Below are 72,089 nucleotides of genomic sequence, written 5' to 3'. Positions count from 1 at the left end.
AAGTCAGAGTTACACTCATTCAAGCCTTGAGTCGGACGATACAAAGCGTCAGCAATGATGTTGTCTTTACCCTTAACATATACAATTTCAAAGGAATAGTTTTGCAAATATAAAGCCCAGCGTGATAATCTGGAACATACAAGCTTGCAAGTTAACAGAAATGTGAGAGCTTGGTGGTCAGTACAAAATTTTAGTGTGCTTACCATACAAATAATAACTGAATTTCTTAAAAGCCCACACAATAGACAGTGTTTCAAGTTCTGTGGTAGAGTAAGTATGTTCACATTTCGCTAAGTGTGCGGCTCGCAAAACCAATAATTTTCACATGTCCTTGTTCTCCATTCTTTACAACTTTAAACAAACAACAGCCTAAGCCATAGGATGAGGCGTCACATGTCATACAAAAATCTAGATTAAAATCAGGGTGATCCAAAATGTTTGCGTTAACCAAAGCGTACTTAATACTATCAAAGTCTTTCTGACACTCGTCAGACCATATCCATATCTGACTCTTTTAGAGTAGGTTCCATAGATGTTTTCTGTTTAAAAGTTAATGTGGTAAAAGTCGCCGAAAGAAAGAACAAAGTCCAAGGAAAAATTTCAATTTATTTCTAGCCCGTGGACTAGGAAAATTCCTGATAGCGTCTGACTTACCTGGGTCAGGTCGTATAACTTGAGCATTAATAAAATGTCCAAGATACTTTCCCTACACGAAAAATCGACTTTTTGAGATTAGCTGTCACTCCAGCTTCTGCGAATTTATGCAGAATCTTTTGGAAAGTATCAATGTCTTCACAACAACTCATACTAGCTATGAGCAGGTAATCAATGTAGAGAGTAACTGATTCAACCTATTCATCACCAAGTACAGTATCCATTGCAGTTACAAACAGGCCTGAACTGACTTTCAGACCGAAGGGAAGGACACGAAATTGATAGGTTCTCCGCCCGAGTATAGGTGCAGTATACTTTCTAGAATTTGGTGTAATTGCGACTTGCAACAAGTAATTGTCCAGATCTATCGTAGAAAAAGTTAGAATCTAAAAATTTCTCGAGTTGCTCCTCTGAATTCTGAGGTTTCATGCGAACAGGTAAAATTATCTCATTACTTCCACGAGCACCCAAAACAACTCTGATATTCCCGTTGTAAAGGGCTGTAGTAAGATGACGTGGCAGGTTCGATGATTTTCCACTCTAACATTCGTTTCAACTCATTGGGACAGTGGCACATAGGTTTTCTGGGAGAAAATCTGGTGGTGCTTAACTTCTATTTTACACTCCTGGAAATTGAAATAAGAACACCGTGAATTCATTGTCCCAGGAAGGGGACACTTTATTGACACATTCCTGGGGTCAGATACATCACATGATCACACTGACAGAACCACAGGCACATAGACACAGGCAACAGAGCATGCACAATGTCGGCACTAGTACAGTGTATATCCACCTTTCGCAGCAATGCAGGCTGCTATTCTCCCATGAAGACGATCGTAGAGATGCTGGATGTAGTCCTGCGGAACGGCTTGCCATGCCATTTCCACCTGGCGCCTCAGTTGGACCAGCGTTCGTGCTGGACGTGCAGACCGCGTGAGACGACGCTTCATCCAGTTCCAAACATGCTCAATGGGGGACAGATCCGGAGATCTTGCTGGCCAGGGTAGTTGACTTACACCTTCTAGAGCACGTTGGGTGGCACGGGATACATGCGGACGTGCATTGTCCTGTTGGAACAGCAAGTTCCCTTTCCGGTCTAGGAATGGTAGAACGATGGGTTCGATGACGGTTTGGATGTACCGTGCACTATTCAGTGTCCCCTCGACGATCACCAGTGGTGTACGGCCAGTGTAGGAGATCGCTCCCCACACCATGATGCCGGGTGTTGGCCCTGTGTGCCTCGGTCGTATGCAGTCCTGATTGTGGCGCTCACCTGCACGGCGCCAAACACGCATACGACCATCATTGGCACCAAGGCAGAAGCGACTCTCATCGCTGAAGACGACACGTCTCCATTCGTCCCTCCATTCACGCCTGTCGCGACACCACTGGAGGCTGGCTGCACGATGTTGGGGCGTGAGCGGAAGACGGTCTAACGGTGTGCGGGTCCGTAGCCCAGCTTCATGGAGACGGTTGCGAATGGTCCTCGCCGATACCCCAGGAGCAACAGTGTCCCTAATTTGCTGCGAAGGATCCTACGGTCTTGGCGTGCATCCATGCGTCGCTGCGGTCCGGTCCCAGGTCGACGGGCACGTGCACCTTCCGCCGACCACTGGCGACAACATCGATGTACTGTGGAGACCTCACGCCCCACGTGTTGAGCAATTCGGCGGTACGTCCACCCGGCCTCCCGCATGCCCACTATACGCCCTCGCTCAAAGTCCGTCAACTGCACATACGGTTCACGTCCACGCTGTCGCGGCATGCTACCAGTGTTAAAGACTGCGTTGGAGCTCCGTATGCCACGGCAAACTGGCTGACACTGACGGCGGCGGTGCACAAATGCTGCGCAGCTAGCGCCATTCGACGGCCAACACCGCGGGTCCTGGTGTGTCCGCTGTGCCGTGCGTGTGATCATTGCTTGTACAGCCCTCTCGCAGTGTCCGGAGCAAGTATGGTGGGTCTGACACACCGGTGTCAATGTGTTCTTTTTTCCATTTCCAGGAGTGTATACACATATGTGTTGATCATACCTGGTCGTTTGCTAAATACCTGTATATATTTGGACAAAACACCATGAAGTTCATTCGTTCATCATGTGTGACAGCTGTGTTTTCTGATAACTTACTACTAAGTAAAGGTTTCAAGTCCTCAAACTGGGCATCAAGTGCATTTGTCTGTGTCAACATCATTAGTGTCCTGTATTATCTGAATTTTGTACCCTGTACAATATTTATCGTGCTTCGTAGTCCTTGTATCAAGGTCAATTGAAATTCCACTACCCTTATCTCCAAGTATACATCTACGTTGGGAGAAGTCAATAGTGCTGTCTTCTCGCACAATAGTCTAAACCTAAAATACAGTTAGTGACCAGGTTTTGGACGACGAGGAACGGCCATTGTACTTTTCCATTACCTACCTTGACTGTCACAAATACGTATTTCTTAACCCTAGAATTTTACAGTTCTGGACAGAATACTCTGGTACGGGTTCAAACTCACACGTGTTCTTGTAAAAATCATATGACAAGACACTAACAGCCACTCCTGTGTCCAGAATAATACGAGTGGGAATACCACCCACATCACCAGTAATTGAGGCCAAAACAATTTCATTGGATGATGAACGACACTGTGTGTCTCTTGTATCAGTTCATCAGACAAGTTTTCGTCATGATTATACGTTATGAATAATAACGGTTGCTGTATACAACTGATCATTGTGCTGTCGCAAAGTAGGTGCGTGTAATAACAAATTTAAATTGTAGTCCCCCCCCCCCCCCAGTCCTCCACAGACACGACCTGGGGTACTGTAGTGACTGTTTTTAGATTGACGTTGTCACATTTGTAGTTGGTGCAGGCACAGACGGAGGAGGAGTCTCACTAGTCATTTCGATAATATTTGCATTAGGGTATTGTTTGTTCCAGTCTGCAAAACGTAGCGGTCGTTGCGTTTTCATGTTTTGACTCTCCTGCGTACCTGTTTGAGTTTGCCTTTGCAGCAGCGGCAATTGCCACTGGTCTGTGTTATTGTTTTGCTGCTGTGGTGTCGCAGTGTTTTGAAACTGACCAGCGTAGTTGTCGTTACTCCAGCTCAGTTGTTGGTGTGATGAGGATTTATAGTTACTTTTGTTTTTCCTAAAATGTTTGTCACCAAAAAATGGGGGAAATGGCTCTGAGCACTATGGGACTTAACATCTGAGGTCATCAGTCCCTTAGAACTTAGAACTACTTAAACCTAACCAACCTAAGGACATCACACACATCCATGCCCGAGGGTAGCGCCTAGAATCGCTCGGCCACTCTGGCCGGCTTTTGTTACCATTCTGATAATTATAATTACTGTTGTAGTTGTTGTTGTTCCGCCGTCTCCTATTTGGGTTGCCGCCAGTGGAATATGAAGTGTTATAATTTCTGTTTGTGCTGTGTTGAGCATGTTCGTTCTGTTGTTTATATGCATTTGCTATGTGAAGCAGTTGATTCTTTTGGCTTGCGTGTCATACAGCAGCCTGCGATCCAGAATTGGTCTGGCTAGCCTGCGTATTTTGCATGCCGCTGGTGTAAACATTGTAGTAATTGTTTTACCCTACGAAACGCTGGACCTCATATAGCTTATGAATGAGAAATACTCTTTGTCGTTAACTGGGATTTGCAGAAGTTTATGTTTGATATTAAACGGCAGTCTTGCCTGCAATGCGCGGACAATGTCGTGTGTTGCAACCGGCTTGTCAAGGAAATGTCCCATATTTAAATATTTCACAAAATACCGGTGCAAACTGCCGTGCTTAGGATTGAATGGTTCTGGATCCAAAATCTGTCTACGAAGTCGTTTCTGTACAGATTTTGACCAAAATTGAGATAAAAAGGCTCTCTCAAACTGTTAGTATGTGACGCATTTGTCGGCTTCATTGTACGCCCATACAGCTGCGTCGCCTGGGATATAACCGGAAACATAAGATATCCTCTTACGGTCACTCCACGTACGAGGAAGTGCATTTCTGAAGGCTTTAAGAAAGACGACAGGACGTGCGATTCTTTTTTTTTTCGTGTATAAATGGCTGAAATTGTTTTATGAGGCTCTCGTCTTCCTTGGCATTATAGTAATGTTTATTTCAGGATGATTACTGTAAGGTTCAACTGGCGAATAGAAAGGAAAATGTTGATAATTATCACGACTGCAGTATAGTGTGTTATGTCGAGGTGCGTACTGTTGTGAGCACGCAGTGTTGGGTGTATATGCCTCATAAATGTACTTGTTTTCATTGCCAACCTGTGTGTTTTGGTACTGTTACCGTCATTGCATACTGATTGTGGGTAATTGTCAAACTGTTTCGATTGTGTTTCTTGACTGATTACGTGCTTTTTGTTACTTATAAATTCTGCGACCATGTCGTGGACAACAGCAGGTAATTTTTCTTCTAAGTATTCGTCAAAATATTTGTATTTTTGCTCTATCCAACTATGAAATTCTCTCTTGAAATGAGAAATGCTTGTCAGAGCGTGGTCTTACTTTATCAAAAGCTGTTTGTCAATTGTGTCAACTTTGTTTTCGAAATCGGCAATACACGTTTTTAAATCAGCGTGCACTGCCGGATAAGATTTATCTGAGTAACTACAGACTCGCATGTTCTACTGAGACTGTTTACTTGTGCTTGGATGCCTGTTGCCCGCATCTCGTGGTCGTGCGGTAGCGTTCTCGCTTCCCACGCCCGGGTTCCCGGGTTCGATTCCCGGCGGGGTCAGGGATTTTCTCTGCCTCGTGAAGGCTGGGTGTTGTGTGCTGCCCTTAGGTTAGTTAGGTTTAAGTTGTTCTAAGTTCTAGGGGACTTATGACCACAGCAGTTGAGTCCCATAGTGCTCAGAGCCATTTTTGGATACCTGTCACACCTTTTTTAATGTTTTTTTGTTGTAATAAAAGATCTGAAAATTTCGCGTTGAGGTCGGACATTTATCCAGTCCTCAACACGGCTACACAAAATGTCGTTTGACATTTTAAGTGCAGCTAAATCTGATTTAGTTTCATCATGTCGTGTTTTCATCTCGTCATGAGCTGTTTACAAAGTGGCGCGTATAGACGTCATGTGTAGGTCGATACGTGTGTCAATGTCGTGTTTATGTTGTGTTATTTGATTCTGAATGGATTCCATATGATTTCTGTTGTCAGTCATCATGTGTTTTTCTTCGTTCATCTGTTTCATAATAGCATCGAAAATACTGGCAATACTAGTAATGTGCAACTGTTCCACCCCCGCAACGTCGTTAGACATAACGTCAAACACCAAAATGGGTTCGGAACTTGATTTTGGCATATTACTGGTGGACGGCCTATTTTCTGAACTTGCGTCACCAGAACAGTCGATAAAATGTCGCTCGTTAGTATTCGAGTCGACTGTAACGTCACGTTCATTATACACTACTGGCCATTAAAATTGCAACACCAAGAAGAAATGCAGATGATAAACGGGTATTCATAGGACAAATATATTATACTAGAACTGACATGTGATTACATTTTCACGCAGTTTGGGTGCATAGATCCTGAGAAATCAGTAACCAGATCAACCACTTCTGGCTGTAATAACGGCCTTCATACGCCTGGGCATTGAGTCAAACAGAGCTTGGATGGCTTGTACAGGTACAGCTGCCCATGCAGCTTCAACACGATACCACAGTTCATCAAGAGTAGTGACTGGCGTATTGTGACGAGCCAGTTGCTCGGCCACCATTGACCAGACGTTTTCAATTGGTGAGAGATCTGGAGAATGTGCTGGCCAGGTCGCAGGCGAACATTTTTTGTATCCAAAAAGGCCCGTACAGGACCTGCTACATGCGGTCGTGCATTATCCTGCTGAAATGTAGGGTTTCGTAGGGATCGAATGAAGGGTAGAGCCACGGGTCGTAGCACGTGTGAAATGTAACGTCCACGGTTCAAAGTGGCGTCAATGCGAACAAGAGGGGACCGAGACGTGTAACCAATGGCACCCCATACTATCAAGCCGAGTGATACGCCAGTATGGTGATGACGAATACACGCTTCCAATGTGCGTTTACCGCGATGTCGCCAAACACGGATGCGACAATCACGATGCTGTAAACAGAACCTGGATTCATCCGAAAAAAATGATGTTTTTCCATTCGTACACCCAGGTTCGTCGTTGAGTACACCATCGCAGGCTCTCCTGTCTGTGATGCAGCGTCAAGAGTACCCGCAGCCATGGCCTCCGAGCTAATAGTCCATGCTGCTGCAAACGTCGTCAAACTGTTCGTGCAGATGGTTGTTGTCTTGCAAACGTCGCCATCTGTTGACTCAGGGATCGAGACATGGCTGCACGATCCGTTACAGCCATGCGAATAACTTGCCTGTCATCTCGACTGCTAGTGATACGAGTACGCTGGGTTCCTGCACGGCGTTGCGTATTACCCTCCTGAACCCACCGATTCCATATTCTGCTAACAGTCATTGGATCTCGACCAACGCGAGCAACAATGTCGCGATACGATAAACCGCAATCGCGATAGGCTACAAGCCGACCGTTATCAAAGTCGAAAACGTGTTGGTACGCATTTCTCCTCCTTACACGAGGCATCACAACAACGTTTCTCCAGGCAACGCCGGTCAACTGCTGTTTGTGTATGAGAAATCGGTTGGAAGCTTTCCTCATGTCAGCACGTTGTAGGTGTCGCCACCGGCGCCAACCTTGTGTGAATGCTCTGAAAAGCTTATCATTTGCATATCACAGCATCTTCTTCGTTTCGGTTAATTTTCGCGTCTGTAGCACGTCATCTTCGTGGTGTAGGAATTTTAATGGCCAGCAGTGTATAATGACATGTCAGAATCGGATTTCTTCTTTTATTGCAGTCTCTGGTTCTCCATCTTTGCTAATTGTTTTCTGGTCAATACCGTGCCACACGTAATTTATGACAAAGTAAAAATTTAATCTCGTATGTGTAATCAGAATAAATGTAAAAATTAATCTCGCTGTGCGACAATGCCTGAAAAAGAAAATAATTGTGGTAAGTAATGGTGGAATTTTAAACACTAATCACTGCACGCTTATTACGTCGCACAGAACTATAGTCTGCCATACTGTGTACTGATAAAACGGTATTGTTGCACTGTATGAATAATTAAAACAATTTTGGAAACTGTGATGCAGCTTAAAATCACTGCTACGGAAACGGAAAATTGTGATAGATCTACCAAGCAAGCTACGATAATACAAAGTGCTTGGGCAAGATTGTTGATGTAAAGATGCGGTACCTTACCTTACATCCGCGATTGCAGCATAATTTCAGGTGTCGACATACAATTCGTCTTACTTCAGTGTATTCCAATAATAGGGTCTCGTATCCAGTTGTAGTATCCAATAACATGTAACAAAAGGAAGACAGTATAGTACATATAACAATGTGTCTAGACACAAAGTAGCGAATTTAATTTTAGGTCGTTCGTACCTGGATCGAGACAATACAATGAATTATAGTAATGAATACTAAATATAATACCAACTCTCGGCGTCAGAGCACGACTTTTTTTGTTAAAGGTCCTTTCATGTATTTTTAACCGTGTTTCTTTTCTCTGTGTTTTCACTAAAATCCAACTTACAAATAAGACAGCACACGAAGACGACGCTGGACTGAGCTGGACGACTGTTTGCTTGACAGTAAGGAAACTTTTGGCATCCCAAGGCATCCAACAGTCTTACAATGAGTAAAGATACAAAATAAAACATACATAGGTTAGTAACTACAGTATTTTCTGAAATAAAACACAATTAAATTACGACACTTACATTGAGACTTGCATTATGCGATTACGAGTGCCGTTTGGTTGCAACCCGTGAACGTATTAATAAAATAATGTAGTATTAATAGCAGTGTGCCAAAATACGTCCGATCTGGACAAAACCTAGAAACCAAAAGGTGCATCTTATTCCGCCAATAATCTGACGATCAAAAGTCTTCAAATGTTTCCAGCGGCTGCAGACAATATTTATACAGCCGTGGACTATATTTATGGCTCAAAGTATTTCTTTATTTATTTACTTATAATTATGTTCTTCTAATGAAAGCTCAACATGCAAATGTGCCTTTAAAAGGCATTTTAATTGAAGCATTTGGGACATATATTCTTTCAAAATTCGATTTATAATTTTGCGCAGAATTTATACTCTTTTAGTCTTATTTGGTCGTACTGCAAGTCATGTAGCGTGGCGTCACACGTTGTAGCAGTGTTCATTGCAGTGAGCAAGACAGAATTTCAAAGGATAGCTGTTTAGTACACAGTTTTACGTTATAATTGTAATAACGTTATACAGTTTCAGACGGACGTGGCGACTCGTTTTATCAGATAGTGTTTATGTAAGCACTCCATTTGCATTATTCAGGTTCACGTCATAACATAGACACATAGGAAAGTTAAGAATAGAAAATCAATTGACATAAACCACAACAAAAAACAAAAATAACAGAAAAATATTTATATAGTAACATTAGAAAAAGCAGCGAGTAGTAGAAAATCTGGTTGTCGACTGTATTCTGGGCATTGAGTTTATCCGAGAGCAGAACACATTGACTTTTCTATGAGCAAGGTCTCCTCACTGATCAATGATGCAAAAACTCTAAATTAAGCTGTTATGGAGAGAATGTAGCCACGGATGTTACTGCGAAACTCCTTGGTTTGACTTTATTGCCAAGGAACTCTGAAAGACAATAACGCCGCCAAGGAAGTCTTCTAAAGTACTTTGAGTTAACACACTGGTACAACTGAAATTGGGTGACCTAGGGTACCTCACTGGCAAGCAAATGACACAATTATTCGATCTCTTAAGCTAATATGGGGAGGTATCTGAAGAAAAATACGGAGATAATCTGCAGCTATATTTGTCACGCTGAAGTAGGTGCACACAGAACCTTTTGCATAGTTTCTATCGTATCCTCACCTGCAAGAAAGAAAGAGATGAATGGGTGAACAAAACTCCACAGGTTTCCAGTGACGAAGAGCAGTGGAAGAAAAGGTCACAAGAGCTACGATTAATTTCACGGGGAAGCGTACAATATGAAAGGTAATTATTATGATAAGAAACTGATCAAAATATAAAAGTATGAAGTGGTTGATACAGGGGTATTAAGAATCAGTCCATGCTAATCATCTATGAGTAAAAGAATAAGAAAGTGATAACTTTTCTACATAGATCCTTTAGTGATTTTAAGTTTCTGAATCCCGGTTTATGCTGATTAGGGTACCAGACAACCATCATATTGAAGGCCTGTAGCCACATCAAGGTTTGAGGAAGTGTTATTCTTAATGAAATTAGTTAGATTAACTGGGGAAGACAGTGCTGACTAATCTCAATGTCTAAATCGAAAATATATTTAGGTTTAATGCACATAAAGTACGTTTTCTTTGATTACTGTAGATGATCTTTGTATTTGGCTATGGGATCAAAAGTATTCGGACACCCCCAAAAACATACGTTTTTCATATTAGGTGCATCGTGCTGCCACCCACTGCCAGGAACTCCATATCTACGACCTCAGTAGACATTAGACATAGTGAGAGAGTAGAATGGGGCGCTCCACGGAACTCACGGACTTCGAACGTGGTCAGGTGATTGGGTGTCGTCGGCCGTTGTGGCCGAGCGGTTCTAGGCGCTTCAGTCCGGAACTGCGCTGCTGCTACGGTCGCAGGTTCGAATCCTGCCTCAGGCATGGATGTGTGGATGTTTAAGTAATTCTCAAGTCTAGGGGACTGATGACCTCAGATGTTAAGTCCCGTAGTGCTTAGAGCCATTTGAAGCATTTTGATTGGCTGTCACTTATGTCATACATCTGTAAGCGAGATTTCCACACTCCTAAACATCACTAGGTCCACGGTTTCCGATGTGGTAGTGAAATGGAAACGCGAAGGGACATGTACAACACAAAAGCGTACAGGCGAAACTCATCTGTTGATTGACAGAGACCGCCGACAGTTGGAGAGGGTTGTTATGTGTAATAGGCAGACATCTATCCAGACCATCACACAGGAATTCCAGACTGCATCAGGATCCATTGCAAGCATTACGACAGGTAGGCGAGAGGTGACACAACTTGGATTTCATGGTCGAGCGGCTGCTCATAATGCCACATCACGCCGGTAAATGCCAAACGACGCCTCGGCTGGTGTAAGGAGAGTAAACGTTGGACGACTGAACAGTGAAAAAACGTTGTGTGGAGTGACAAATGGCTCAAATGGCTCTGAGCACTATGGGACTTAACTTCTGAGGTCATCAGTCGCCTAGAACTTAGAACTACTTAAACCTAACTAACCTAAGGACATTACACATATCCATGCCCGAGGCAGGATTCGAACCTGCCAACGTAGCGGTCGCGCGGTTCCAGACTGCAGTGCCTAGAACCGCTCGGCCACTGCGGCCGTTCAGCCAGGAGTCCGGATACTTTTGATCACGTAGTGTAAGAGTATACATGTGTCTATTTGACGTATATTTAGGTATTTTGTGTGACTTAAGAAATTTGCAGTTATTAAGTTGTAAGGTTTCTAGGTGATGATAAATAATGCTTTAGTTTAAATTAGTCATGTTCTGGGATTTTATTACAGTTCTCATGTTAATTTTCCGTTGTAAGATTGTCTCACAAACGAACTAGGTTTAAATCAAGAGAAAATTCTGTATATAAATATTTTGAATAACTCTCTGTATTGTATCACAAATTAAAGGGTTTAAATTAAGTGAATATTATACATCTAAATACTTTGAATAGCTCTTTTTCTGGCATTCTGCGATAACGTCTCCCTTGCCATTCAGAAAGAAAAAACGAACGGCATAAGTGATTCCTATCTGAACTATCATAATTCATTTACAGTGATCTGCTTCAGTTTTAGTAAAATTTATTCAAACCATGACCGGTTTCGAGATTTTAAAATCCCGTCTTCAGGTTTATGAAATTATTGTACTTGGTGATATACAATTGAGCAAGCAGTAAAGGAAAAAAAGAAAAATTTGGAGTAGGTATTAAAATCCAGGGAGAAGAAATAAAAACTTTGAGGTTCGCCGATGACATTGTAATTCTGTCAGAGACAGCAAAGGACTTGGAAGAGCAGTCGAACGCAATGGACAGTGTCTTGAAAGGAGGATATAAGATGAACATCAACAAAAGCAAAACGAGGATAATGGAATGTAGTCGAATTAAGTCGGGTGATGCTGAGGGAATTAGATTAGGAAATGAGACATTTAAAGTAGTAAAGGAGTTTTGCTATTTGGGGAGCAAAATAACTGATGATGGTCGAAGTAGAGAGAATATAAAATGTAGACTGTCAATGGCAAGGAAAGCGTTTCTGAAGAAGAGAAACTTGTTTACATGAAGTATAGATTTAAGTGTCAGGAAGTCGTTTCTGAAAGTATTTGTATGGAGTGTAGCAATGTATCGAAGTGAAACATGGGCAATAAATAGTTTGGACAAGAAGAGAATAGAAGCTTTCGAAATGTGGTGCTACAGACGAATGTTGAAGATTAGGTTGGGTAGATCATGTAACTAATGAGGAGGTATTGAAAAGGATTGGGGAGAAGAGAAGTTTGTGGCACAACTTGACTAGAAGAAGGGATCGGTTGGTAGGACATGTCCCGAGGCATCAAGGGATCACAAATTTAGGATAGGAGGACAGCGTGGAGGGTAAAAATCGTAGAGGGAGACCAAGAGATGAATACACTAAGCAGATTCAGAAGGATTTAGGATGCAGTAGGTACTGGGAGATGAAGGAGCTTGCACAGGATAGATTAGCATGGAGAGCTGCATCAAACAAGTCTCAGGACTGAAGACCACAAAAAAACAACAATATACAAGATGTGGCCGGGCCAGTCAGTGCAAGTGTTCTGATCACTACATGTTGGTGGAAATTGTCCGCAACCGGGCCGCCGCACGATAGGAGCGCCAACCACTATCTTTGAACGACGATTACCATAGATTTAGACGTTTGTCTAGCCTGTTATAAAGCTGCACCATGCTCTTTACAGCTGGGACTTCTTGTGGGGGTCAGTGTGATGTGTTCCGCGCCATTTAGACCGAAGCTTATTCAGCGCCTCTTGTTCTGAAGATCGGTTCTGGGTTTCAACCTTAAAGAGATTTTGCATTTACAAGAATTGGCCTACGTGCCACAAACATAATATCACTTAACTCAATTAGTGAGTGTATTATTAGAACTGTGGTATATGTGATTACTTACCGAATTTTTGAATAGGATGTTCATGAGGAACATACGAGGGCGTACAGAAATGTAATGCCTACGAATAATTTATGCAAAAGTTCTTAAAATTTTTGAAATAAAACAATCTACATGTCTACAAATTTGTAGCCATATGCCGATAGAAGGATCCAAATTGCAACGTGTAACACGGTGGTGTGTAACGCAACCATGTCGGTGGGAGAGAAATAGCGTACTGTAATCGACTTTCAAATTCGAATAGTTGGTCCATACACGTAGCATCCTCTCCTAGAACGTGACGGTGCCACCTCACACGCAAGCGCTGCGACATCTGCAACAGTTCGAAACCTTGGGTGCACTGTCATCCATCATCTCCCATACGGTCTCGACTTGGTCCGTCCGATTTTCTTCTGTTTGCAAAACTTAAACAACACCTTCGAGAACTTCACTTTGACAGTGATGAAGCGGTGCAAGCAGAAGTGAGGGCCTGACTCCGCCAACAAAGCCAAATATTCCACAGTGACGGCATAAAAAAAAACTGGTTTCTCTTTCGGAGGAATGTGTTCGTCGCCAGTGCGACTATGCTGAGAAATAAATGTGTGGCCATGAAGAATAAATATGAAGGTTGTTAATAGCGTCTGCTCTATTTACGAATCTTTCAGAGTTTAGACATAAAAAATGCGAAAGCATTATTTTTCAGTCCGACCTAATTCTGCAATTAACAAGTTAACAACGAATTTCACGCTGAAGTTGTCTTTAGTTTTAGTGCTGGTATGTGCGTAGAATCATCAAAACCTGAGAGTGCAGTGTCATGGAGAGATTTGATCAATCTGGTGCGCACGAAGAGAATCGAGGAAAAAGCTGATTTATCAGGGATATAGATCGACAAATGGTCGGAAAAGACAGTATGACGTCGATAAGAGAAGTCCGTATTAAACTACGGTGTTTTTTTTTTTTTTGACAAATTTGTGGAATGCCCCGAAAACACTCTATGACGTCTGTGATATAAAGTCATAACATATTTCACCAGCGAAACTGTAACTAAAGAACTATGAATAACCAGATAGGAGAAATTGTCATTACTCAGAAGTTAGATTTGTATCTGTACTTCTTCCAAATCAACCGATTTCAAAATAGATGATAACTTGCAATTAGGAAAGAAGACCCTGCTGGATGCTTATGTTTAATAGCGTTCCACTGCAAAAATTTCTATCAATAAAGGTTTACTTATACATATTTCATGATGTTTCATGTTCACACGACATCGGTGCTGTTCTGGCGTACTGACATCCCGTTCCCCATCACATAACTATCACCACGATCAGCCAATATCGTCTCCATACACACCCTGGCTGATATCCATAAGGACTTCAGTTTCTATCACCTCAAGTTCTTCACCGCCTTGCACACGCACATGACACACGAGATAATGAATAATTTCGAGTAGTAAGTTTGTAATAAGTCCGTAACACAGCTAAAAATCGATTCAGGAAGGTATCGGGATACCAAACGCAGCTTGACAATTCAAGAAACACTGTTTTAACAGTGTCAATATGAATGTGACTCCAGGTCTTCCCACAAATGAAGTGCAGTGAGACAGAACAATTGGACAAGGTCACTGTGTTCCAACGCTAGTGTTCCCATTTGAAACCTCAACAAGAATAAGGGGCATTCTTTCTCACGGAAAGAGTTCCACGAGAATTAGCGTTCCTTACTCTCTCCGTAACTTAAAATCTCCTCTCTTGAAAATTAGAGTGATCCTTCTTCAGCCTTGAAAGTGAATTCAAAATAACTCACTTTTGAGTACCGAAACTGAAAAATGAAACTAAGATTGCTCACCCCTGTTTTCGTTGAAATGTTAATTCCCTTCAAAACGCTAAAATCTCCTTGAACAAGACTAAGGGCTAGTAAAAAGAGGGAACCAGGGTGATTCAAAAGTAATTGTACACACTTCGTGGGTGAAATGTATGCATAAAAATAAGGGTAAAATGTTAAATAGTGTTTTTTTCCTGAAATTGCTACAATACGAGGATGTCAACATCGTTATACAGTGAATATTTGATGTGGTGTTGTGGACAATCAGTTACTCGGACTGCACCTTATTCCACAGAGTCGGACTGACAGAGTGTATCGTCAATTTTTAGAACATGAACCGCATGACCTGCTTCATGACCGAACGGTCTAAGGCGCTGCAGTCATGGACTGTGCGGCTGGTCCCGGTGGAGGTTCGAGTTCTCCCTCGGGCATGGGTGTGTGTGTTTGTCCTTAGGGTAATTTCGGTTAAGTAGTGTGTAAGCTTAGGGACTGATGACATTAGCAGTTAAGTCCCATAAGATTTCACACACATTTGAACATTTGTTTGCTTCATGATGTCCCCTCGCTACACGAAACGATTTATGGGTTATGAAAGACGATGCCCATGCACATTTCAGTCGGGAGGCATGGAAGTATCTCAGTGTTGCTTATCCCAATAATTGGAAAGTTCGTGCAGGACCAGCTGCTTGACACGCCAGATATCCAGGTCTTAATCCCCTGGACTTCTTACCTTCGGGGCTATGACAAGGAACTCTGTATGGTACTGGAATAGAGAAAGTAGCCCAACTACACGAGCGAACTAAAAATGACTGTGCAACTGCGCAGAACGAGATGAACGTAGTCTGTAACATTCCGAGAGCTATCAGATGTGGAGCACGCCACTGTCTATATCCACATGGACATCACAGTGAACATGTTTTGCGGTAAATGTACGGTACGCAGCTGTGTTGAATTTTGGATTCCTTCGTGGCACTGCTTTCTGACAAGGATTCATTTTGTGTATTTCGTGTTGCACTTACGGTTCTTACTTTACTGCAGAACTCTGACATACAAGAATTTCAGATAAAACTTTATTTAAAATTTACTCTTATTTTCAAAATTTTAAACATGGCTGAAGCAGCAACTGTTGAAAATTGTCACGGAAATGATAACAGCCAAACAGAATAAAGATTTATAGAAATCCTTGACCACGGTTTCCGTATATCTAAACATACCTTCATCAGAAGCAAAAATAAACCTGAACAGGAAGAAACATGCATTAGTAAAAAACTTAGCAACGTAACTGAGATACAAGAAAAAATTTAGCAACATAACTGAGATAAAAGAAAAGAAAAACACTTATAGCTTTAAGTAACCATGAAAATTACCAAAATATTACAAGTACAAAACTTTTAGTCACTTATTAAATCACATCGTGTAGTGGAGATGCATAAAACAATCGTGCCAAAGGCGTCGTCAGTAGTTAAAATTAAAATATCACCTCCATCTGTACAGCAATATTATAAAGAGATGGTCGATGCGAACTAGCGTGAACTACTCTTATTTTATTTATTTTATTTACTCGTCAAGTTCCGTAGGACCAAATTGAGGAGCAAATCTCCAAGTTTATGAAACATGTCAGTAAATGAAATAACACATGTTTCTGAACCCAAAAAAAAGTCAATCCATAACTTCAAGTAAACGCAGTCAACAATACGACAAGAATCAGCTTAATTTTTCAAGGAACTCCTAGACAGAATAGAAGGAGCGACCCATGAAGAAACTCTTCAGTTTCGATTTAAAAGCGCTTCGATTACTGCTAAGATTTTTTAATTCGAGCGGTAGCTTATTCAAAATGGATGCAGCAGTATACCGCACACCTTTCTGCACAAGAAATAAGGAAGTCCTATCCAAACCTAGGTTTAATTAATTCCAAGTATTAAATGGGGATAAGCAAATATTGTTAACAGGAAATGACAGTAAGGATTATATATATATATACTCCTGGAAACGGAAAAAAGAACACATTGACACCGGTGTGTCAGACCCACCATACTTGCTCCGGACACTGCGAGAGGGCTGTACAAGCAATGATCACACGCACGGCACAGCGGACACACCAGGACCCGCGGTGTTGGCCGTCGAATGGCGCTAGCTGCGCAGCATTTGTGCACCGCCGCCGTCAGTGTCAGCCAGTTTGCCGTGGCATACGGAGCTCCATCGCAGTCTTTAACACTGGTAGCATGCCGCGACAGCGTGGACGTGAACCGTATGTGCAGTTGACGGACTTTGAACGAGGGCGTATAGTGGGCATGCGGGAGGCCGGGTGGACGTACCGCCGAATTGCTCAACACGTGGGGCGTGAGGTCTCCACAGTACATCGATGTTGTCGCCAGTGGTCGGCGGAAGGTGCATGTGCCCGTCGACCTGGGACCGGACCGCAGCGACGCACGGATGCACGCCAAGACCGTAGGATCCTACGCAGTGCCGTAGGGGACCGCACCGCCACTTCCCAGCAAATTAGGGACACTGTTGCTCCTGGGGTATCGGCGAGGACCATTCGCAACCGTCTCCATGAAGCTGGGCTACGGTCCCGCACACCTTTAGGCCGTCTTCCGCTCACGCCCCAACATCGTGCAGCCCGCCTCCAGTGGTGTCGCGACAGGCGTGAATGGAGGGACGAATGGAGACGTGTCGTCTTCAGCGATGAGAGTCGCTTCTGCCTTGGTGCCAATGATGGTCGTATGCGTGTTTGGCGCCGTGCAGGTGAGCGCCACAATCAGGACTGCATACGACCGAGGCACACAGGGCCAACACCCGGCATCATGGTGTGGGGAGCGATCTCCTACACTGGCCGTACACCACTGGTGATCGTCGAGGGGACACTGAATAGTGCACGGTACATCCAAACCGTCATCGAGCCCATCGTTCTACCATTCCTAGACCGGCAAGGGAACTTGCTGTTCCAACAGGACAATGCACGTCCGCATGTATCCCGTGCCACCCAACGTGCTGTAGAAGGTGTAAGTCAACTACCCTGGCCAGCAAGATCTCCGGATCTGTCCCCCATTGAGCATGTTTGGGACTGGATGAAGCGTCGTCTAACGCGGTCTGCACGTCCAGCACGAACGCTGGTCCAACTGAGGCGCCAGGTGGAAATGGCATGGCAAGCCGTTCCACAGGATTGCATCCAGCATCTCTACGATCGTCTCCATGGGAGAATAGCAGCCTGCATTGCTGCGAAAGGTGGATATACACTGTACTAGTGCCGACATTGTGCATGCTCTGTTGCCTGTGTCTATGTGCCTGTGGTTCTGTCAGTGTGATCATGTGATGTATCTGACCCCAGGAATGTGTCAATAAAGTTTCCCCTTCCTGGGACAATGAATTCACGGTGTTCTTATTTCAATTTCCAGGAGTGTATATAAAGAGTCAAGAGTCACTCCAAAATATAATACCCTAGGACATAACCGAATGAAAAGACCTTTTCAACAACTTTAGTGAACACTTGTGGCATAGAAATAGGTCTAAAATTGTCTTCCCTTTTTATAAAGCGATTTGTAACTACTTTAATCGAACAGGAAACTGACCATTCCTAACGAAAAATTACAAATATCGCTCATGACAGTGCTAATATGGGCAGTACAATCCCTTGCGACTCTGATAGGCATTCCATCATAGCCATGAAGAGTCCTGAGTCTTCAGTGATTTAATTATTCACTCAGTCTCCTCCATCTCTGTATCACAGAGAAGTATTTCAGACATCAATCTCGGAAAGCATTTGCCATGTAAGTTATATGATTCTCTACAGAAAGTAAAATTTTATTTAATTCACCAGCAATGCTCAGAAAATGATTGTTAAATGGTGTACATATATCTGATTTATCAGTAACAGAAATATTTTTACTACGAACTGACTTTATATTGTCGACCTTGTGCTGCTGGCCAGACACTTCCTTCACAACTGACAATATTCTTTTAATTTTTTCGTATGAAGTACCTATTCTATTTCCATACCACATACTCTTTGCCTTCCTAATAACATTTTAAGCACCTTACAATAGTGTTTCTAATGGGTTACTGTAGTTTGATTATGACTACTTCTAAGATTTTGATATAATTCCCCATGATATCCTTAACCCACTAGTCAGCCACCTGGGCTTCCTATTACTACTAGTAACTAATTTAGAATGTTCTAATGGAAAGTACTCTCAAAGAGCGTGAGAAATGTGTTAAGGAATGCATTATACATATTTATCATCTATGTTATTGGCACTATAAACATCCTGCCATTCTTGTTCCTTGATAAGGTTTAAAAAAACTCTCTATTGCTGTTGGATTAACTTTCCTATATAGTTTGTAATTATATGTGACATTTGTTTGAGTACAAAAGCCTTCTAGTGTTACAATTTGTGCATTATGGCCTGCAAGGCCTTTCTCCGTTTTACTAACAGAATGAATAAAAAATATGGTCTATGGCTGTGTTACTGTTCCCCTGCACCCTAGTTGGGCAAAACATAATCTACATCAGATCATATGAGTTTAGAAGATCTACCAACATCTTTTTTCTTGCACCATCATATACAAAGTTTATATTGAAGTCACCACATATAAATAATTTCTGGTACTTCCTACAAAGTGAATCAAGAACCCAATCTAGCTTGAGCAGAAATGCTGTGAAGTCAGAGTAAGGGGACCCATAAACAACAACAACTAGAAGTTTAATTTCACTAAATCAACTGCCTCTGCACAACATTCATATATCTTTTCAGTGCAGTGTCGTGATACGTCTATGGACTGAAATGGAATACCGCTTTTTATGTACATAGGCACTCCCGCAACCTGCAAGGAATTCCTTGAAAGACATCCATTTAATCTTTATCCTGGTAATTGAGGCTTCTGAATTGTCAGATTATTTAAGTGGTGCTCCGATATATCAATAATTTCAGAGTCAACAGCTATAAGCAGTTCACTAACTTTATCTCTAATGCCTGTTATATTTTGATTAAATATGCTAATTCCTCCTCTACTTGGAAACATGATGTCCTCTGAATGTGAACTCTTAGTTAGAGGGACTTCCTCTAAGCAGGTATACCTATCTTCAATCCAAAAATGTGCAGCTCTAACACCAACTGCTACAGGAATGACTGATATCACCACCTCCCACTACACTGAAACCTATAAGTTTTGTCAGCCTCCCCTTCCCATACCCATTGAGGTGCAGACAATGCCTAGTGAAACCCGATCTACTGATAGACCCAACTGGCACCAATGAAATATGACCCATGCCCTCTGCCATCAGCGCCCTCTCAAGCCTCATGTTAACGCGCCTAACAGCAGCATTAAGACGACGCCGATCATGACGCTGAAACAGCTGCACGAAATGCACATTAGTGCCACCAGTTTGAGTAGCTGTCTTTACCAGGGCACCATCTACATCATATGCCCTGTCCCTATCAAGGCCGTTCCTTGCTCCACCCACTAACGCTACCTGATAGTAAAATTCCTACGTAACTCTCCTATGATGTCAGTCACCTGAGCCAACCCTGCACCAGGCTTCACAATTCTGGTGACCTGGTACTCACTCCCCAACACTTCCTGCAACAGCTTGCCCACACCACTACCGTGCGAACTACCTAGCAGCAGAACCTTCTTCTTTCTGTTAGACTTTGCCACTGACCTAGGCCTAAGTGCTTAGGACTGCTGCATGTTCCCTACATCTACAGCTACAAGAGGCTCCTCTCTATTCAACTCTGATAGTTGGTCAAATCTATTGCATATACACAAAGTATAACTGAATACCTCCTCCTCCTAGCTGCCTTCTTGCCAGCTGCCGACTGCCAGTTTACTTTGATACATGGATTACACCTGTGAAGAGCGTACAATTATTTTTGAATCACCTTGTATAACCAGTTGTTGTTGTGATGTTCAGTCCTGAGACTGGTTTGATGCAGCTCTCCATGCTACTCTATCCTCTGCAGGTTTCTTCATCTCCCAGTACCTACTGCAACCTACATCCTTCTGAATCTGCTTAGTGTATTCATCTCTTGGTCTCCCTCTACGATTTTTACACTCCACGCTGCCCTCCAATATTATTAAATTGGTGATCCCTTGATGCCTCAGAACATGTCCTACCAACCGATCCCTTCTTCTAGTCAAGTTGTGCCACAAACTCCTCTTCTCCCCAATCCTATTCAATACCTCCTCATAAGTTACGTGATCTACCCACGTTATCTTCATCATTCTTCTATAGCACCACATTTCGAAAGCTTCTATTCTCTTCTTGTCCAAACTAGTTATCGTCCATGTTTCACTTTCATACATGGCTACACTCCATACAAATACTTTCAGAAACGACTTCCTGACACTTAAATCTATACTCGATGTTAACAAATTTCTCTTCTTGAGAAACGCTTTACTTGCCATTGCCAGTCTACATTTTATATCATCTCTACTTCGACCATCATCGGTTATTTTACTCCCTAAATAGCAAAACTCCTTTACTACTTTAAGTGTCTCATTTCCTAATGTAATTCCCTCAGCATCACCCGATTTAATTTGACTACATTCCATTATCCTCGTTTTGCTTTTGTTGATGTTCATCTTATACCCTCCTTTCAAGATACTGTCCATTCCGTTCAACTGCTCCTGCAAGTTCTTTGCTGTCTCTGACAGAATTACAATGTCATCGGCGAACCTCAAAGTTTTTTATTTCTTCTCCATGGATTTTAATGCCTACTCCGAACTTTTCTTTTGTTTCCTTTACTGCTCGTTCAATATACAGATTGAATAGCATAGAACCAGTACATAAGTGATTCTTCATTCCATTATCAGTGTTACGCGCAGGTAATATTGAAAGCTGTTTTCGTGTATAGGTTGTCCAAAAATAGGCAAATGACGTGAATAACCCATGTTTGAACTTAATTGAGGATGCTACTCAAGCCTGCAGGATACTCTATTTTATTTGACCACGAACGACACGTGTGCAATTTCCTCTATGCATTTCATGTGTCAGTCGTGGTCAGATTAGAGTTCCCTGCAGCTGTGTGTGAGTGCATTACGTCCGAGCTAAGTGAGCTCAAACGTAGGGAAGTTGTTAGTGATCATATGACGGATGTTTCCTTAACAAAAGGACCCAAGTTTTTGGTGGTTCAAGTGTCACTCTTCGGAGATTTATACCGCATACAGAAAATTAGAGAAAACGTCTGATAAGTCACATGGACGGAAGTATGAGTTGCATGTTCGCGACAGCCTGTCACTGAAGAAGATTGTGAAGACCGGAAAAGGTCACTGTATAACTAAACGTCGCACTTGCGAACACTTTAAGCATCAAAACCGTACTAAAGGAACTCCAAAGCGGGGCCAGGTGGAATTCCAAAACCACTCATCAGTTATTCAAATGACACTGTATCCTTGTCTATGGAGCAATGGAAAAAAGTCATTTAATCGGGTGCGCCTTTTTTCACACTGTTTGCAATTTCTGGCCGAGTTTACTGTCCACAAAAGAAACATGGTGGAGGTTCGGTGATGATTTGGGCTGCCATGTCGTGGTACTCAATGGCCCAGAGTTACGCTGCATAATAGCATTACCGACAATAACTTTTTTTTTTTTTTGAGTCATCAGTCTTATCACTGGTTTTATGCGGCCCGTCACGAATTTTTCTCCTGTGCCGATCTCTTCTTCTCAGCGTAGCACTCGCAACCTATGTCATCAATCATTTGCTGGATGTATTCCAATCTCTGTCTTCCTCTACAGCTCCCTCTAGTACCATGGAAGTCATTCCCTGATGTCTTACGAGATATCCTATCATACTGTCCCTTCTCCTTGTCAGTGTTTTCCACATATTCCTTTCCTCTCCGGTTCTTCGCTGAATCTCTCCATTCCTTACCTTATCAGTACAACTAATCTTCAACATTCATCTGTAGCACCACATCTCAAATGCATCGATCCTCTTCTGCTCCGGTTTTCGCACAGTCCACTTTTCACTACCATACAATGCAATGCTCCAAACCTACAGTCTCAGAAATTGGTTTCTCAAATTAAGGCCTATGTTTGATTCTTGTAGACTTCTATTGGCCACGTCCGTCATTGATTATTTTGTTCCCTAGGTAGTATAATTCCTTAACTTCATCTACTTCGTGACCATCAGTCCTTATGTAACTTTATCCATGTTCCCATTTTTGCTACTTCTCATTACTTTCGTCTTTCTTCGATTTACTCTCAATCAATATTCTTTACTCGTTAGACTTTTCATTCCATTCAGGAGATCATGTAATTACTCTTCACTTTCACTCAGGATAGCGATGTTATCAGCGAATCGTATCATTGATATCCTTTCACCTCATGTTATTCACATAGTTCCATTCCATTCTTTAAACTTTCTTTTATTTCCATCACTGCTTCTTCGATGTACAGATTGAACAGTAGGGCCGACAGACTACATTCCTATCGTACATCTTTTTAATCCGAGCACTTCGTTCTTGCTCATTCCCTCTTATTATTCTCTCTTGGCCCTTATACATATTGCGCATCAACCGTCTCGTTGTGCAGCTTACCAGTATTTTTCTCAGAATTTCCAACATCTAGTACCATTCTACATTGTCGAACGCTGTTTTCAGGTCGGCAGATCCGATGAACGTGTATTGATTTTACTTTAGTCTTATTTCATTACTAACAGCAACGTCAGAATTGCCTCTCTCGCGCTTTCCTAAAGCCAAACTGATCGTCATCTAACACGTTCTCAATTTTCTTTTCCATTCTTCTGTATATTATTCTTGTCAGCAACCCGGATGCATGAGATTTTCAGCTCATTGTGCAATAATTCTCGCACTATGTCGCAGACTTGTATATCGTATACACAAAGTTGAGTAATCGGTTTTTTGTCTGTTTCCCAAATGATTTTAGAAATTCAGATGTAATGTTATCTAGCCTTTCTGCTTTATTTTATCTTAAGTTCTCCGAAGCTCTCTTAAATTCTGGTTCTATTACTGGATCCTCATCTCTTCTAAATCGACTCCTGTTTCTTCTTTTATCCCATCATTCAAATCTTTCCTTCTATCTGCTCTCTTCTCTGCATTTCACAGCGGATTTCTCTATGCGCTCTTAATGTTACCAACATTGCTTTTAGTTTCACACAAAATTGTTCTGCTTTCCTATTTGCAGAGTCAGGCCTTCTAATAATAATTTCTTTTTCGATTTATTCATATTTTTCAGGCAGCTGTTTCGCTTTAGCTTCCCTACACATCCTATTTAGTTTATTCCTCAGCGACTTGTATTTCTCTGTTTCTGAATTTCCCTGAACATTTTTGTACTTCCTTCTTTCGTCGATCGACTGAAGTATTTATTCTGTTACCCATGGTTTCTTCGCTCTTACATTCTTTGTACCTATGTTTTGATTTCCATCTTCTGTGATGGCCCATTTGAGAAATGTCCATTCCTCTTCAACTGTGCTGCCTGCTGAGTTATTCCTTATTTCTGTGTCTATAAGTTTAGAGAACTTCAAGAGCATCTCGTTATTCCTTGGTACTTTCGTATTCCACTTCGATGCATATTGATTCTTCCTGACTAATCTCTAAATTTTCAGCCCACTTTTCAACACTATCGCATTGTGATCTGAGTCTATATCTACTACTGAGTAAGCCTTGTAATACAGTATCTGATTTCGGAATCTCTGTCTGACCTTGATGTTGTTGTTGTTGTTGTGGTCTTCAGTCCTGATTGGTTGGTTGGTTGGTTGTTTGGGGAAGGAGACCAGACAGCGTGGTCATCGGTCTCATCGGAGTAGGGAAGGAAGTCGGCCGTGCCCTTTCAGAGGAACCATCCCGGCATTTGCCTGGAATGATTTAGGGAAATCACGGAAAACCTAAATCAGGATGGCCGGACGCGGGATTGAACCGTCGTCCTCCCGAATGCGAGTCCAGTGTCTAACCACTGCGCCACCTCGCTCGGTCAGTCCTGAGACTGGTTTGATGCGGCTCTCTATGCTACTCTATCCTGTGCAAGCTTCTTCATCTCCCAGTACGTACTGCAGCCTACATCCTTCTGAATCTGCTCAGTGTATTCATCTCTCGGTCCCCCTCTATGATTTTTACCCTCCACGCTGCCCTCCAATACTAAAAATTGGTGATCCCTTGATGCCTCAGAACACGGCTTACCAACCGATCCCTTCTTCTAGTCAAGTTGTGCCACAAACTCCTCTTCTCCACAGTCCTTTTCAGTACCCCCTCATTAGTTATGTGATCTACCCATCTAATCTTCAGCATTCTTCTGTAGCACCACATTTCGAAAGCTTCTATTCTCCTCTTGTCCAAACTGTTTATCGTCCACGTTTCACTTCCATACATGGCTACACTCCATACAACTACTTTCATAAACGACTTCCTGTCACTTAAATATATACTCGATGTTAACAAATTTCTCTTCTTCAGAAACGCTTTCCTTGCCATTGCCAATCTACATTTTATATTCTCTCTCTTTCGACCATCATCAGTTATTTTGCTCCCCAAATAGCAAAACGCCTTTACAACTTTAAGTGTCTCATTTCCTAAACTAATTCCCTCAGTATCACCCGACTTAATTCGACTACATTCTATTATCCTCGTTTTTCTTTTGTTGATGTTCATCTTATATCCTCTTTTCAAGACAATGTCCATTCCGTTCAGCTGCTCTTCCAAGTCCTTTGCTGTCTCTGACAGAATTACAATGTCATCGGCTAACTTTAAAGTTTTTTTTTTTCTTCTTCTCCATGGATTTTAATCCCTACTCCGAATTTTTCTTTTGTCATTTACTGCTTGTTCAATATACAGGTTGAACAACATCGGGGAGAGGCTACAACCCTGTCTCACTCCCTTCCCTAACCACTGCTTCCCTTTCATGTCCCTCGCATTCGGAAGGACGACGGTTCAATCCCGCGTCCGGCCATCCTGATTTAGGTTTTCCGTGATTTCCCTAAATCGCTCCAGGCAAATGCCGGAATGGCTCCTTTGAAAGGGCACAGCCGACCTCCTTCCCCATCCTTACCTAATCCTATGAGACCGATAACCTCACTATTTGGTCTCTTCCCGAAACAACCAACCAACCAACCTTTCATGTCCCTCGACTCTTTATATCTGCCATTTGGTTTCTGTACAAATTGTAAATAGGCTTTCGCTCCCTGTATTTTAACCCTGCCACCTTCAGAATTTGAAAGAGAGTATTCCAGTCGACATTGTGAAAAGCTTTCTCTAAGTCTACAAATGCTAGAAACGTAGGTTTCCCTTTTCTTAATCTAGCTTCTAAAATAAGGATGTAATTTAACTGAAATCTTCCGTATCACCTGGACTTTTCCACGTATAACTCCTACCATTGTGATTCTTGAACAGTGTATTCGCTATTACTAGCTGAAATTTATTACAGAACTCAATTAGATCTCCTCTCTTTCCTTGTCCAGAGCTAATATTCTCTTGTAACCTATTCTTCTACTCCTTCCCCTACAAGTGCTTTCCATTTCCTCATTATTATTAGTTTTTCATCTCACTTTACGTACTGCATTATCCTTTCAATATCCTCATACAATTTCTCTGTCTCCTCATCTTCAGCTTGCGACGTCGGCATGTATACCTGAACTATCGTTGTCGGCGTTGGTTTGCTGTGGATTCTGATAAGAACAGCCCTATCAGTGAACTGTTCACAGTGTCATTCTCTCTGCTCTCAACTTTTTAAAACAAATCCTACTCTCGTTATACCATTTTCTACTGCTGTTGATATCACCCTACACTCATCTGACCAGAAATACTTGTCTTCTTTCCACTTTACTTCACTGTCCCCTACTATATGTGTCTTGAGCCTTTCCCTCTCCATATTTTCTAGCTCCCATACCGCGTTCAAGCCAGTGACACTCCGCGCAGCGAGTCGTAGAACGTTAGCCTTTCGATGGTTATTGAATCTGTTTCTCGTGGTCACCTCCACATTGGCAGTCCCCTCCCACACACCCGTAAGTTGGGCTACTCCGGAATGTTTTGCCAGTGGAGATTCGTTATGAGACTTTTTCAATTACAACGAGTAGGACAAGGGACGACACCCGAGACCTGTCCATCCCGTCGCCATGCCCACGCAATGTGTTCTAGGATCAAGGGTTGTGGCAGTCGATTTATCTGGTTTGTCTATGTTTATTTATTAATTTAATTTTTTATTTATTTATTAATTTTTTTTTTTTTTTTTTTTTTTTGTAGTAAGAAACTACAATTGCCATAGCCGAGCGTCCGAGTCGTCTTCTCATCTGTTGTTAGGAGTCCCCTCCTGTTCCGTCCGTAGTGAATCAATATGCTGCAGGGTTCTTCTTCATTTACAACGTTTCGTACCTTGAACGCCCCAGTAAACAGGAAGATCCGCAAATAATGAACCTAAATAATTAGCGAAGTGGGTCCTGTACTTGGGGTGGCGGCTGAAAACTGCATGTGTCGTCATCAGTTTGGACCAAACGTCGAGTCTGCCTTTGTGAGCATCACGAAATATATAGTAAAGGGACATGCCTTTTAGACAGTTAACGACGTTCATCCTGGTTGTTGGAAAGTATACGCTGTCGGGGCGCAATATAGCGTCAGGGGAGATAGGCTACGCCAAACGCCGCAAGAGTAATACAGCATTCGCTGCGTGAGTGGCGAGCACTCGCTGGTCACGGTACAAGTCAGGCGGTGTGCATCGGAACCACTCCTACACCTCAGATGCATCTGTTAAGGATAAAGCGACCATTTTGGTTGAACGGATCCATCCCATGCTACAGTATTTGTTTCCCATTGGTGATGCAGTCTTCCAAAAAGGAAGGGGTCCGTACAGCTTGCAGTCCACAAGATTGGTTTCGAGAAATCGAGGAGGAACTGTCGCGTCTCCCGAGGCCACAACAGTCATCAGATCTCAACTTAATTGGGTTTTTTTGGTCTACTTTGGAGAGAAGTCAGTGTGAACGCTATTCACGTTATTCATATTAGCTCGCCTGTGTAGCTGCTTGGTAACGTGCTTGCCTATCGTGTAATGGACCCCGGGAGGGGTGGGGATTTTCTTCGCCCATGGACTCGGTGTTGTCCTCACCACCAACGACGCGCAGGTCGCCCAATCTGGCGTAACCTGAAGTAAGACTTGAACCTGGCGACTGAACTGGCCGGATGGGGCCTCTTGGCTAACAATGCCACATGATCATTTCCTGTCATTTTCCTACACAGTTATATGAACTTGTCACACTTTCGCTAGCTGGATGATATAAGGTTTCCTTGAAAACCACACGAGACCTATGTGTATACATTCCGATTCGACTGGTAGGTGTTTTGAATTCCAATGCGTTTCCAAAACCATATTAATAATAAATACGTGTTGTGGTTTCACTGTTTACAGAATTTTGTCCAACTTCTGTAGAATGCGGCAGAAAAATGTGATAATTTATTTGCGGGTAATCGCTGTTCAATTAGTCCGACGTAGAAACGTATTCAATGTAAGAATCTTATCAACGAACCTGCAAAAACGTTGAATCTTATCAACGAACCTGCAAAAACGTTGAACTCCCCTCTATCTCGTCAATGCATTTTATCAGTCAAATGTGTGATTCAGCATGGTTGAAAAATAAATGTTTAATTGGTATTTTAAGACGAGCGTTATGGTCTTTGAAGATTGCATCTCTGTCTAATGTTATGACATCTAGATGGACAATAAAGGTATACAACTACTGGCTGCACATTGTAATCTCCCCCCTTCTTGCTACTTCCACCTGTTGTCCACATTAAATACTTCCCAGTTCAAGTAATTAATAAGGAAAGTCTTTTACAAAGATTTGAGTGGAGCGACGATTACAATATAATTTCAAGTTTACCTAGCTTGTCATGTTGAGATGGCTCCAGTTCTCCTTGTCTAGAAGTCAGACTCTTGAAGCTGAAAAACTAGCGTCAGGTCTTCACGGTTGGTTTGAATTAAAGAAATTGGAACATTGTTGTTAGGGAATGTCTTACGTAAATGTATTTTCCACTGATTTTCTCACATTTTAGTATATCATACACTATTTTGATTTTTCACATTAACAAAGCCGGAATTACATTGTTCGCACCAGTTATACAAAAATACGTCGGGTCATATCACAGACAAGCTTACGGCTCTCATACTCTTCGGAAACAACAATACTTCAAAGGGTTTACTACTCTGCTTAGCAACTAAATTCCTGGTAGTTTTAGTTACATTATTAATTTCTATTAGTATTTCATAAATGAATCCAAAAATAAACAGTAGAGCGTTGCGTAATTAATAACAGAAATTTTAAGTGTGCAAATAGTTCGTAAATTCAAATGTTTCTAAAAAAAATTATTGTAACTCTACGTTCAGAACTAGTACAGATTACAACATCGAAACAAAAATATTTTATAAAGCCATTCCTTTTCATAAATTTTAGCATGAAATATAACATACTGTGTATAAAATTCTATGAAAGTTTACAGAAAAGCATCTAAGATAATACTGACCTGTCCAAAATTCGAAAAATAATACTGGTATCGATACTTATTATCGAGGAAAAGTAATGCTGGACTAGGATATCCCGCTACAAGATTTTCTCCCAAAAAAGAAAATATGTCAATTTTTGGAAAGTTTTCATATGCTACGCTATACCGATGTATTTTCAGAACCGAGCACTATCAGTCTGGAGCCAAAAAGCACACAGTATTTGTTTCTAAACTGATGTCTGTATCGCAGTTGCTAATAATGTCACGATAGCATGCTGATTATTTTTTTATGAGGCCCTTGAAACTGTCAAGGTGATGTGTTATCAGTGTCTAGAAAGTGTGAAGAGATATTTAGAGTGTATGAAATTAGGTATCTCAATACGTGCCATTTCTCTACGATATGTAGCAAAACAGGATTAGAGTTAAGATATGAGTTGTTGCTTGTATCGACTAACTAATGCTCAATGGATACTACGCCCAACATTTTGTATAACGTATGTACCATATTCTAGCCTTGCCTACCCCTATTATTTTTCTTCTCTATTAGGCTCTACAGTAACACTTAACTACTCTCGGATGATGCAGCATATGTCTCCGGAACCTGTCCCTTCTCATGGTACAGTGCTTACGTATCGTTTCGCTATTTGTTCAAGTCTGTAGACTTAATTTTTCAGATTCTCCTGTACCAAAGCTATAATTTCTGCTAATGATTTGCGCATAGTAAAGTTTTATGCTGTACGAATTATAGCATCATAAAGCTAAAAGAGTTTGTTGGTATTATTGTTCTTAAATGTATTGCGTCCGAGCTTCCGGACGAATGATTTTCAAAAGCTATATTTTTCTGGATTGCATTTTCTTGGAATTAATGCTAAGGCGATGCACTAAGTGCCGATGTAAGAAATTATTGTTTTATAACACTTTGTATATTATATTGTATTTGTAAATTTATTATTGACAGAATAAAAAGTTAATATATATTATCGTTATTATTACTAAAATAGCAGACATTTGTGGCACGTTCAAAGTGATAATTTCACGGCAGGTAACCTTTTGAGGGTGGAGGTGAGGGAGGGCAGTAAGAAAAAATCACCCGCGTCCACCACTGAAGTGAACTCTGGATCTGCACCTTCGTAAATGCTGCCGACGTTGGCCAGTTGGCTCAATAACAGTTCCAGACGGTAAAAAGCGTTACCGAAACTATGTAAAGGGGCCCTACCGGCCGGCCGGTGTGGCCGTGCGGTTCTGGGCGCTTCAGTCTGGAACCGCGTGGCCGCTACGGTCGCAGGTTCGAATCCTGCTTCGGGCATGGATGTGCGTGATGTCCTTAGGTTAGTTAGATTTAATTAGTTCTAAGTTCTAGGCGACTGATGACCTCAGAAGTTAAGTCGCATAGTTCTCAGAGCCATTTGAACCATTTGGGCACTACCGTTCACTTTTCGCGTACCTCCTGTGCCTCTTGTCGGCGTTTAACTACAGGCGGCTCGTTAGCGCCGCCCTGGGGCCGTGACATTACGGATGGATCAAGGACGCGAGCGACTTTCCAGAGTCGCTTCGCGACACGGAGCGACGTCCGCCTTGCCAAAAGGCGACAGCGGCACGCGGCGCACGTCGGCATCCACGGCCCACTTGCTCGCCGTGCAAGCCTTATGGCAATCGAAAGCGAGCCCCCGATATCGCCGCCGTCGGAGGATCGCAGGCCAAACAAACGCGCAGTGGACGGAGTGGGGGATCGCCGTCTCGACGCCCTCTCCCCCTACTCCAGCCCGTCTCGTGGCGTACCTTCAGCCTTATTGTACTCCCTCCACGCCACCCACCTTATAAAAGTCCAGTGACAGCTTGATTAAGTACACATTTGCAGTCGAACAGCGGTCGGCGGCACACTGCTCCGGTGGTCAACTCAGCGCTAACAAGTTCTCGCGGTCAGTAATCGGCTAGCCGCTGCCTATTGGTCAGCAAGATGTGTCGGACAATCGTCGTCGCGCTCTGGGCCTCGGTTCTGGCAACAGCCGTCCTGGCCATACCTACTCCGGACAGTGCTGCCGCTTCGGAGGCCATGGTGATGGAAGAGACTACGTTCAAGACGGGGCCGATGGCCGACCAGCAAACTGCCATGCCCAAGGACCCAATGACCAATGTGGAGAAACCGATGGCCAACGAAATGCCTGCTATGATGGATGAGATGATGAATCAGGAATCAGTGGAGGATGCGATGATGCATCCAATGGCCGAACCACCCATGGTTGAAATGGAAGAAAACCGATCTCCGAGCGAGGACAGTGGCCCTGCTGACCAAGAGGCCACTGGGAGATCGACTGGGTACGAGACAGTGGCGGATGCCTTCAAGCGCATTTACTCCGAGTGCATGGAGGAAGGGTCCTTCTCTTGCGTCAAGCCCAAGGTCATGGCCTTCCTCAGAGCCACCGCCAGGAAGGACGCCATCTTCCTGACCAGGGACCTGGCCATCGAGAAGACTGGTGCATATTCTCCTACCAGCTACGAATATGTGCAGGTAAGCGCTGGATGTCTGTCGCGTAACTGATGTGCAGCGTAACTGATGTGCAATGGTCGGTGTATTCTTGATCACTCAATTAAGAGTTTAGTATCACTAGCCGAAATTGCACGTAATGAAACTTCTTTCTCTCACTTTTAATACTGCAGAGCATTGTGTTGGTAAATACACTCTACACTAAATATTTGTGATTAATCGGTACATTTGAAAGTAAGCGATGAATTTCTTTTCAAACCTAAGAAACGTAAAGGGCTAATAACATTTCCCTCGGTTTATGGTGACTGCTTTCAAAATGTAACACAAGTTCTTCATATCTTACGTGGAGCACACACACACGGCTTATTTCAAAAGCTATATATTTCGTCTAGAAATAAATAGCCTTTGGCTTTTGTGTCTCATAAGTGCTCTACAAACTTAACTGATTTGTGGGTTGTGTTTGTGAACTTATTAGACTGAAAAATATATATTGACTGATATCTAAACATCTGAATATCCACAATCCTTGTTTATTGCAGTATCAAAGCAATGTTATTTTTACTTGAGACTGAAGTACGAGACAAGAAACCATACGGAAGCGACTGTGCTTAGGTAGTCCTCTCCTTTACAGACAATCAGATGTCTCATGTCCTTTACGTTTCAGCCAGATGGTTAAATGACAGGATGGAACGTGATCTCGGAATACATATAATACTGTCATTAAATCATATTTTACAAGTTTAATTTCTCCTTTTGAAGATGGCCATGTTGGTATTCAGTTGGAAATTCTGTGCGTTTCTCAAACGGGGTTGACCTAGTTGCGAGAACTTGTTCATAAGTTTGTAAAACACAGCGTGAGATTATACAGTGATCAAGCGTTTGTTCGCATTTCTGGAGGTACCTAATACAAACTTGGTCAGCCATTATGATTTACATTTTCAATTCATGCAAAAGGTGAATGTACGAACTGTGCAGCTTTAAGAAGAGTGTTTCCGTCATTTGATAACTATTTAAAACTGTGACTGTGTAGTCAGTTACAGAAATACGAAAAAACATTTTCTTCTGGCGAAGATAATGAGAATGACACCCATTGAATCGTCGCGGATTTTCGACATCTACCCGGATGGAAGCCCGAGTAGATTTAATCATCTAAACGCATGCTGCAACACATTCCTGGAGCTTTTATTCCCGTGTTGTCAGTACAGAATACTGTTGTCTTTTAATGTCCGTATAATGTATTACATACTAATTCTAAATTGCTTTCTAACATTTATGTGAATTTATCGAGTTATTTTATTTGAGTAAGCAAACCTTTCATTTGTGAAGTCCATATCTAGGAAAGCATATGTGAACAGCGAACATCTGCATAAAAGACGGCGAGAAACAAATTATAAATGAAACTTGATGGACGATCGGAATAAAACTGCACTTGAATTATAAACTCACAGGAAAAAAGATTAGTCATTCTTTTAACCCTCGCAATACCAAGGGGCGGAGGAGGGGAGGGAGGAGTAGAGGAATTTATGCCTCCTTTTACGAAATATTACAGTGTAGTACGTTACTTTATATTTTAAAATTGGGAAACAAAAATTTTTTTTGGTTTTAATGAATTCTTCTACCACAGTCCATAAATGTTTCAAATTTTTCAGTGAAACGTAATCTAAAAATCTGAATCTTAGCAGCAGATGCCACTTTCCTCACAATATATCATATTCGATATTTTCAGGTCCAGGACCTTACTTTCATATCAATATACCTTTAAAAGTATGTTCAAGACATTTGCATTTTTAATTTTTTTAGGGTGGGTATAAAGTTTGTTGATATTGATGAGAATGTGCCAAAAGCTAATTGCATGTTCTGGTACCTACTTATACATTAGTCCCTCTTTAAAAAGTATATTATTAATGAAAGTCAAGAACAATTGGTGACATTTGTTCTTTTTAAATTATTTAGGGTGGACATAAAACACACTGTCCCACGCTTGCCTCCCGCTGGTAATGCGCGTTATGGAAAACGCGTTGGTATTGCTACCATCAAACGAGCGCACTGGTGTATATGAACCCCCCCCCCCCTCCCCCCTCTCCGCTGGCGTAAGCCACAGCAGCACAGTGTTGTGTCTCTGCCAGTAGGTTGTATGTAATCAGTGCAGTAAGGTAGGTCGATTTCGAGAAATGACAAAGTGTCGGAAGTGAGCTTTCCTGTTTGGAAGTGCCAATCACCACACCATCATAAATGGCGCACAATGTATTGGTGTGTCATCGCGGGCTCTCGAGCTTACCAATCAGCCAAGTAAAGTAATATAAGAACAGTGGTCGTAAAAAGGATCCAACCAACAGTGACCAGGAACAATTGTCACTCTTTGTCAGGGACAATCTGTTTCAAATTCGACAGTGACTGCAGATCCATCTCAAACAGTTTCAGAGTGAACTGCATGACCTGGACATTTCGAATCGTGTACCTCACAAAATGGCAGTGCTCACTGCGGCACAAAAAGTGGCAACTCTTGAATGTTCCAAACAACACAGGAAGTTGATATTAGCTGATTGGAGGTGAGCAGTGTGGTCCAACAGATCGCGATTTGGACTCGTTTCTACTGATGTGTTGCGTAGCGTTCCTCGACGGTCCAATGAGACATTCAAACCGTATTGTGTGGAGGGTACAACTAAGGCCAGATGCAGTGATGTGGTGTATTGCGACTTTTTTGCGCACCATGACACAGACTTACTCGTTAAGGTCATCGGAACGTGACCCAAGGTGCTCTTCGTTGACTGTGGTCTTCTGTTTCGTCTACATCATGATACGTATACTGAGGACACAGCTGTCTTCCAGAATGACAACAGCTGTTACCTAGGACTGCACAGTTGGGTGCCCTATGGGACCTCGAGTGATCCACTAAACCCGTAGAATATGTCTGGGACTATTGTAACATCGGGTGACATATACCGATCAACATCACTGAAATTTGTTATCTCTGCGCCGGCCGTTGGTGGCCGAGCAGTTCTAGGAACCGCGACCACTACGGTCGCAGGTTTGAATCCTGCCTCGGGCATGGATGTGTGTGATGTCCTTAGGTTAGTTAGGTTTAAGTAGTTCTAAGTTCTAGGGGACTGATCACCTGAGACGTTTAGTCCAATAGTGCTCAGAGCCATTTGAACCATTTGTTATCTCTGCGGTATTTAATGATTGGTCCCGGCTGGACATGGTCTACCCGAAACACGCGTGCTCTCTTCCTCGCCGAATTCTAAATCTACATCTACATACATACTCCGCAATCCACCATACGGTGCGTGGCGGAGGTTACCTCTTACCACAACTAGCATCTTCTCTCCCTGTTCCACTCCCAAACAGATCGAGGGAAAAATGAATGCCTATATGCCTCTGTACGAGTCCTAATCTCTCTTATCTTATCTTTGTGGTCTTTCCGCGAAATATAAGTCGACGGCAGTAAAATTGTACTACAGTCAGCCTAAAATGCTGGTTCTCTAAATTTCCTCAGTAGCGATTCACGAAAAGAACGCCTCCTTTCCTCCAGAGACTCCCACCCGAGTTCCTGAAGGATTTCCGTAACACTCGCGTGATGATCAAACCTACCAGTAACAAATCTAGCAGCCCGCCTCTGAATTGCTTCTATGTCCTCCCTCAATCCGACCTGATAGGTATCCCAAACGCTCGAGCAGTACTCAAGAATAGGTCGTAATAGTGTTTTATAAGCGGTCTCCTTTACAGATGAACCACATCTTCCCAAAATTCGACCAATGCACCAAAGACGACCATCCGCCTTCCCCACAACTGCCATTACAAGCTTGTCCCACTTCATATCGCTCTGCAATGTTAAGCCCAAATATTTAATCGATGTGACTGTGTCAAGCGCTACACTACTAATGGAGTATTCAAACATTACGGGATTCTTTTTCCTGTTCATCCGCATTAATTTACAGTTATCTATATTTAGAGTTAGCTGCCGTTCTTTATACCAATCACAAATCTTGTCCAAGTCATCTTGTATCCTCCTACAGTCACTCAACGACGACACCTTCCCGTAAATCACAGCATCATCAGCAAACAGCCGCACATTGCTATCCACCCTATCCAAAAGATCATTTATGTAGATAGAAAACAACAGCCAACCTACCACACTTCTCTGGAGCACTCCAGATGATACCCTCACCTCCGATGAACACTCACCATCGAGGACAACCTACTGGGTTGTATTACTTAAGAAGTCTTGGCAAGATACTTGGTAAGTTTCTATTTTATCCAACGAATATTTTACTAATACTCGTGTTTCGATTTCGCTCATCTGTCAGTTTACCCTTTCCAAAGTGATCTTTTCATGTACTTTTCTCGAGCAATTTCAATTTTCACGATTGAGGCCGTTATCGAGGTGGTGTTACACGGTATTAATGGGATATCTCGTAAGGGTCACTGGTTTCTTGTCTGTTGTTGCTCGTCATTGTGTTAAGACGTGAGCGCCTGTGACTGCGACGAAGTGTAGCTGAGTTACAATGGGGATGACGGTTGTGTTGCAGGACAACGAAGCCGAGGATCCCGACATGCTGTCCCGGGTGGAGCGCTTCCTGGGCAGCCACGCGCTGCGCGTCCGCCTGCCTGAGGAGCTGCGCTCGGGCCGCGCCGCCCAGTACGTGCCCGCAGCCCTGCTCTCCGGGTTGCCTACCGAGGTACGGGTGCCGCTGGCGGACCCCGCCGTCGCCCAGTCCGAAGGTAAGTCTCGAAGTGCCATTTACTCCCGACAGGGGTGATCGACGTCGGATTAACTGAAGTTTTCGGTACCGCGTCGTAAACTCACAAATGAACTGTCCCCTTACGCTACAGATCAGAGTGTCATCAAATCGAAGATCTCGTTCTCACATTCGTTGACTGCCAACGCACAATCAAGTGTCACCTTTCAACCTAAGCCAGACCACCGGCTACGCTACAGATCAGTGTATTACCCAATCTACATTACAAAATACTAATGCAGGTAAAACTTTCAGGAAACATTCCTCATCCATAGAAGAAGAAAATTTATTATTTGGAAATGTATTCGCTTTATTTCCATCTTGGAGCTATTTTGCTACTTCTCTTTTCCTAATCACATTAATAATGAGAAACACACATAATCAGAACGCACAAGCATTACATGAAACGTTTTTTTAATCCTCTTGCTGTGTGTGATTTTTAGGTTCACCAGAGTTGTTGACGTTTCAATTTAAAGAAGGTACTGTTGATTGCTTCTGTTAATTTGCTACTACCTTCATTGCTCTACGAGCGTCAAGCACGCAACATTGGCTGTTTACAGTTCATCATGTACTTGCTTTCCAGTACAGTGCAATGGGAGTTTGCTTTAATGTAAATCTCGTAGATGCCCACTTTCTGTACAGATTAGCAGATATTAAAGATCCTGGCGCTGAGTGTCTGTATCGGGAAAGGGTTCCAGAACGACAGTGGTCTGATGTGAGGAAGTTCCAAGTAACTGATCGTCTTCTTAGGGATCATGGGCCATTTAAGCCAACTACTCGCGTCTGGGTGAGTCCTAGAAAGACGAGGAAACCTCAACAGGAGGGAGAACTTCTGCTTGCAGTCGATGACATAGTGTAAGCTGCAACAAGTAACGTTGAGCACATGACTGTCTAGAGGGAGCTACAACCGGAAATAGACAATTAATCACAACGGTATGGTGTAGCCCTGCTCACTCTGTTCCTCCACGACATCAAGAAAACGGTAGATATCCCGCTAGGAACCAAAATGCATTACGCTATCACTCATCTTTAGAAACCCAGCCCCATCTGTTCGACAGGAACACCCAGAACGGCTGTAGAAATTTAATTCCAACATGGAAATTAGTCAGTTCCAGACTCATCGCCATACAGCACATTTTCTTCTTCTTCTACATTTGAGGAATTTTTCATAAAAGTCTGAGTATTTCTTGTTTCACGCTGTATAGAAGCAAAAGATTTTTCCTCCTCAAATTTAATGCCTTTCTTTAAGACTTTTTAAATCGAGGAATGCTCTCTTTGCCTACGCTGTCTTGTGTTTTACATCTATGCTCCATTAGTCCAGTGTTATATCGTTCTTGATGGGGAGACATCTTCAGACGTTTTAGCAGCTTCGATGGTAGCTCGACGAACTGTTATAGAACCATTACTGCTAACGCAGTATAATTAAATGAGCTAATGTATGACACCGGAAGTTCCATGAGTCTGTTGTATGTAGATAAATCGCACCAAATTCAAGCTATAGCGAAACAGCCGATTAAATACTAGAAACAGTCTTAGCGATGGAATATCTGAGGCACGCATAAGAAGCGTGCGAAAGCCAGGTACAAGATTGAAATGCGTTAGACGAATATTTGAGAAGTGCAGCACACCACGGATACTTCAATATAGTTACTTAGTTATAAAATCTTACCAGGTAGGACTGATAAAATAAAAACGACCCAGAAAATATCTTCGTGTTTCGACATATTCGCGATGATTCGCTGTGTCATTACGTTTACAACTAAGACACAGGATAGCATTGGGAAGACGGCTTCATGCTGGATATTAGCACAATCTTTTTTAAATATGAATCTAAAAAAAAAGGAGAACACGTACCTAACCGCACACGTGCTATTAACTCAAAAGTAAGTTACTAAGGATTTGTTATTGAGGAATGATTTCAATATTTTAAACATTTTCATTATCTGAAAGCATCTTCAATTCACAAGGGGAGTGATCAAACTTTGTCATTCTTGCATATTCTGCTCCTGCCTGTACAAGAGTAAAATTAATATGTAGACAGTATGACGTTTTATTCCCAGTGTTACAGTTTGAAATACGAGTATTAGTTTTAAGTTTTGTCTGATTCTTCACAAAAAAGTTCGTGAACGAGTAAATGTATTGCGAGGCTGTTTTTAGTATACCTAATTTTTAAACAATTTCGTTCATCAGAGTGGGGGTGGACGTCAGATATTTTTCTTATTCAACCTTTTTTGTGCAATGAATTTTCCCAGAAAACTATACCAAATATCATCAATAACTGGAAATATGGAAAATACGCTAATTGGATAGCACTTGTAACAAAAAATCAACAATTACACCGTACAGAAAATTTTTCCGAACTTGTGTGTTTGAGATGATCCATAGCACGTGGTATCCGATTAACGTTCAAAACACTACGCACACCAAAGAATTTTGAAAAATCTGTTCTATATCCTTTCCCATTTTGATGTATTGCTATTTCCGGTTCATATGTAGCTTTGTACAGAAGTGAACGATCTGTATTTTTTCTAAGTCATAGGTGGGCCTTTCACTGGGAACCATTAACCAACAGTTTTGAATTTTTTCATTAATTGCATGTTCTGTAGTTGCAGCCCTGTTGAGTTTGAATACGATACTCGCATCACAAGCAAAGAAAACTACTTTTACTTTATTAGTGTAATATGGAAGGTGACATTTATAGTAAAAAGAGGAGTAGTCCTAGAATTGTAACCTGTAAGAAGGAACCGTTTGAACCTATTTATACTTCCTTTCAGTTAAATATGAAATGAACCACTTACTCATTGCACAAAATACTCCTAGGTGTCAAACTCCCCATCCACTTACCCCACCCCTTCCCCCTCCCACGCACGTAAGCTACGTGTTCTGAGGACGTAGGCATAGTTCCAAAGCCACCACAACATTCTTTTTTTTTTTTTTTAAGACTTAGGGCGGAATCCCGATAGCGAGGTGTAACAGAGTGTGAAGCATTAAAATATAAGCTCTGATGTAGCTTTCTGGTTTCGCGAGTTGTGGTTTTTGAACTGGTGGGTGGTTGTGCTGTTGCAGCCCGCGGCTTCATGAAGAAGGTGGTGATGCCGTTCCTGCTGGGCCTCAAGTTCAAGGCGGCGGCCGTGCTGCCGCTGGCTCTGGCGCTGATCGCGCTCAAGACCTGGAAGGCCCTGACCTTGGGCCTGCTCTCGCTGGTGCTCACGGGCGCCATGCTCATCTTCCGCCTGAGCAAGCCCAAGGTGGTGAGCTACGAGGTGGTGCACTACCCGCATGCCACGGTCGAGCACCACGCGGCGCCCGCGCCCGCGCCCTACGACCACCACGGCTACGGCCGAGCCCTGCCCTTGGGTGCCGCCGCCGACCTGCCCTACAGGGCCTACGCGCCCTCCGCCAGGCGCTGACGCCGCCTCGTGAAGACACACATTAAATTATTTAACTTATTTGTACCGACTTCTGTTCAAATGTCAGCGTGAAGCTACGAGTGTACGTAAGATACTGTGTATCACGAATTGTAACTGACGTAATTAACAAAAGAGTTAAAAAATAAATCTGACTTCCCTTTTTAAATTCAGACAGTTATTTCGATAGGCAAATAACTGTGTGACTATAAAGCTTCGGGGAAATTATTTTATTAATCGATAAAGGACAGATGAAAGTATTCTTACTTTGTCTTGTATCACCTTAACCAGTATTTAAATAATAATTAAGCAATCTGAAAGCCGGATGACTTTAGGAAAGCACATGAAATAAATTCAAAACCTGTCAAATTCTTAAACAAGAGTTACACTACAAATATTTGGAAAATAATGCAAGCAACGTGAGAGATACAGACGTTATAAAAAAATAAGTAGACTCCAGATTATCTCACCAGTGATAATAAAAGTAATTTATTGTAACTTGCAGAATGAAGGACCTACTAAATAACATAAACACTAAACGCTGCAATCTGAAGAAGATGAACAACACTACTGAAACATGGATCACAAAAAGCAGAATTAAACACTGGCAGCAGTAATTTTTAGGAAACATACCAAAAAAATTCATAAAATAATTAAATGTGAAATTAGTGCTAATTTAGATCAGTTACAACAAGTACAAATACTATTTTATTTATTGGCTGCTGTTTCTACACATGACCGTCACTCTAGAAGCTTGTATGGGCCGTGCTTCACACGTATTATTCACAGCACGTTAATGAAATTGTTTGCCTCTTTCATAAACAGATGTCTGTACAGCCCGGTCTCACTAGTTACACTACTTACCTACTGAAAAAGAAAATAAAAATCATTAAAAGAAAGTGATCTTGAGATGAAAGAGGAAAATGGGGGAGGGGATAGCAGTGCACACGATTGAAAAAGATAGGGACTATCTTATTACACAAAAATGTATACACATAGGAAAGACTACCGACAGTACTTAAAAATAAATTGATGAGATAATACTTTATGTACACAGTAACTGCTTCCCATTCTATTATAGTTCCCTTCGATAATATTAGTTTGCCACTGTGACTTATTATAAGGATTAAATCATTAATTTATTTTATATTCTTCACTACTACATAGTTCCCACTGTGTAGCTGTTCTCAGGTACCTGCAGTACCTTTTAGATATAGCACAGTTAAAATGTTGTTGTTGTTGTTGTTGTTGTTGTGGTCCTTCGTGCGAGTACTAGTTTGATGGAGCTCTCCATGCTACTCTATCCAGTGCAAACCTCTTCATCTCTGAATAACTACTGTAACCTACATGCCCCTGAATCTGCTTACTGTATTCATCTCTTTGTTTCACTCTAGGACTTAACCTCCCACACATCCCACCAATACTAAACTGGTCATCCCTCGATATCTCAGAATGTGTCCTATCAACCGATCCCGTCTTTTAGACAAGTTGTGCCACAAATCTATTGTCTCCCTAATTCTGTTCAGTAGCCCCACATTAATTACGTGATTTACCCGTCTAATCTTCTGCATGCTTCTGTAGCACAACATTTCAAAATCTTCTATTCTCTTCTAATCTAAACTGTTCGTCGTCCGTATTTCACTTCCATACATGGCTGCACTCAGACAAATACTTCCAGAAAAAGCTTGCTAACACTAAAATCTAAATTCGATCTTAACAAATCTCCTTCTTCAGAAACGCTTTTCTTGGCACTACCAGTCTACATTTTACATCCTCTCTACTTCGGCCATCATCATTCATTTTGCTGCCCAAAAAATAAACCTCATCTGCTGCTTCAAGTGGCTCATTTCATAATGTAATTCATCATCTGATTTAATTCGACTACATTCTGTTCGCGTTGCTTTGCTGTAGTTGATGTCCTTTCAGGACATCGTCCATTCCGCTCAACTGTTCTTCCAGCTTTTGCTGTCTCTGACAGAATTAGAGTGTCATCGGCAAACCTCAAAGTTTTTATTTCTTCTCCCTGCATTTTAACACAGTTAAAATATGTACAACGACTAAAAAGAGAACAAATGATGACTAACTGAAACCCTCAGCTGCCGACAGGTGTTGATATACCTCGATGTGGACAGCTGAAAATGTGTGCCCCGACCGCGACTCGAACCCGGGATCTCCTGCTTACATGGCAGACGCTCTATCCATCTGAGCCACCGTGGACACTGATGAATAGCGTGACTGCAGGGACTTATCCCTTGCACGCTTCCCGTGAGACTCACATTCCCAACTGTCCACAATTCTACATATGTAATGTACCTTATAGACATTTGCCGATTCATTCACTACTCTCGCACGCTTTGGCGATTCCCGTAAGAATTTGGGCAACCTGTTCGCATTCGCACAGACGAATGTCAATGGCTGGGTATCCTTTAACTGTATATATGAAGACAGTAACCGTTCTCGAAAGAACAGAATACTGTTGATGACCGTGCAGCTTTTCCCTGGAATAAATGATGACTAACAGAAACCCTCAGCTGCCGACAGGTGTTGTTGATCTACCTCGATGTGGACAGCTGAAAATGTGTGCCCCGACCGGGACTCGAACCCGGGATCTCCTGCTTACATGGCAGATGCTCTATCCATCTGAGCCACCGAGGACACAGATGAATAGCGCGACTGCAGGGACTTGTCCCTTGCACGCTTCCCGTGAGACTCACATTCCCAACTGTCCACAATTCTACATATGTAATGTACCTTAGAGTGAAAGTGAAAAACTGATATCTACCAAACTATTCAATGGAACATAATGCTGTTTTCACAATTAATTCCGTGTTGCGATATTGAATTCGATCTCACTTTGCAACTTATCAAAATTTGATTAAGATGGCTACAAAATAATTTATGTTTTGGACAATATACGGTTTGATTGGTCAACTAGGATATTACATATTTTAATGGATTTTCAGTATAAATCTTTATTAATTCCCACGAACTTTAATACCAGAAAATAATTACAAACTTACAGTATTTGTAATTAATTTAAATTAATTATAGTACTTAGAACAGTGCAACATTAGTATTTACTTGCAGGAATGCTACAAATCCTTAAATTACATAAGAAAAGTCTTCAACACCATAATTTGCTACAGGCGGAATTCACTAAATTTTGTCCATTTCTGGTCCTTCTTGTAAATATTCAGAATCGATATCTCCTGAAGTGAAACTGATGCATGGAATCTATGAAGTCGGTGAAAAAAAATGAAGTTCATTCCATTGTGGGCCGAATCTTAAAGTGAGCAGTTTCTTCACATCTTCCCTGTTCTCTTCCTTTATCATGTTTGACAACCCTAGTATAGGTCTTTGAGCAGCAGAGAACATCTTCTGTCCACGTTTTAGCAGCATTGTGAACGATTTGGAAGGTGATCGAAGTAGTAATGCTTTTCTGTTTTAAATTTTATATCCTGATCACTTACACTCTTGCCGGCCGAAGTGGCCGTGTGGTTAAAGGCGCTGCAGTCTGGAACCGCAAGACCGCTACGGTCGCAGGTTCGAATCCTGCCTCGGGCATGGATGTTTGTGATGTCCTTAGGTTAGGTTTAACTAGTTCTAAGTTCTAGGGGACTAATGACCTCAGCAGTTGAGTCCCATAGTGCTCAGAGCCATTTGAACCATTTGAACTTACACTCTTAAGTTCTGAGTTTTTCTAAATTATTCTTTTTACTTCACTGATACCATCTATCTTTTTCCATTCCTTTGAGTGTTCTATATAGTTCTTAAGCTCCCAGTCATTTTCAAATACCCATGTTTCCCCAAATCGATTATACACTCCTGGAAATGGAAAAAAGAACACATTGACACCGGTGTGTCAGACCCACCATACTTGCTCCGGACACTGCGAGAGGGCTGTACAAGCAATGATCACACGCACGGCACAGCGGACACACCAGGACCCGCGGTGTTGGCCGTCGAATGGCGCTAGCTGCGCAGCATTTGTGCACCGCCGCCGTCAGTGTCAGCCAGTTTGCCGTGGCATACAGAGCTCCATCGCAGTCTTTAACACTGGTAGCATGCCGCGACAGCGTGGACGTGAACCGTATGTGCAGTTGACGGACTTTGAGCGAGGGCGTATAGTGGGCATGCGGGAGGCCGGGTGGACGTACCGCCGAATTGCTCAACACGTGGGGCGTGAGGTCTCCACAGTACATCGATGTTGTCGCCAGTGGTCGGCGGAAGGTGCACGTGCCCGTCGACCTGGGACCGGACCGCAGCGACGCACGGATGCACGCCAAGACCGTAGGATCCTACGCAGTGCCGTAGGGGACCGCACCGCCACTTCCCAGCAAATTAGGGACACTGTTGCTCCTGGGGTATCGGCGAGGACCATTCGCAACCGTCTCCATGAAGCTGGGCTACGGTCCCGCACACCGTTAGGCCGTCTTCCGCTCACGCCCCAACATCGTGCAGCCCGCCTCCAGTGGTGTCGCGACAGGCGTGAATGGAGGGACGAATGGAGACGTGTCGTCTTCAGCGATGAGAGTCGCTTCTGCCTTGGTGCCAATGATGGTCGTATGCGTGTTTGGCGCCGTGCAGGTGAGCGCCACAATCAGGACTGCATACGACCGAGGCACACAGGGCCAACACCCGGCATCATGGTGTGGGGAGCGATCTCCTACACCGGCCGTACACCACTGGTGATCATCGAGGGGACACTGAATAGTGCACGGTACATCCAAACCGTCATCGAACCCATCGTTCTACCATTCCTAGACCGGCAAGGGAACTTGCTGTTCCAACAGGACAATGCACGTCCGCATGTATCCCGTGCCACCCAACGTGCTGTAGAAGGTGTAAGTCAACTACCCTGGCCAGCAAGATCTCCGGATCTGTCCCCCATTGAGCATGTTTGGGACTGGATGAAGCGTCGTCTAACGCGGTCTGCACGTCCAGCACGAACGCTGGTCCAACTGAGGCGCCAGGTGGAAATGGCATGGCAAGCCGTTCCACAGGATTGCATCCAGCATCTCTACGATCGTCTCCATGGGAGAATAGCAGCCTGCATTGCTGCGAAAGGTGGATATACACTGTACTAGTGCCGACATTGTGCATGCTCTGTTGCCTGTGTCTATGTGCCTGTGGTTCTGTCAGTGTGATCATGTGATGTATCTGACCCCAGGAATGTGTCAATAAAGTTTCCCCTTCCTGGGACAATGAATTCACGGTGTTCTTATTTCAATTTCCAGGAGTGTAGAACTGTAGATACTTACCTGAATTGAAAATTTGATGAATTTGGTGCAGCATTCTCTCAACTCGTCCGAACACTATGTCTTAAAAAGGAAAGCCGTCGACCTGGAAAATATAGTTAGACATCCCTTATAAGTAATGGAGAACTTTCAGCAGCCACGATGCAATAGCATGAATGAGATGTTGATTTTTATTCTGGCCACCACCCCCATCAGAGAGATGTGGTAGTCTGGCCAAAGGATGTTTTAGAAAGAAAAGCTGTGATGGCTGATGCAATTTCTTGTGGTCCTCTTCCAGCTTCAGCTTCATTCCATATATAGAAAAGAGGGTGTGTGGTTTCTATGTTTGTTACACAGAAGCTCTAAAATAAAATTTGTCGGGCGTAATAAGCGTCTCCAATATTCAGTTTGGGAAGTGTTGGACTTGCTGTAAGTGAAATGGAAAGATTTTACATCCATTTGGCGACTGTTTCATTAATTTATGGAAACCTTGAGCTTTCAGCCTATGAGCACGACGTTCAGTCGTTAACTTCTTCTTTTGATCTGTAACTACAGCATTTTGAATTTCATGCCGCGTTCTAAAGCAATAACTGAATCAGGAGTTGAAAATTCTGGTGAAGACTGATTTTTTAACTTTGAGATCAGTTGCTGCTGACTTGTATGATTTTAAAAGCTTGTTTATATTTAATTCACACGAGAGATACAGTCTTTGGCTCTTGTTCCTTTTGTAATGACTTTCGGTGGCTTTCAATTTTGATAAGAATTCTACCACATGCTTTCTTTTAGTTTCATACTTTGCAATCTTATGATCATCCCCCCCCCCTTTTTTTTAAATCTGTTAGTCATCTCCAAGATGCCATTCCTTTTGCAATGGTAATTAATACCGAAGAGTTTCCGAAAAATGCAGCACATACAGGAATTTTCTCGCCCCCAAATTTCACCTGCAATTTGTAAAACAGAATGTTCGCATGCGATAATTACTCACTTAACTTTGTGAAATAATAATGTTCTTCCTTTAGATTAACACACTGGAACATTAACTGCAAGTGTTCCACAGTTTGTTGATTTTCTGTTTAGTATCGGTACAAAAATGCACTTCATTAAGGAAAAATATTAAAATAAAAATAGTGCGGGTTTGTATTAAATCCCCAACTTACGTTATATTCCATGTGACAGCTGTTAGTTTTATTTTGGCACTTTCTCCTCGAATGCGCCGACGCTTTGGACTCCTTACATCCCGGAAATATGATTTTTTTTATCTTCGTGTTTTTTATTTGGTATAGAAAACACATTTCTTTTGGTTCTACAAAGAACATCTACTGGCAGAGAGCAGCAATTAAAACGACTCTGTCTAAGTTGGTTGGGAGGATCAAAATTCATTAAATGAGGATCTTTATAACGATATCTAGGACAAAAATAATACGAAAAAGCTATTTATCGTTGCATCATTTGCTGATGAAGGTTACGGATACAAATTCTATTTTTCTATTAAGGAGGTATAAACAGAAGATTTACATGATTTCATTGTCAACTTCTCATTCTTATTTCTTCTACATTGTTTTTCTTGTTCCACGATCTTTACGCTGTTCCCCTACAGTCACACTTCCCGCTTCTAAATCCACTGGACGCAGTACACTGCTGCTATGTAGTACTAGTAATAATGGAAATGGAAATGAGCGTTTGGCGTCATTGGCCGGGAGGCCCCTTACGGGGCAGGTCCGGCCACCTTGGTGCAGGTCTTATTACATTCGATGTCACATTGGGCGACCTGCGCGCCGGATGGGGATGAAATGATGATGAAGACAACATAACACTCAGTGCCTGAGCGGAGAAAATCCCCGAGCCAGCCCCTTAGGACGGCAGTCCGCTGAGCATTCAGCTATCGGGGCGGACACTAGCAATAATGATTCTGCTAAAACGATGTCAAACAGTACCAGAAGGCAACAATGACGACTAAAGTTTTGATTAGCCGCAAATATTGGCAAAAGCTAAACTCGACAGTATGCCGAAGTAGATGAAACAGAAACTAAGTTAAACGTCAATGGTGGACATTACACATTCTGATTCATTCAGTCATGACGATAATATACGATTTGTTTTAATCGCTCATATTGAAGATACTTTTTCGGTGTTACGATACACAGATAGACACAATCTGATTGGTAAGTCATGTAGAGCACTTAAAATACTACCGGAATAAATATCATACTCAATTTTGTGCACAGGTGGACAATATACGTTTTGATTTGTTGCTCCTCATTTTCATTCAGATGTTCCTTATTGGTTGCTATCGATAAAAAGGAATCATTCAGTCATAAGTGCAGAAGAGATAATGTCACGTGTAGAGTAAAACTTTTATTGTCAGAGACTACGAACCAACCTCCCAGCTGTTAGGTAGCTGCGTAACGTGAGCCGAGTGGTCATAAGGACATGTAATTTTAATGATAACGTATCTTCCCTCAAAACGAAAAGATATCACCTAATCACAGATACCATGACGAAGAGAAGGATGAGATTTACGCAGGAGACGCCTTTGAACTGGAGCAAGAGAAGATGTCGTAAGCACAAGAGTCACTGCTCACTAACAATACAAGTTGTAGGTGAGACTAATAATCCTATTACATCAAAAAATATAACTGAGCAAACCAAACCGAAACCCTGGAACAGGTCAGGTAAGCTAAAAATATCTGTATTTTGGACGTGGAGAAAAGGATAGTTTACGGCGTCTGGAATGTAAGAACAATCGTATACAAACATAACATGGCACAGACTGAACAACAAACTGTAACAACAATAACTAACTCTACAACAAATAGCAATGGACTGATAAATAACAGACTACTTCATCTGCATGTGCGTCGGTAATATTGAAAGGGTACAGTACCGCCCGACATTGAAAATAGGTACGAAATACTTCGATATTTTTGTCAGAACAACACATTTTTTTTGTAAAGTAACTCAATTTCAATTAATACAGCGAAGCCGGATACCAGTGTGGGAAAGAATGACAATTTATTTATTTAATTGATCACATGTGCACTCCCTCAAAATAAATCCCTACATCCAGTTTGGTGAGATCTGTGAAATGAATGAATGTATGGTTGTCTGCTAACCACAGATAGTGAATGGGAATATATGATCATCTTTGGCTACCTTTGGTGAGACCAAAGAGATGAAAATTTTACCAGAGCTTTGAGCGCCTGAAATGTGGCTGACCAATAAGGTAGCAAGGTGCTTCTCCCACTTCGACAGAGGTGCGAGAGAACCGGAATACGGCCATGTTTCAGCACTCTGCCTCTGGACCTTCTGCTGTAAAGACCTGTTTATTGTTGTGCTCCGTAATGAAAGAGTGGACGCATGGTATGCATGTGGAATATTTAAGGGTAGTTAGAATTAATAATTTCTCTATCTCAGGAACTTTTGTGGGGAGAATTAAGTGTCAGGCAGGTAACATTAAGGGGATTGTAGTAAACCAACGGTCACAATGAAACCACGTGTAGTTATAAGTTGAGATACTTCCGTGTGCTTAAGTTAAGCTGAATTACTAGCGTGTGTACAATAAGCTGAAATATTTAAGAAATAGCGTGTGTATCATAAGTTGAAATATTTAAGAAATATCATTCCGTGTGACGCTAGATTTAAACTCTGAGAGAGAATCAAGGTGAGTCGGCCGTCCATCCAGCAACGCCACTTGGCTTGCATTGCACAGGAAGACGTGCGTTTATCTCCAGAGTTCACAGTAGGAAAGTAGAATTACAAAGTGGGGCAGTGTCGTGTGAAACTGGGATAAATATTGATTGAAGTGGGAAAGCGGAAAGTGATAATGTTGTAACCATTCTTTGTGTAGTATTTCATATTGTTGTGTGGTGTATGTCATGTAATTTGGGTATGTGTGGTTTGCATGGGGGAGTAGCAAGGTAGTTCCAAAAGATTTGTGGGTTATGCTTGTTCCTTCTGTATCGCTCGATCTGGAGGAAAGTTTCGTGAGGATGATTGTGAGAGTCGATGCGTGAGATATAATAAAAGATCCACCATCCTATCCGGAAAGTGCACTGTTGCGGTAAATAAATTACGAGACCATAATATAGAGATTCACTAATGTAAAGCCATGCCCACTGGGCGGAATTTCTCATGTGATATTGTTGTAGGTTGTAGAATTTGTGTGTTTAGGAATAAATCAGATAGTGAAAAGAAAGAGATTGGTGGCCTTTTTTCATTAAATTGTATGTTGTCATAATGTCCCGAATTTATATAAAAGCCGTTAAATAAAAGACAAAAAGTAAATGTGGTATTGCCAGTGCGTAGTGTACAGTCAGAGTTCTATAAATCACTGATAGTCAGATGCGTGTTTCCGTTGCGTATTATTCATACAGGAGAGTAATTTGTAACTAAATAGTAAGATACGAGAATTCATGTTACTCGATAAATTAAGGAAGAATCCACTCGCTTGGCAATCCACTCATCTTGCAGGCCTGACTGCTTGATGCCACAGTATGAGAAAGGCAAGTGGGTGCCTCTCAATATTTATCGATCATAAAGATTCTAGGGAATCAGGTGGTGAAAGATCATATTAGCGTTAAGACGATTTGGACAGACTAATGAAATTTTTAATTTAGTAGAAATGGCGTTACATCATCGAAGTAAAGGTATACAAAGGGTAGGGAAACAGTTTCAGTACGGTTATGGAAAATTAAAATTAGGGTGGACTTTCTGCAACTCAATTTTTACCCTAAATATCACTGTTCCAAAGATAAACAAAAAAAATGCGGCATAGGTGATCAGTTTAACTACATTTGTGGCAAACCGGATTGGAACTCAAATCTAAATTCCTGCATTTCAAGGGCAGTGCGATACTAACTGCACTCGCTATACTCATTTATGTTACTTCTCGGTCCCGGCGGAGGTTCGAGTCCTCCCTCGGGCATGGGTATGTGTGTTTGCCCTTAGTATAATTTAGGTTAAGTAGTGTGTAAGCTTAGGGACTGATGACCTTCACAGTTAAGCCCCATAAGATTTCACACACATTTGAACTTTTTGTTACTTCTCATTACTTTTGCCCTTTTTTAATATACTGCACTCATTAGACTGTTCAATCCATTCAATAAATTCCGTAATTTTTCATTTTCGTCGATGATAGCCATCTCCTCAGCACATCTTGCCGATGGTATCGAAAAATCTTTATTTTAATTCTAATCTTGAAACTTTCTTTTATTTCCATCATTGCTTCTTCGGTGCATTAAGTAAATATTTTTAATCAGAGCACGTTCTTGGTTTCCCAGTCTTATTGTTCCATCTTGGTTGTGTGTATTATGTATTACCCATCTTTCCCCAAATAGTACACTACTATTATTCTCAGAATTCCGAACATCTTTCACCATTTTATGTTGTTGAACGCTTTTTCCAAGTCGACGGGTCCTATGAAGTGCCTTGGTTTTTCTTCAGAATTTAGTTATGGATCTTGCATATAGGCTCCAATCTCTTTTTCTATCACGTCATCAGGCATTCTTGTTCTTTCCACCTATCTGCTCTCTTCTCTGCGGTTAACGGTGGAATTCACATAGCATTCTTTATGTTCCCGTCCCTGCTTTTAACTTCACTCGAAGTTCTATTGACCTTTCTGTACTTATTGAACTTGGTCAGTTCTTCCAACGTTCATTTCTTTTTATATTTCTTCAGATTTTCGCTGCATCCATTTCACCTTGCCTGCCTTGCACTGCCTATTTCTTTAATTTCTACGTGATTTATGTTGCTGTTGTTATGTGGGGACTTTTTCCAACAATCGTCATGTAACATGTTTAACAATCAAATATGTAAATCTGACTAGTATATCAAATCCAATAACTAACGTTGCATAAAAGTTACAACCAATAACATATGCCAATGATTACGATTCTAACTAACTTTACTTTTTTTAGTTTGGGCATGGTGTCTTGTAATTACGGCAGCCTTGTGTCTTTTAGCTGGCTGGCAAGAGAAACTTGGTAGAACCGGAAGAACCGCAAAGAAGTTCTGCTGAGGGCGAGGGTCTTGAGCAGGTAAACGTAGGGGACAGCCCTGAGCCGACCGAGAGCAACACCAGTGACTGGCAAGGGCGGCCTGTCCGTCACGAAGCTTCACTGTACGCCGAGTCAGAAGAAACCCTTTTAGCAAGTCAGGAAAAAACACGACGCGACGAGTGTGGGCCGAGGCATTAGGCAGCGAGGGGGCCAGCTGCGATGCTTGTTCTAAATTTTGTGAGGAGATCGGTGATTGGCTTATAGTAGCTCTGAGCACTATGGGACTTAACATCTGTGGTCATCAGTCCCCTGGCTTATAGTAATTAGCTTCGTATCGGGGGGAGGGGGTGGGGGGGAGTTTTCACACATATGTACGTAGACACTTTATTGCATTGCGCCGAGCACTGGTTAACAGTGGCCAAATCCGTAACAGTTGGGAATTTGTTAGCATATGTATCAAATTATCATTCTGCACATGCCGTAAAGTCTGTTGCAACTGGTTGGCGAGATTCCGACGCTGGTAGAATCAGCAAAATTTTGCAGAGGAGAGTAAGAGGGCAGTTCGCCACACAGCACCTTAAAGAGGACAAAAGCTCCTGGGAACATCACAGAACACGTTTCTGATCAGGGCGTCGTAGAAGGCACTTGGTTCAAATGGCTCTGAGCACTATGGGACTTAACATCTGAGGTCATGAGTCCCCTAGAACTTAGAACTACTTAAACCTAACTAACCTAAGGACATCACACACATCCATGCCCAAGGCAGGGTTCGATCCTGCGACCGTAGCGGTCGCGCGGTTCCAGACTGTAGCGCCTAGAACCGCTCGGCCACCCTGGCCGGCGTAGAAGGCACTTCTCCGTGAGTTATCACAGAGAGATGTGGAGTGAGATGTCTACAACTTAGAGCAGAACTCAGATTCCGGGACTGAGAATTCTCAGCGACTTATGCAGCCGTCTCCCGCTCTCGTATGTCACTGGGTGCTAAGCATCCACGCACGTCCACCGAGATCAGACGAATGCAGAGTCATTTATCATTTTATCAGTTTTTCATGTGCTTTCGTCTTGTTGATTTAGTTTTAACAGCCAGCTAGGTACACCCACCATGCGCTTAGACGAGTGTACTGATGATTGTTCACACTTTCTCTGGGATTTTTCTTTAATTCATTAATTTTCCGCTTTATTGATCATATTCGCGACATATTTTTATTTCATTTCAATTATCTATCCACCCACTTGCCTGTGCCTGTGCTTTCAGTCCCTTGTCCACTTAATAGTTGACTGTATACTTGATTCAGCGGAAAAAAATGTTTTTTGTTAACTTCTAGCTATAAATCTGGCTTTTATAATAAACTTTAGTTTCCTTTCATACTTTCATAGATCCCATTATCAACATGTCCACGTGAGTGCAGTATCCGTACTGTCACGCGTAATTGGGTTAACCTTGGTAATTTCATTAGATAAGCCGTTGTTGATTGCGTGACCTTGTATCTTCACATGACGTTATGGGAATTTAGAATCTCAGCATCTCAGGAGTATGCTAAAATGCTTAACGATCGCATCACTCTTTGTTCCTGGCTTTTCCTGAACATTTCTGTACGTTCTTCATTTTTCTATCAGTTGAAGTGATCTGTGACCAAAGAATCTTCAGACCGATCTTAGTTTTACTTATGTTTGTCTGTCCAAAATCTGTGATTGCTCTTTTTAGAGGTTTCCACTCCTATTCAAGTGAGCTGCCTACTCTGGTATTCCTTAAGTATTCACATCCTTAGCGAGCTTCAAATGGGTTTCATCATTCCTCAGTATTTTTGTAAACCTCTTCGGTCCACACTGATCCTTCTCGACGAATCTCTTTAACTTTAATTTATTCTTCATCATTACTAAATTGTGATCTCGATCTATATCTGTTTTGAGTACGCCTTACAATCCAGTATCTGATTACGGAATCTCTGTCTGACCATGATGTAAGCCAAGGAAACCTTGTGGTGTCTCTGGATATTGTCCAAGTATACGAGCTCGTCATGTCTTTCTTAAAGTGAGTATATAGCAGCTATCGCCTAAAATTTACTGTAAAACTCATTAATCTTTCTACTCTGTCATTCCTACCGCCTATCCTCTATTCTTCTCCATCTCCTTCTTCTACTCCTTCTCCTACAACCACGACCCAACTCCCATGATTATTAGATATTCATCTTCCTTTGAATACTAAATTACCCGTTTAGTATATATCTTCTTCTGCTTGTGACGTCGGCTTTTATACCTGAACTATCGTTGTTGGCGTTCGTTTGCTATCGAATCCAATAAGAACAACGCATTCACTGAGTTGTTCGCAGTAGCTAACTCTCTGCCCTACTTTACTATTCATAACAAATCTTAGTTCCGTAACACCGTGGCCTGCTGTTGTTGATATTATTCTATATTCCTCTGACCGGAATTCTCACCTTCCTTTCATTTCACTTTACTGACTACCATTATCTCTAAACTGAGTCTTTTTATTTCAGCCGTTTTCAGAGTTTCTAGTTTTACTACGGCTTTCAAACATTTCATGTACCGTCTCATAGAATGTTATAACTTCGCTGGCTATTGTAAGGAAATGAATCGTGGGGAGTGGAAAAACCGGAAACAGACAATCGAAGCGACAGAGATGTGGTGTTAAAGAAAATGATGAAAATTAAGAGGACTGATGCGGAAAGAAATTAATTTGTCCACAGAATCAGCGTGGAACAAATATTCTGGTAACACTGAACAGAAGAAGGGACAGTGTGATATGACATCAGGGATTATCTCCCACCATATAAGTGGAAATCCTATAGGGAAAAATTTGGATAAGACAGAAACTGCAATATGTCGAAGAAATAATCGAAGCCGTTGCGTTTTAGAACTATCTTGAAGAAGTTGGCGTAGGAAAGGAACACTTCAGGAGAGCCGCATCAAACCTGCAAGAGCCAGCCGGAATGGCCGAGCGGTTCTAGGCGCTTCAGTCCGGAACCGCACTGCTGCTACGGTCGCAGGTTCGAATCCTGCCTCGGGCATGGATGTGTGTGATGTCCTTAGGGTAGTTAGGTTTAAGTAGTTCTAAGTTCTAGGGGACTGATGACCTGAGATGTTAAGTCCCATAGTGCTCAGAGCCATTTGAACCATTTTTGAAACCTGCAAGACGGTTAGTGACCACCCCTTCCCCAAACCTAAAAATAGAACTTCGTTACAATTTCACGACGGGACCATTAGATGCTAGGACGGCTTAGGAACAGATGGAGACGGAAATCGACCAAGTCCTTTTTCAAAGAATCAGCTTTTATCTTATAATTTCAGGAAACCACGGGGAACTTAAATTTGGATGGCAGAAAGAAATTTGAGAGCATCAGTCTATCCTGAATCTATCCTCAATCAACTAAGCCATTAGTTCACATCCTGAGATGTTCGGGACTGAATGCACTGAACGAAAGTTGTTGAGTGTCGATACTTGTAACTATAGTCACTCTGACAATACTGATTACACGTCACTTGATCTGTTGTATACTCCATGACGTGCGTTGTTTTCTGCGATATAAATCAGTGATATATTCGTATCACGGAGTTGTGTGCCAGTGATATTCTGGTGCCAAAAAGTGTGTAAAAATTACGACACCCTGCGTGATTTCAACAGTTAATGGCTTATTGGACGCTACAGGAAACAAGCGACAACGTCGGACCGCATTACAAGATAAGTCCATTCCAATATAATACGATAGTATAAATTGCTTGCTCCAAAACAATGTGTATGGCATGATTGAGGAACTTTTCTTTATGTTGCAATTGCAAGCGTGAAAACTTTTGCCATGAGACTACTAACTTGTTAACAAAAGTTTCATTTATTCTACGTTTACGCATATGTGCTTTGTCAGAATTATATATATTACTAGATTTTTTGTTTTTTGTTTTTTGTCCAGAGTGTAGTAATGTTCGAAGATTATGCATTGTCTGGTATGCCATTTTTATGTTAGTGTATTTTAGTAACGGGTCAACTTTTGCAGAAGGATACAAAAGCGATCGATTACAAGGTATCAGCATTAACGTCGGTAGCGCTTTGGGAACAATTTGAATAACCATTGATAAACACCCATCGCTTTCTGCAATAAACAAACAGTTTCCTTAGAGGGTATCTGTTAGGCGAACTGAAGTTTTTTGTTGACTGAATAACTATAACAGCTTACACACACTAGCAAACAATATTTTATTAAATCGCTAAGTCGACAGCAACAGCATTATACAGGCGCGCCTGGATTATTTGGTTGCGCTAAAGCCAGTAAAGTTAACAACACCTGAAAAGTGGAAGAGTAAATTTCTGGCATGAAGCAGTCGTATTCAAGCACTGCCTGCTGTAAGAGGAGACGTCGTAGCATTTGGTGTAGTTCTCACTCCTAAAATTCTACCGAGTGACGTGGGTCAGTGGACTCGCGTTCGGGAGGACGGCGGTTCAATCCCGCGTCCGGCCATCCTGATTTAGGTTTTCCGTGATTTCCCTAAATCGCTCCAGGCAAATTCCGGGATGGTTCCTTTGAAGGGGCACGGCAGACTTCCTTCCCCGTCCTTCCCTAATCTGTTGAGACCGATGACCTCGCTGTCTCGTCTCCTCCCACAAACAAACCAAACCCTAAAACTATACGAGCTTTTACTACTGAAATGTGTCAAACTGTTTATTGATGTTGGAAGAACGAGAGTATCGGAAGGAGATGTAGTGAAATTACTGAACCTTTAGGAAGAGGAAATTCATGGCGATCTTGGTGCACAAAAGATTCGCGCAGGTTACCTGTTATCCTCTAACTTCACATCCACTGCAGCAGCTCTTAACATACACGCCTCAGGATTTTTATGTGAGAATTCTTGAAGCTTTTTAAATAAAACAAACGTTACTAACATTCCGCAGTTTTGTTTTTGGTATCTAACTATTTATACAGGTTGGCGCAGCTAAAAGTAGCCCGATTCCCCACTGAATGTGAATGCAATATTTCGACTTCTGAAACAAACAGTTTATTTCATCAGTGAAGTTAGATGTTTCTCTTTACGGTCTGTTAAATGATTTTTCCGATAGAAGAAAGAATTGAAATTGTGAAAGCATATATGAATACAGGTTCGATTACGGAAACTCACAAAATCTGGATAAAGATCTATAAGCATAGAGAGCAATACAGAGTCTGTGTAAAAACGGTGTGCCTACGAATCCGTGCTAGGAATCCGTGCAGAACATGAAACCACAAAGAATTCCTTCATTTCTCACACCAGATGTTATTGCAGTCATTCGCCGAAGAATTATTTAGGACCCAAAGAAGTCTACGCGTAAACTGGCCCAACAGGAGCATCTAAGTAGGAGGAGTTGCCAGCGGATATTGAAACGTCTTAATTTTGAAGCCATATCGTCTGTCGGTTGTGCAACAATTATAGGAGGGTGACTGTCAGAAGCTTGTAGATTAGAGCACGTGGATTTTCAAAAACATCAACGACGGGTTGTTAGATGCTTTCCATTTCATCAGTGATGAAGTGTGGTTTCATCTTCCTGGTCTTGAGAATTCAGAGAAACAGAGGTGCTGGGCAACGGAGAACCCTAACATGGAGAGTCAGCAGCCACTCAATGATGACAAAATCGCCGTTGATGCGGTGTAACAGGAACGCACGTCATTGGTCAGATATTTTTTGAGACCATCATCAACACGGTTGCATATGTGGAAACTTTTTATACATTTTATACTCAACTCACTGAATATGAAAGACAATACTGCTTCTTCAAGCAAGATGAGACAAAATGCCACACGTATAAGGTATCCCTGGAACGAGTCCATGGTGTCTTCACTGAGGAACGAAGCTTTTATGGCCACCACATTCGCCGGATCTAACAACGTGCAATTTTTTTTCCTGGGGACGGTCGAAGAGCAATGCCTATGAAACAAATCGACACCCAATACATGAACTGGGAGACAACATGAGCCGTGAAGTTGCCGCCAGCGAAATCCGAGCTTCACGCCGGTTGTATCTAAATATGATTAGACGTGCACAGATCTGCAGGGGTCTCTTTCAACGTCTTCTATGGATGTATGTTTCCTTGTAAATACGTGATAAGTCCAGTTCATCTCTTCGTTTCTGTCATTTCAATGCATTTCTTTTATTCTTACTGACCTACTGTTATCTGCGTCACAGTGTATGTCAACCTATTCTCCCAGCGAGAGACCTGTTTGTTGATACCGTTACAGTAGACTGTTTGACTTTGTTAACGGAGCCATAACCTAATCTCTGCTTGCACCGTTTTATTATGATCAAAGTGAAGTCTTCGAAGTTGTTCCTCGACGGCCAATGTGGCCGTGCGGTTCTAGGCGCTTCAGTCTGGAACGCGTCACCGCTACGGTCGCAGGTTCGAATCCTGCCTCGGGCATGGATGTGTGTGATGTCCTTAGGTTAGTTAGGTTTAAGTAGTTCTAAGTTCTAGGGGACTGATGTCCACAGATGTTAAGTCCCATAGTGATCAGAGCCATTTGAACCATTCTGAAGTTGTTCCTCAAGTCTTAGCAACAGACGAACATCGGATGTGACCTCGTCAGGACTGTATGGAGGATGATCAATGACAGTGAACCCAAGAGTTCCAATTGTTGCAGATGACACAGTGCTTGTGTGTGCTGAAGAGGAGGGAGCCCCAAGCGTGGACGAACAATTCGAATTCGAATCTCTATTACAGCATGATGTTTCTCACGCACCCGCATAGTTACATTACACACTGCCATGTTAGTTACACAATACAACTAGGTTCCCAGGGCGACAATTAAGTAGACTTGAAGAATAAAGATGTAGGGTGTTAATAACGTCTGCTTTATTTAAAAATCTGTAAGTATTTTCACACAAGGATTTGGGAGGCATCGTTTTTCTGTAAGCCCTCGTAGTAACTGACAGCCAAGAACGTATATGTCAGTTAAAGTAACATAATCATTGTTTTATATATCTAAACCGAGATAATAGAGCTCAAACTGTAGTAATAAGGGCAACGCCACGTATTCTTGATGCAAGAAACGACATCACATAGCAGTCTGTACTTACTCTGCTACGTCTGCTACATTTTCTTAACGAATTACCACTGTTTCTAAACGGAAAATCAACGTAAATTCAGTAGATTTTACTCATCTTCAAATAGCTGGAGTTGGGTCAGTGGATCCGGAGACAACGATACAGTCGAGTTTCATTTCGAAGTTCCTCATTGATAAGCTGGATCGCAGAACTACAGAAAATCGCTACTTATGTCAGTGCCTTTGAAGTGCCATCCGCTATTTCAATGCGACGTAGCATCGTATAATTCACTCCGATGGGAATCTTGACAAATCTCGCATACGCAACTATATCTGAAAGCACATACTCATTAGCCATGCACCCAAACTGTACCCTCCTGTTTAAGAAAACTGGTGCACAGCCGGAGAATTCAGATATCGGACCGCAATGATGATACTCGAAGGTGTTCCTTTAAGTTTTGGAAACAGCTAAATATCGGATGTGATGGAGATCCTTATCGGAGCTGATATTTGTTGGAAAATCCGAGATACATTCCCCTCCGATTCAACTAAAATCACCCATTGTACTGGTACGTTCCATTCTAAGTTGAATAATTAGCGGGAGCAACTGAAGCACTACGGAAAACACTGTGATGCAAATTACATCAGTTTAGAGACATCTGCGCCAGCAGGCCATAATCTGCAACATTTCTGGAATTTAAAAGCAATGAGGATAACAGACGACCAGACCAGACAAGAACTTAGCACCCCAAGGACTTGCCCTTAATGAAAGGTTTCTCGAAACCCTGCTGCACCGAAGTCAAAAGAAAAGTGGTTTCTTTCTCCAGAAAACCCACCGTTATGATGCCAGATAATCTTCAACAATTGGAGAAGAAATTTATTTCACTGTAGAAAAATATTACGAAGAACAGTATCTTGCAATACGTTTACGAGGTGCAAACGATAGACCACATCAACAACAGACATGTGGAGGTCACCCCTTCTGGACAGACATTGCGTGACACAGTTTATCTGCCACATCGTGCGGTAAAAAAAGAAACTGTAGGTCTCATTAAATGCGGGATTGTGTTCAAAGTTTCGAAGCTCGAGAAGAATGAACCCTAAGTGAATGAGTTTTCGGAAATGACTCCCAGACTTCCTTCCAATATTGCTGAGACTCTGTCTATATTCAATAACCTTAATTACCGATGTCAAACGGTACCAAAGACGTACGCCACACGACGTGCGTGACTTGGAAAAAACGTACATTTTATTCAATTTGTTATATGCACCGTCATTGCGCAAAGGCCTGCTGAGTATAAGAGAGATCGTAAATGATTCCACGGCTCGCATGAAACTCAACTTGCCTTTTTCCCGCACAATATCCTGCAAATCCATGATCCAGATCCAGATTTCATATTCCTAAATGTCCGGAAATCGTCTGACACAATGTACACTGTTAACGAATGTCGGAGCAACAGTTTATGAGATACGTTAGAGGTTCGGAAACTTTTTAAGTTATAGAGCCCATAAGTTCCTTCCACGGCTCTCTCTTTGTCTAATTGATCTGCCGCTCGGTGAAGCCGCGCGGTCTGGGGCGCCTTGGCACCGTTCGCGTGGCTTCCCCCGTCGGAGGTTCGAATCCTCCTTAGGTAGTTTAAGTTACATTAAGTTGTGAGTAAGCCTAGGGATCGAGGACCTCAACAGTTTGGTCCCATGAGAACTTACCGCAAATTTCCAATAATTTCTAACTGATCTGATGGATAGTTGATTCTATGACTCTTAGCGGATAAAGCTGTAGTGTACGGCGTTGCGTTCGCAAGTGTTGTGGAATGGCTGTAAGAGGATACAGTGTGACTTGGAAAGAATTTCTGTTCCGTGTGATTAATAACAGCTTGGTCTTAGCTAATACCGGTGATTGGAAAAGCAATGCTTTAATATTCCAATATACTATCAGTATTGCGCCCTCTGAGAATGTCACGTCGATTATATACCTAGGCGTAACGTTGAGAAGTGTCATGAAATGGTACGAGCACGTAAGATCGTTTGAGGGAAGGTGAATTGTCAACTTCAGTTTAACGGGAGAGTTTAAGTAAGGTGTAACCCATCTATAGAGGAGACCGCATACACAGCACTTGCGCGACCCATTCTTGAGAATTGCTCAAGTGTTTGGGATCCCTACTAGGTCGGGTTAAAGGAGGACACAGAAACGCGCTACCACATATGTTATCCGTACATTTAGTCAACACACGAGCGTTACGGAAATGGTCCGAGAACGCAAATGGGAATCCCTGGAGGGAATAAAACGTTCTTTCCGCAAAACAATATTGTAAAAGTTCATAGAACCAGCATCTGCGACTGACTGCAGAACGATTTTAGTGCCATAGAGTACGTCTCGTGACCTTGAGGACAAGCAAAGAGTTATGAGGGCTCGAATGGAAGCATACAAAATGCTGTTTTTCCATTTGACAGTTAAACAGGAAAGCAGAAAAGCAGTGGTTCAGGGCACACTCAGCAAATTCTCCACGTGGTTGATTGCGGAGGACACATGTAGATGTAGACGTATTTGTAGATATAGATCAAACTTTCCTTGACATTGGCACCAATATACAATGTGACATGAAAGCGTGACGCAGCCGTGTGTCGGCCTGGTGATCCACAAGCAGTGGTTCAGGGCACACTCAGCAAATTCTCCACGTGGTTGATTGCGGAGGACACATGTAGATGTAGACGTATTTGTAGATATAGATCAAACTTTCCTTGACGTTGGCACCAATATACAATGTGACATGAAAGCGTGACGCAGCCGTGTGTCGGCCTGGTGATCCACAAGCAGTGGTTCAGGGCACACTCAGCAAATTCTCCACGTGGTTGATTGCGGAGGACACATGTAGATGTAGACGTATTTGTAGATATAGATCAAACTTTCCTTGACGTTGGCACCAATATACAATGTGACATGAAAGCGTGACGCAGCCGTGTGTCGGCCTGGTGATCCACAAAGGCGGCCGGCGGTTTCTGTATTGTGTGCCGAGCTGTGACGAGGAGAGAGTGAGGTTGGCGGCGCGGCACCCTGGTGAAACCCCCTGGCAGGCACCCGCTGCGGTGATTTATCGGGGCCGGACGCGGCCTGGTTGGGCCTCGCGCCGCCCTCGTAGTGTGCGAGTAGTGCGCGCCTTCTGCAGAGGCAGCTAACTGAAAGGCCCCGGTCACGTTGGAGGCAGGGCCGTCGTCGAGCTAATACGGCGCAACCGGGCTACCGAGTAGCGGCTGCTCCGCCCCGCTAACTGTCCGTACACTAGCGCTCTGCCACTTTCCGTCGACTCAAGTCGTCGACTAGCAGCCTTGACCTATGACACTATACATAGGATTTGAAAAATATTGGTCCCATTTCGCAAGGTTATGTCTTCTACATGAATGAAGACGGAAATTTGGGGTAACTTTAAGTACACGGTTTTTGTTATCAAAAGAACAATCTGGCCTTGCAGTTGTATATCTTACACATGCATGCCGGCACAACCTTGAGATACTTTTTAGAAGAAGGTTTTATTGAAGCTAAAGGAAGTCACTAACAGATCATCAGTATATGAGAAACAACTGAGAAATCGCAAGAGTTTTGTGTTCCTGTTTGCATCTACCTCATTGGCTCTAGGAAAGCATTCGACTGTTTTTTCTGTGTAAAGTTGTGGCAGGTGTTTGCAGAGTGCGGTGTCCCACAACACATGTTAGCATTATTCAGAAACATATAGAATAATCACCACGCAGCGCTGAAGACAAGTGCTAGTGCGCCTGATTGCTTCACGGTATCGAAAGGTGTCAGATTTTTGTTCTATTGGCCCGACTACGCAACATCTACGTCAACATGTCATTAGGAAAGCTCTTGACGACTTGACTAAAGGCATCTCAATTGGTGGAAGAGATATTAACAACCTCCGATTTCCTGATGACGCTGTGCTTTCACCCAGACGCGAAGATGAACTCTGCCAGCTAGAAAAAAAAGTAAACGACATTGGTCTATCGTATGGATTAGACATGAAGCCCAGCAAGGATAAAGCTATGATAACTGATCGAGGTGCGAAGGTCCAACTCACAGGTCCACTTAAAGTACAGGAATTGGTGCATTCTGTGGTCTGTCTCGGGTCAACCAACTGCAATGAGGTAATGTAGACGACATAGGAAGACAGATCACGCTTAGGCTAGAGAATATGAGGCAGTTCACAAAAGTCTGGTAGAACAGACCGATAACGAACAGCAAAAGGTTCGACTTGTTGAAACCCTCATGATTTCGGTCTTCTCTTAAAGTTGCGAAGTACGAATCACTAAGCAAAGAGACAAACAGCATATTGATGAAATTGAGCTTCGTTGCCGGGGCAGGATTCTGTGCATAAAATAGACCGAAGAAAGAACTACTTTCTTATCAATCTTCTGACTGGTTTGATGCGGTCCGCCACGAATTCCTCTCCCGTGCCATCCTCTTCATCTCAGAGTATCACTTGCAAACTACCTCCTCAATTATTTGCTGGATGTATTCCAATCTCTGTATTACTCGATAGTTTTCGCCCTCTACAGCTCCCTCTAGTACCATGTAAGTAATTCCCACATATCTTAACAGTTGTCCTATCATCCTGTCCTCCTTATCAGTGTTTTTCCACATATTCCTATCCTCTCCGATTCTGTGCAGAACCTCCTCCTTCCGTACCTTATCAGTCCACCTAATTTTCAACATTCGTCTGCAGCGCCACATCTTAAACGCTTCGAATATCTTTTGTTCTGGTTTTCCCACAGTCCACGTTTCTCTAACATATATTGCTGTACTCCAAACGTTCATTCGCAGAAATTTCTTCCTATGTTTGCCATTGATAGCCTGCTTTTGATGTCCTCCTTACACCTTCCGTCATTGGTTATTTTTCTGGTTAGGTAGCAGAATTCCTTAACTTCACCAATACTGATGTTAACCTTCTCGCTGTTATGATTTTGGCTACGTCTCGTTCGTATTTATTCGATTTGCTCTCGATCCATATATCCTTATTTTGAACTCATTATATTGTTTATTCCATTCAGCAGACCATGTAAGTCTTCTTTACTTTCACTCACGATATCATTGTCACCAGCGAATCGTATCACTGATATCCTTTCACCCTCTCCTTTAATTCGAGTCCTAAACCTTTTATTTGTTGTTATAGTCTCAATTTATTTTACTTGCACTATGAATTTTCGATGTTGAAGCCCCCATCATCACGAGGATACATGTGAATTAATACCACGTGTATGTGTTGTGTTATGACTTTGAGATAACTTGTGGCACTGTCTACAGTGGTCACATGCTCCTTTTTCTGACGTGTTACATCAAACACAACACAAAATACAGTTTGTAAACACTAAAATGACAAAGATAGCATCTGTAATCTAAGTAGGTTAATTTTAGGTTCTAATCTAATTAAATTCTAGGCACGAGCTTTGCTCACTTCAGTATTTACAAAGTCCATGTGACGACTGTAATAAGTTTCTCATTAGATTCTAATCTATTGTAATTATATTCTGGTCGCCATCTTCGCTCACTTCGCTGTTTACAAAGTGTATGCGATGGAACACGACAGAATGAGGAGGCTTTGACCACTGACAACTGTGCCATAGGTTACCCCAAGGTCGTAACACAATGCATGAGTGTATGTTCCATAAAAGATCTACGAGATGTTGCTGCCATTTACTTGTACTAGACAAGCACTACTTTTCTTGACAACAGTATTTTACTGACTTTATAACATTTCATGCGTTGTTGCGGCCAGACGCCATTTTAAATGATACAAAAACGTAACAATTTTTAATGGATAGCGAACAACAGAATGGATCTGTTCAATATAAGCTTACCGGGCAAAAAACTAGTTAACCCAGTGCGCTCGTAGAGAGGAGTCGCAAGCCCTTACAGATGGCGCAGCAATCGAAACACGTGCTCAACCGCGCGCACTCACACGGCGTGAGCATGCGGACATTGTAGGTAAAGATGGGTAAATGTAACAACATGGCACAGTGGCAAAAACGAGCATTCTTGAATGAGATTTTCACTCTGCAGCGGAGTGTGCGCTGATATGAAACTTCCTGGCAGATTAAAACTATGTGCCGACCGAGACTCGAACTCGGGACCTTTGCCTTTCGCGGGCTAGTGCTCTACCATCTGAGCTACCCAAGCACGGCTCACGTCCCGTCCTCACAACAATTGCCCACAAAAGGCAAAGGTCCCGAGTTCGAGTCTCGGTGCGGCACTCAGTTTTAATCTGCCAGGAAGTTTCAGGAGCACTCTTGTTTGGCCACGCCCATGGCCATACAATGTGTGAAATTGCTGGATTTGTTGGTGCTTCACGGCGGATTGTTCGAAGTATCTAGAAGCAGTGGTGTTAACACAAGTGCGCACGAAACACGGCATCAGAATTGTGGTCGGAAGAAGATCCTGTGCGGAGACGCGTTTCACGGCCTGTGAATCAAAATCGCTCCAAATTCCGACAGGAGTTGCTGCAGCCAGTGAATGAGGTTCCATCCCCACCTGACAGCGAGATAACAATGCGACATTAATTGCGTGCAATGAAAATCCGAGGTCGGTCAGCTCGCAACAGGCCATTGTTCACAAAGACATAAAGCTGAGGCTCTTCATTGGGCTAAAAATCATTGAATGTGGACAATAGCTGACTGAAGCTACATATTGTGGTATGATGAACCACGTTTTCGCCTGTAGTCAAATGACGCACGTCGTCGAGTGCACTGAAGGCCAAATGAAGCCTTTCATCCTTAATTTTCGAAAAAATCAGGTGCAAGCCAGTGGTCGGTCTGGGACGTTTCACGGTGTATTTCTCACCATAAACTGGTCCCGCTCACTGAGGTGAACGCTAACGTGACATATTTATTTAAACATTCTGAATGATCACGTTTTTCCTCTAAGTCAACATCTGCATAACGAATAAGCATATACTGATATCCATATTTTTTCAAGAAGACAACAGAAAAATGTATTGGAAGGAAAAGTGACTGGTTTTCTGAACACTCGGCCACCCTATTCCACCTCCATTGGCCCGCAAAATTACTTGACTTTAATCCCATGGAAAATCTGAGGGACTTGGGGCAACACCAGGTAAGTAACCAACAGTAGCATCTTCGCAATCTGGTGGGATTGTACAATCAAATCCCTGGATATGATGTGCCTGCCCGGCCTTGTGAAATCACTTCCTACCAAATTCACGTTATAATCAAGTCCAGGGGCGAAATTCGACGTTATTAAATGATATTTTTAATGATATCTCTAGAGGATACTAATGTTTTGCCCGATGAACTTAGGTACACAGTATCCTGTCAACCTCAACAAAAGACATGTAACTGCAAAATTCATTAGATTGCTTAGTTGTTTGCACTTTTATGTCAAAATGTTGAGTTCAAATTGCTCTGAGCACTATGGGACTTAACTTCTAAGGTCATCAGTCCCCTAGACCTTAGAACTACTTAAACCTAACTAACCTAAGGTCATAACTCACATCCATGCCGGAGGCAGGATTCGAACCTGCGACCCGACCTGTCGCGCGGTTCCAGACTGTAGTGCCTAGAACCGCTCGGCCACTCCGGCCGGCCAAAATGTTGCGGTTGACAAGATACTGTGTCTAAATTTGTCATATCAATTCTGATCTTTTCTATTCATAAAACATTGGTTACATTTTTGGATCCTTTGGAAATGGCATAATGCAAACGCGTAAGGTTTAATAAAATCAGTAAAATACTGAGGTGAAGACAGATAATGTCCTTAGAATGCAGCACATACATGTCATATTAACGTACATAAATCCACCTAACGATGGAGGTCTAAAACCCTAGAATGTGTGCTATAAATAATAATAATAATTTAAAAAAGGTGGTGACTGGTAACAGTAAACTTTGTCCTTCAGTTGATACCAGTGAGTCACGGTACTCCCTAACCTATAATTTTCACATTTACTGATAAATATTTTCGTAACTTTTGACTAATGTTACATGTATCCTGCACAGGACGGACGATGAACCTCCAGATGACAGTCAAACCCGTCCCATATGTTTGCGAGCATGTCTGGAGTAACTGCATTCACTGCTGATGCTGTGCGCCTTCACGGTTCACCCAAAGCTTTTGGAGGGGGAGGCATAGAGTAGCACCCCCACCTCCGAAGAAGAGAAAAAGAATCTTGTGCAATGGGATTAGGTGCAGTTGGAGAGTCGATCTGTACATTGAGACCCGCAAGCCCCTCGAGGTAGACCCAACGCTGAGGCAGATCAGTAAGAAAAATTGTTAATTATCACCTGTCACGACGATGCACCCTGGTTGTAAGCCTCTTCTGCTTTCCTTTTTTTTTTTAGAGACAACGAAGTCGCAGTAACAAAACTCGTGTAGCTTTCAACAGACCCAGAGCAGCTGCACATGCTCTTACACTCAAGTGTAATTAAACACAAAACGCTTTTCATTTCTGTGTCGTCATCTCGAAAAGCAAAACGCCATTTGTTGTTTTAGCAATGTAGACGTTGCTCTTTGAGCAATGGGCCAGCGAGCGAACTAACCAGCCAAGCCAGAAACCCATCGGAGGGCAACTTTCGCCAAGGTCAGTCCGGATGAGTTCGGTAATTTGAAATCCAACCCCACTTTCGGTATTTATTCATGTGAAAGATATAGTGTACTTAAACTGGATAGAACTGTCAATATATTTTGACAGACTGGAGGAAATTTTTATTACTCAATATATTAAATTTCTTGCCATCAATAAAGTCGGCTTTGCGAAGCACTGGCGGCGCTGGCTGGAGCCGACCGCAGATTGGCGGTGCAGTCACAAGAATTACTGAAAACTTCTAGATGTGGACTGCTGGACGAGGCACGATACCACAGTGGGAGTATTACGTGTGTGGTAGAAGAATGTTTGTCGATACCGTACGAAAGTGCAGGGAAGTAAGGCAAATTGGGTGCAAGCAAAATACGATGAAATCGAAAATGCAGTATTCATAGGAATGACATTCACTATGTACGAAATTCAAAAACTTTGTGGTGCAATGAAAATCTAGTGCATCAACTTTACGACAGAAAACGAATGTCACTGTTACGTAAAGATGAATGGGGTAGGTGGAGAAATTACGCTGAGGATATCCACGACGGAAAACATTTTCTGCAGCCTTGATACAACAAAGGGTGATTACCGAATCCAGTATTAGAAGTTTTGAAGACTTGCAGTCGAACAGGTATAAGGGCTAGATAAGATTCTTCCGTAATTACCAATTTTATTGAAGAAAGAGACATCAAAAATTTCATTGGACTTACTGTATAGAATCTATGAGACTGTGAAGGTATTCTCAGAGGAGTCTTCTCAGACTTTCAGGAGAGTAGCATATTGACAATTACGAAGATATGTAAGGCAGATATATGTGAGAACTGTCGTAAAATCAGGTTAACAGCTCATTCACTCACATTGCTGACAAGAATGAGAAGCAGAAGAATGGAAAAGGGAAATGAGAATTTGTTAGATAACACGCCGTTTGGCTTTAGCAGTGGCAAAGACATCAGAGGGACAGTAAGAAGTCACACACAATGACGGAGGCCAAAAGACAATGAAGACACTCATTGGAGTTTTCAAGTTACAAAAAACCTTCAACACCATAAAACTGTGCAAGATGTTTGAAACTGTCAAAAAAGGGAAGCGTACGTTATAGGGAAAGATGAGTAATCCGTCGGGCACGACAGTGCACGTTACCTATATGTCCCAAAAACACGCGCGTACAAATGCGTTTTCTCACGGTGTCATATCTCGGGTTGCCTATATTCTGCGATTCTGGGTGTTGTCCTTGGAGATGGAAATGACCCTCCGTCCACAGACTATTCAAAGGCCATTCATTGTCCACTTCCATTTGAGCAAGAAATTCCAGAGCGAACGTTTGTGCTGTTGGCAGGATAGCAGGAAGCAACTCCTGCGGTATTTTTGTATGGATAGCAATGTAGGGTGTTTCGTGGGATTTTATGCAACGTGCTTCCAGAAAAGTGCAAGGTTCGGGCAATTCCTCGCGTATTGCAGAGTGTGCAAACCCGCAATACGTGAGGTTTGCACACCACCGCTCGATCCTTCCTTCAGTACTTCGACAGAAGTCTGATCAGCTGCTTTTCTCCCTCTGGTAAACTGAACTTTGAAAGAACCTCTCTTTTCAAATTTTGTAACAATTTTCACCAGACCTTTAGTAAACATCGTATCATTGCCTTTCTTCATACCCTTAAATGTCCGGAACTTCTGCAGAGGTGCTGGCCCGCAGTCACCGTGCTTATAAAACAGCAGCTCACGATCCCTTATAAAGACAGGCATGCCGGGTGTCTCGGATGCCAAATGAGGGACACCTTGTGCAGCGAGTCCGTTGGTGTGCTTATTCTGACCCTTACAGCGCCATCTATTGTTCAAATTTTCGTTAAATCTTTATTGTTCCGTGATGTTTGCTCCTGTGTCAATACAAGGATGTTCTAACTAGAAATCAACTGAGCAGTGCTCCTCTTTCTACAGCGTTTTGTAACTGGAATTTTAATTATGGACATACTGCAATTAATTCTGAAAACTTCATTGACCTACAGAATTTGTTTTATATAAGCAGCACAACCTACTGTAGCAGTGAAACGAAGGGAATGTGTGGAAAATGCTTCTATCGGAACACAAGAAAAGCGAGTATATTCTCTTTAAAAGACTCTGACTGGAATGTGAGGAACCAATTGCCTCCATTCTCATTCCTCGTTTCTCACCAAAAACTTTGGTATGCAAACGTATTCTCGCTTTTTTTTTTTTTTTTTTTTTTTTGCTGAAAGGGAATAACAGGGAGACAGTAACGGAAAGAGGAGATAGTAATGGTGGGAGAAAGGAAGTGGCAGTGAAAGAGAGATGTTTGTAGACAACAGTAGGGGGAGCCAAAGGGAGACGAGATGTTGGCAGTCAGTGAGAGACAGTGGCAGTAAAAGAGTAAGAAAAATGGATAGAGACAGAAGTGGGAGTAAACGACAGAGGGTACAGTGGAAACGAAAAATAGCGACGAGGGGAGATCAAGCACGGGCGTGGGGTTTGGGGAGTTTTGGTTCCTCACAGACCAGTGATCTTTAACACGAAGGTGTAGGGCAGGGCACAGTTTGGACTGAAATTTTAAACATGTGAGTATTTGATAGGAAATAAGTTGAACCCCCAGAATTTTTAAGATGCCGAAGTATTGTGGTGACAGTGCCATTGGGAAAGAAAGATGAAAGGAGACAGTGTAAGTGAGATAGAAGATAGTGGCAGTATAGACAGTGGCAGTGAGATGGAGACGTTGAGTACAAAAGCTTAACTATAATGAGAGACTGTGTGAAAGATTTTAGAACGTGCTGTTTTAAAAGAGCGCTAATATGTTAGCGTGCCAAAATATTTGGTGTGGAACGCGGAATGAGGATCTAGACAGCTGGTTCCCCAATTTTCTGTCAAGAGTCTTTTAAGGAGAATCGTATTGGCCTTTTCTATGCACTGATAGGTGTGTTTTTCCGCTTTTATAAGATATGTACAGGAACCAAGAGGAACCATGAAAGACTAAGAAAGAAGTGATCATATTAAAAAGGTCGAAGATGCAGTACTTTTCATTTTTTCTGTATTGTTGACGTCGCACAACGAAGAATCGATGAAGGGAATAAAAGAAAGGTATAACAAAAGGTGCAATTATATTAACGATGCGATCCGCTGGCGGAATTGCTCTAATATGTGAATGTTACTTAAAATTACAGGACCTATTGAAGTAATGATTATTTTACTGAGAACAGAAAGTGAACTGAAAATATGACAAACAAAAATTAAAATACAGATGATATGCAGGAAGAAGAGAGCACCTGTAACCTTCGTCCTCTGTAAGTGGCTACGCAAAAATGATGGTGATGCAGAAAATTGTACAAGTAATTTTAACAAATAACTTACTCCATTCGCTTCTTACGTAGATTTTTAATAATTATTATAAAGTTGTGCAAACGACTAACTCTTAGAAACCGACGGCAAATCGACGTTATCTCACAATAAGGTCACTACTCCAATTAGACAAACACTGCTCATTTACTAGTCGGTTACAAAACAATAATTAATGCGAATCTTATCCGAAGAAAAGTGTACCAAGAAAAATGTTCGCCCACGAAACTCACACAAAACACTGTACGGAAAAACAGAGAAAAAGCGTGCTGATATTTGAAATCACTAAATCATGAAACCAAATGCAGTTAGATGAAAAAATATATAAATGAACACAGCTGAAAATCGACAAACGGTGAAATCTCTCTATTACAGTCAACGTTGTGTTACCGCAGAGTAACGATTACCTACTCAGGAAATACTCATTAACTTCCCTAATAACGCTCATAAAATTTTACTTTTTAAATTAATTTGGAAATAACTGAATTAATTAATTTTCACATTCCATCGTAGTGAGTGGTGGGAACACAGCCGTGTGATGATTTGCAATAATAAATAAATTAACTTCTAGCTGCAAGGATGGTATCAGTATCTAGATTTACAGCTTAATGGCTACTTTGAAATTCACGCTTATGTACTTGCACAGGATTCATCTAACCATTTTCACATTATTTATCTACCGTTCCACTCTCTAAAAGCGCGCGGGGGAAACGAACTCTGACCTCACTTATTTTATTACAGTGACATTTCTCCCTATGTAGGCGGGTGTCAACAAAATATTTTTGGATTTTGAGTGGATATAAAAGCCATGAAAAGTCGTCACCGCAACGTAAAACGCTATTGTTTTAATCACATCCTTGACACACTTTCGTCCACAGCTCGTGGTCGTGCGGTAGCGTTCTCGCTTCCCGCGCCCGGCGGGGTCAGGGATTTTCTCTGCCTCGTGATGACTGGGTGTTGTGTGATGTCCTTAGGTTAGTTAGGTTTAAGTAGTTCTAGGGGACTGATGACCATAGCTGTTAAGTCCCATAGTGCTCAGAGCCATTTTTTGACACTCTTTCCTCTATTTTACCATAATACACAGCAACTGCCTTTCTTTGAACTTTTTCGATGTCCACCGGCAGTCAAAACTGCTAGGGATCCCATACTGCACAGCAATGTTCTTACACAGAAGTGACAAGCGTTAGTTGGCAGTCTCTTTAGTAGACCCGTTGCATCTTCTAAGTGTTTTGCCAATAAAAGTTAGTGTTAGGTTTACCTTCCCCACAATATGTATGGGATTGTTCCAATTTAAATTCTTCGTAATTGTAATTCTTAGGTATTTAATCGAATAGGCAGCATTTAACTTTGTGCATTTTATCGTGAAACACAAATATAAGGATTCCTTTTACTACTCATGTGGATGACTTCACAATTCCATAATTTACGGCCAGTTGTCACTTTTTGCACCATACAGATGCTTGCCTTAATCATTTTGTAATTTGTTTCGATCTGCTGATGACTTTACTAGACGATAAATGACCGCATGATCTGCAGTCTAAGATGACTGCTCAGATTGTCTAATAAATCGTTTATGGAGGTGTTAATAAGTTGCTAACAATGTAAATGCCTGAATAACCACCTTTTGTAATTCGGATTGCTGTGAGATGTGCAGGAAGAGAGTCAATGACGTCCTCGAAGGTACCGAAAAGGATGGGGAGCGTTAATGACTCCAGAGCATTGGCCAACTGCGCTAGATTTCTCAGTTGATAATCCACGATGTCAATAGCCCGCTCCAGGTGGTCCCACAAAATCTCGATTGGGTTCAAATCAGAGGAGTTTACTGGTCAGGGAAGTTAGGTAAACTCATTCTAGTGCTCATCGAACCACGCACATACACTGCGAGCTGTGCGACACATTGTATTGCCCTGCAGGTGATTCTATTTTGCCGCGGAAAAACAAACTGCTTGCAGGGGTGTACATGGTCCCCAAGGATACATGCAGGCTGGTGTTGATCCATTGTACCTTCTAGAAGGACGCGATCGCTCAGGGAACTGGACGAAAACATTCCCCAGACCATAACGTTTGCAAGGTGCTTGGTTTCAGGTATTTCACGACGTAAAAGTCAACGGCCATCTGTCCGATGGAGCCATAAAACGTGATTCAGTTAGAAAGGTCACCTGTCGCCAAGCAGTGAACGCCT

General features: G+C 42.3%; 1 protein-coding gene across 1 annotated transcript; it reads left to right on the top strand.

Annotated features, from left to right (window-relative positions):
• Positions 1–30,969: 30,969 nt before the first annotated feature.
• Positions 30,970–39,839, top strand: LOC126252564 (uncharacterized). The gene is made up of 3 exons (XM_049953465.1): positions 30,970–31,615; positions 36,121–36,313; positions 39,397–39,839. Exons 1-3 carry the CDS (start codon positions 31,064–31,066, stop codon positions 39,738–39,740), a joined length of 1,089 nt encoding a protein of 362 aa, XP_049809422.1. The 5' UTR covers positions 30,970–31,063; the 3' UTR covers positions 39,741–39,839.
• The last annotated feature ends 32,250 nt before the right edge of the window (positions 39,840–72,089 follow it).

Source organism: Schistocerca nitens, chromosome 4 (genome assembly GCF_023898315.1).
Source record: "Schistocerca nitens isolate TAMUIC-IGC-003100 chromosome 4, iqSchNite1.1, whole genome shotgun sequence".
Classification (NCBI taxonomy): domain Eukaryota; kingdom Metazoa; phylum Arthropoda; class Insecta; order Orthoptera; family Acrididae; genus Schistocerca; species Schistocerca nitens.
The sequence above is the reverse complement of the archived record's forward strand: the minus strand, read 5'-3'. Positions and strand labels throughout refer to the sequence as shown.

Coding starts and splice junctions, on each gene's coding strand:
- LOC126252564 (XM_049953465.1), top strand. CDS start 31,064: ATGTGTCGGACAATCGTCGTCGCGCTCTGGGCCTCGGTTCTGGCAACA. Junction 31,616..36,120: donor CCAGCTACGAATATGTGCAG/GTAAGCGCTGGA, acceptor GTTGTGTTGCAG/GACAACGAAGCCGAGGATCC. Junction 36,314..39,396: donor CGCCGTCGCCCAGTCCGAAG/GTAAGTCTCGAA, acceptor GTGCTGTTGCAG/CCCGCGGCTTCATGAAGAAG.